This window comes from Lactuca saligna, chromosome 6 (genome assembly GCF_052625555.1).
Source record: "Lactuca saligna cultivar CGN05327 chromosome 6, ASM5262555v1, whole genome shotgun sequence".
NCBI lineage: Eukaryota > Viridiplantae > Streptophyta > Magnoliopsida > Asterales > Asteraceae > Lactuca > Lactuca saligna.
The window spans coordinates 147044033-147116121 of NC_136422.1; the positions used below are offsets into that span (position 1 = coordinate 147044033).

Genomic DNA, 72089 nt, shown 5'->3' on the forward strand with positions numbered 1-72089 from the left:
CTTCGCATAAATTTTCTCCACCCTCAGGGTCTCCAATACCTCCCTTAAATGATGCTCATGCTGCTCCCTGGTCTTAGAGTAGACCATAATATCATCAATAAAAACAATCACTAACCGATCCAGCATCGGCCTACATACCCGATTCATGAGATCCATGAATGTTGTTGGGGCATTGGTGAGCCCAAACGGCATCACCACGAACTCGTAGTGCCCATACCGAGTCCTGAAAGTCGTCTTCAGTATATCCTCATCTGATGGTATCTGGACCGAAGGTCAATCTTGGAAAACCAAGATACACCCTAAAGTTGATCAAACAAATCGTCGATCCTCGGCAACGGATAACGGTTCTTCACTGTTAATTTCTTCAGCTACCTATAATTGATGCACATTTTATGCAATCCATCCTTCTTTTTCACGAAAAGGATTGGTGCACCGCACAGGGAACTGCTCGGACAAATGAATCCCCGGCCCAGCAGCTCCTGAAGCTGTACATATAACTCCTGCATCTCTGGAGGTGCCAACCGATATGGCACTTTTGCTATCGCGGAGGCACCCGACACTAGGTCAATGTGAAAACTCACTTGCCTCTCTGGAGGCAATCCTGGTAGCTCTTCGAGGAACACATCCCGAAATTCATGTACAACTGGCACACTGCCCACATCCATCATGGCCTCTATCCTCGTATCTGAGACATATGCGAGAAATCCTGTGCAACCCTACTGTAAAAACCTCCTCGCCCTCTTGGCCGAACAGAGGGTTGGTCCTTGCGAGGCCCTCTCTCCATGAATAACCAGTTCTCCCCCACTTGGGGTTCGAACCCTCACCAAATGGCACTTACAATCGATCATGGCCCCGTTGGCCCCAACCAATCCATCCCGACAATCACCTTCATCCTTGCAATGCTAGTGGGACTAGGTCGACACGAAACCTCTCTCCTAGCACATTCAGGACACAATCCTGATACACCCTCGCAACACTAACGGTGCGGTTATCTGCAATCTCTACCTTGAGTGGGGAATCCAGAGATTCGGGCGCGTCTCGGAACTTCTTGCTTAGCACAAGATATACGAACGATCAGGTAGCACCCGAATTAAATAAGACATGTGTCGTCATACCATTGACCAAAAAGGTCCCTATACAAGCATAATATACATAAGTCATACAACTCAAAAAGAACAGGGAGAATAGATACGTACTAGTCACAATGTCTGGTGCTGCCCGAGCCTCCTCGGTGGTCAACTGAAATGCGCGACTCTTCACCGACAGGACTTCCACCTTGATAGGGTGGTCATCATTAATCCTCATCATGTCGTGTACAGGCACCACCACCACTCCCCCCCCCCCCTCCTTGAAACCTCAGACAATCAGGCTGCTTGTGGTCGATCTGGTTACAATTGAAGCAAATCAAGCCCTTCTTGGGGCAATCCCTAATCACGTGGCTTGATTGGCCACAAGTATAGCATCCCAAGCCTACCCCTCGGCAAGCCCCACTGTGTGGTTTACCGCACTTGGCACATCGGCCCCGAACCTCCTGGCCCTTGCTAGAAGTATCTGAGGTCTTAGGCTTTTTAACCTGACCCACTGTTGTCAATACCTGCTCAGTTTTCCGCTTCGTGCGGGTATCCAGCTCCATCTCCCTCTCACAGGCCTTCTCCACCATCTCATTCAGGGTTTTGCACCCCGTAAAACTCACAAACTCCCTAATATCATCCCTCAGCATGGAATGATATCAGGTCCTCCTCAATTCCTCATCAGTAGCATACTGTGGGATCAATAAAGCTCACTCTTGAAACTTGGTGGTGATCTCCGCCACAATCTTGGTGGTCTGCTATAAACCATGAAACTCCCTCACCAGGTGTTGCACCTCAATAGGTGGTGCAAACTCTGAACCAAACCGCCGAAAAAACTCGACCCATGTCATCTTGTCCACTCCGGCTGGTCCCACCTAACTAGTAACCTCGCCCCACCAATCATGGGCCCTATCTATCAACATACATGAAGCAAACCCAACTTTTGCCGCATTCGGGCAAGAACTCGTGCACTGGGCATTCTCGATGTCCGCTATCTAGCATCAGCTAACAATGGGGTCCCTGACCCCGAAGAACTCCAGCGTCCCACATGCCTTGAACTCCCAAAATGAGGGAGTTCGAGTCCCAACCTGACCCGCCGCCAACTCCGCCCTGAAAGATTTGAGTCTCTCATCCAAAATCTCTATAATGCCCTCTTTGACTGTCCCAAATATGATTGGGGTCACCTCAAGGATGCCCTGGTAACCTCGGTTGCAATGAGCTCGCACAGCCTTTCATCAATGACATCAGTAGTGTCTCCTGATCCCACCCCAGATCCAGACCCCGATCTTGATCCTCCTGCTCCGAAACATGTCACCACCATGCTGAACTGAAATATCATAAATTATAACTATCAGGATTTCCATATAAGGGATCCTCCCACACCGGTCCTCCTTGAAGTTGTCAGATCTAACAGTGCTTTGGGTACTGGTCATGTGCTTCTAATAGTACGGGCCCAATACTACCTTTCACACTTAACTGTACCTTTTCCCACTGCTCTACTTGATAACTTTAATTCATCCTACAACCAAACCATATTCCACAATTACCGAGTACCCCAGCCTCAGGTTGTCCTAAGATCCACTCTACTCATATCAATCAAACCAATCATGACAGGTTGCCCTTATGCATGCAAATTGTACACATAAAAGGAACAAATATGCTTTTGAATAAGAAAATCTACACTAGAACCACAACCAAACAAGGAACATGAAATAAGACCAAATCAATCATTCCGAGGGTATAAACTCCTAATTGTATACAATTTTAAAAACATACGCATAGCAAGTTCCATATAATCAACAAAGCTCAAATAGCAGTATGGCATGGCTAACACATTGGGGAAACTACTTACTTGGCTCGGTAGATCATGCGCGTTGCACTCTCATCTTTCTCTTCCTTTTGAAAACTCTTTTAATTTACTTTTGAAAACAATTTTACCATTTCCTCGGTTTGAGTCCTGACACACCTGAGAGCGTGCCCGAAACCCTCAAACCAAGGCTCTGATACTAACTTGTAACGACCCAAACTGTAAAGAAAATTTTTCTCATTTAATTAATAAAACATAATTATGTAAACCATGAAATCCCAACATAATTGTTTTCAGATGATCAATTCATTACAACTTATTCAAATCATCAGTGTCCCCAATTCCTATCAGTGAAAGAGAGAGATAAAATGCATGTCGTGCCATCACGCCTTGCCCTTGCCCTTGGGCTCAGATGTACCTGAAACAAAACAACAACCTGTAAGCAAAATGCTTAGTGAGTTCATCAGAGTATACCCCACACCACACATACTAACATCATGTTAGCTAAATAAAGCTACACACATATCATGTAAACCGTGCATACAATAGTGAAGGAGGCCGCGGGCTTGTCCCCACGGTCTTACTCCAAGATGTCATGGGCTCGTCCCCAGGGTCTTACACCTAAGTGTCATGGGCTCTCCCATTGTCTTTAATAGGAAAGCCATGTGCTCTCCTCATGGTCATACATCCAAGTGTCATGGGATCTCCCATGGTCTTTCATACAAAACACACAATCATATAGCATATCTAACACATATATCATGGTCACATAAAGAGTCGACCTTGGTGCCTTAGAACCATTAGTATGGTGAGGAGACTCACCTCTGACGACTGAAATACAAACATTGGTCTCCTAACACTCTGAAACCTCCCGTGCTAAAAGATAACAATAAATTAAAGTCAAGATCTTACATAGTCAAAAGAAACCCAAACTTCAACCCGTTTATGAGGCCCATTTATCCTTCCCTAACTAATGGGCCCAAAGTCTAAGTTCAATCTCATTAATGGGAGTCTTGGCCTATTAAAGCCCAACAAATATACCCAAGGCCCAAAACAGATGTAATGGCCCATAATTCACAGAATGCAACCAAGTCCAATAACCAAGTGAGGGCTAATAGCTCCAAAAGCCCAAAACAGGCCCAAGCCCATCTGAGACACGTACGCTCAGCATACCACCCTGGTACGCGCGATGTACTAGGGCTTGGGGACTTACATGCATCATACTCAGATCTACACCTGGCGTACTAACATGTTAAGCACTTTTCCATTAAGTGCTTAATGCTTGATTATTATACGTCCAGAAGTCAGATCTAGGCCTATTTAGATGACCCAAGGCATAAAGTTGGCAACTTTAGGCATAAAGTTGACAACTTTATGCCTTTGCATGTCCCAAATGATCCTAACACCCTCATTAGGACCATTTTATTTTAGTATGTGGTATAATGGGGAAAATTACTAAGTTTTATGCTTACAGTTTCAGTTTTGGTTTTAGGTACCTTTTCATCCAAGGGGAAGGAGCCGACGGCATAGCAACGCATCACACACGCACACATTTGATTTCCACCTTGAGTTTTCTGGGATTGTACTCTGATTTTATTACTTTTGATGATATTTTGGGACACATTGTTATGTTTTTTCTTTATTGATAAGACAATTAGTAATGTTTGGTAAACTATGATACAAGTTACTTAATTAAAAATGAAATTTTTGGCCCCAAAATTTGGGATGTTACAATTAAAAATGAGTTTTATGCGATTGTGGTGTTGAGACGTGAGATCTTTGATAGAAAGATGATTAATTCTATATCTCGATGGAATTGTAGAGGAGTCGAGTTGGTGCATTCAAAATCGGTCGGAGATGAGAAATCAGTGATGAACAATAACTCCAAATTTGGACGATGTGGCGTTGATTTTAGGGGAAACCAGCAGGCTTGATGAGCGAATCATTAGTGGTGGGGGTGAAGGTGAAGCGAAATAGTAGATGATCTGATGCTGGAGAAGAAGTTGACAAAGGGAATCATCGAAGAATAAGGTCACGCTGAGGATGAGGGCAGACGTGGGTTTAAGAGAGGAAAAGGGATGTAATTCTAGTTTATTGGTATATTAACGATATAATTTAATTAAAAATTTCTTTCCTACAATACCTCTAGCCGAATTAATTTAGATAACATTCTTTATTTTTTATATTTATTTTCAAAAACGTCACCTTGCATCTCGAGTTCTAGATCTTTCTTTTTAGTTGAATTAACACTCAACTTTTACTTTTCGGAAAACTATGATCTCTCTTTCGTTCTCTCTCACTATATATATATATATATATATATATATATATATATATATATATATATAGAAAAGTGAATATACCCTTAAGGGTATATAAGCTTAGGTACTCAAACTTACTATAATACATCATTTTGTTTGATATATTTATTATAATGTTCTTCAACTTCAATCCTTAACTTGATTTATTTTCAAGATTTTTAAAATTTGATTATTATCTTCCTCTTACATCACATCTTTTTGACAAACATCAATTAGACTATATATTTTAGGGGTGCGCATTTGGACCGACCCGGACCGGCCCGGACCGGACCGGCTCTTGGACCGGACCGGTTATGGAGAATTTTGTGGACCATGGACCGGACCGGATGAGTCGTGTCCGTGTCCGGGTCCGGGTCCGGGTTTTCCGGTTTTTGGACCCGTTTGGACCGGTACAACTTTAATTGCATAGAGTATATGTAATCTAAATTGATGTATAATATTATAACTTGCAAAATTAATATGTTTCCGTTTCATGCCTAACTAATCTACATTGATGTATAATATTATAACTTGCAATTTGCAAAAATTAAATTTCCAAATAAAAACAACTAACATATAAATCAAGTTCACCAACAAAAGTTAAACAATTTTAAGACAAACATATAAAAGTATTACCATAACAACAAAAATCATAGTTTAAACTTTAAAATCAATCAAACTAACAAACTTCATAAACTAATAATCTAATCTTCCACCGGCCTCTTCCCCGTATCATTATCATCCATATTCTTTTCTCTATATAAACACAAATGAAAATGTTGTTACTATTTAATAAAAAGTAATAATTGTATAAAAAAAGAATAAAGATTGTAATTTTTTTACCCAAAGCTATATCATCATCGTTCAAGATGTCATCAACGTTGTCAACTATCGGATTTGTAGAATTTATCACCCAATCTTGGGTGCATAACAAAGCTTTAACTATCAATGTCGATAAACTAGTCTGATACTCACTTACAACTCTACCACATGTGCTAAACGCGGACTCGGAATTATAGTATAAAATAATACTAAAAAGCTGAAATATTTCAGCTTTGATAGCTCTACTTTGAATGATTGTAACTCAGTGAATAAAATACCAAAATAAACAAAATTATAGTCTAAATTCATCTACAAACTGTAAAATAAATGTTGGAAAAAACCGTAGGTCAATCCCACTTAAATCGAATGAGTTATGGGTGTTTAAAAAACATCACAGATTACAAAATCTTCCTGAAAAGCTGAATTTTTTCAGCTTTGATAGCTCTACTTTGAAGGATTGTAACTCAATGAATATGATACAAAAATAAACAAAATTATAGTTTAAACTCATCTACAAACTGCAAACTAAATGTTGGAAAAGATCTCTGGTCAATCCGACTTAAAAGGAATGAGTTATGGGTGTTTAAAAAACGTCATGCATTACAAAATCTTGCTGAAAAGCTGAATTTTTTTCAGCTTTGATAGCTCTACTTTGAAAGATTGTAACGCGATGAATATAATACCAAAATAAACAAAATTATAGTCTAAATTCATCTACAAACTGTAAACTAAATGCTGGAAAAAACCGCATATTAATCCGACATAAAACGAATGAGTTATGAGTATTTAAAAAACATCACAAAAATCTTGATCGTGTCCAACCGGTTCTAAACCCGGTAAAAACTGGACCGAACCGGGAAAAAACCGGATCGGACCGGAGAAAAATCTGAAAACCGAGAACGGGCCGGGGGGTCCAAAAAAACGGTCCGGTCCGGTCCGGTTCACCGGTCCGGTCTGGTCTACCGGTTCAAATGCTCACCCCTAATATATATTATAGTTGAAAATGAAAATTATGTAAGAAGAAAATAAATGTGAAATTTATAAAAATCTTTGAATGAAATCAAGTTAGAAGTTAAATTATAAGAACATTAGACAATTACAATGTATATATATGATACAAAACGATGTAGTATTTGGAGTTTGGGTACCTAAGCTTATATACCCATAAGGGTATATTCACTTTTCCCATATATATATATATATATATATATATATATATATATATATATATATATATATATATATATATATATATATATATATATATATATATATATATATATATATATATATATATATATATATATATATAGGTTCAGGTCATTTGAGACCATTCTAATTTTGTGAGACCGTGAGACCAAATCTAAAAATAATTTTAAAATGCAAAATAAATGGAAAAATCCAAAAATTCTTTTTTTAAATATTATTTTCGGAACTTGAATTAACTAAAAAAAATAAAAATAAATAAATAAAAAAAATCACGGTTTTGTTTTTTAAAATACGTGAAATATTCTAAATAGAATATTACACTGACATATTCTAAAAAATAATTTTAAAATGCAAAATAAATGGAAAAATCTAAAAATTCTTTTTTTAAATATTATTTTCGGAACTTGAATTAACTAAAAATAAATAAATAAAAAATAAAAAAAAAATCTATTTTTTTTTAAAATACGTGAAATATTCTAAATAAAATATTACACTGTACGTCTGTACATATTCTAAAAATAATTTTAAAATGCAAAATAAATAGAAAAATCAAAAAATTCTTTTTTTAAATATTATTTTCGGAACTTGAATTAACTAAAAAAAATTTAAAAAAATTAAAAAATAAATAAATAAATACGTGTCACGGTCTCACAAAATTAGGCTGTCTCACGTGAACCTAACCTATATATATATATATATATATATATATATATATATATATATATATATATATATATATATATATATATATATATATATATATATATATATATATATATATATATATATATATCGACATGCGATAAGGTACCCACCATCATGACATATGCAATCTTTGCCCATATATTGCAACCCATTCCTTTCTTATCTTCATTCCCTTAGACAGAGAATCTAGAGAGAGATGGGGCGAGCAATTTTAGCATGGCTCATACTACTGAGCCTTGCAATATGCCCAATAAAATCGAATACCATTTTCCTCTACAAATCATGCAACAAAACATTGTACCCTCAGCTTTGTTACGTGTACCTCTCGCCTTTCATATCACGCATCGGAACCAGTCCAAGACTCTTGGCGCAGACCGCACTTGCGGCAACCCTCAGCACCACTCGCTCAACCTCTAAAAATCTGACGATTTATTCAAGAACCCACAAGATAACTAAGAGGGAATCGGGTGCACTACAAGATTGTCTTGAAGAGATAAGTGATTCAGCATATGAGCTCCATATTTCCATGGTGGAAATGGGAAAGGTTCGATCTGGATCTGACTTTCTGTTTAACATGAACAGTATAGAAACATGGGTCAGTGCTGCTTTGACAGATGATGATACATGTACGGATGGTTTTTCGGCTAAAAGTATGAATGGAGAGTTAAAGAACGTGGTTCGAAAACAGGTTTTGAATATTGCGCATTTGGCTAGCATCGCACTCTCTTTTGTTAATAATTATGCAAAGGGTTAAACATCGGTTGAAAATATTTATAGTCGAGTTTATATACGTGCTCTTTTTTGAGAGAATTATTAGTCAATGGATCTTGTCAATAATTTATCCAAGATGTATTATATGTTTGTGCCTTTTTTTACATTGGTTTTGTTTGCTTAATAGAAACTTTTAGCTACAAATGGAACTATGGTTTTCAAGACGAAATGGAGATATCAACACTCGATGTCATGACAAATTTATGATGTAATTCACATTGTCTTTGTTGTGAAAATATATTTGACGTAAAGTACAATACTTATAGTAATTATAATATGTTGAATAAATGGGCTAATAAAATGTATAGAACAAGATAATTGTACTTTGCAAAATATATAAGGGACAAAGCCATAATGAAATTTGACATATTTACATAATAGATTATATCCCGTGAGTTAAATAGCACAGTATCATTTTAAAATTTTTATTTTTTTCCCGTGAGTTAAATAGTATCATTTTAAATTTTGAATTAAAGTAGAAACGATTAAACAGGTTTCAGCATGTTAAGAATCAAACAGAATGTTTTTACATATTTACAAGTTTTAAAAATAATTTGTTTAAAAACTTTATATAATTATAGTATCGATTTTTAATTATATAATATTGATGTCTACTTAGAGTGATTGTGACATTGGTTGTCGTTTTGGGGCAATAATGTTGTGGGGCATGGCTTTGCCAACTTCACATTCATAAAATAAATGTGCATTCCACTGTTTGGTGAAGAATATAAAATATCAATTTGAAATTGTTAAATATCATTACCTTGTTGTACTTGTTTCGTAAGAAAATTCATGTGTAATTGATCATGTATATATTAACAGTTTTGGATCTTATATGAAAACAATTAATAACGTCAAAAATAAGTTTGTAATAATCATGTTACAAGTATATGTATTATCCAATCTGGCAATCAAATTTTGTATGTAATAGTAGATGACGAACTAAATGCTAAAGCCGTTAATATGGTGTTTTTTTTTTTTATTTAATGGATTTAATATGAACAATACTTAATGAATTTAGATGTATATGATCGTTTCTTTTATACGTAACATATAAAACATGTTTTAATAGACTAAGGAGTTGTTTGATTAACCTCTTAATGGTTACATTAAAATGTTTAGTCATCCAAAGTGTTTGTTTCACCTCTTAACGAGCTTTGAATCTTTCAGTTCCACCTCTGAATGTGTTAATTTAAATACAAGGAATGTGTTAATTTGAATACAAGTTTGAATGAAAAACAAGATTCAAAGTGTTTGTTACCAATATGTGCAATGTATTTTATTTTATTATCGATAGTAGCAACATACACTGAAATTAGCATTCTACTTACATCTCTATTGCCTTATTGATGTTACATCTCACATATATTATGATTTGATTGATAGATTTATTAAAGAATAATGTCTTAATAAAATAAAGAAATGAAATTACTAACTCAAGGTCATACAATAAGTCCCTTCACCCAATTATTCATTTATCATTTTTACTCCAAGTATGCTTTCAGCTATAATTAATGGATAGCAACATGACTCCAAGTACGCTTTCAGTATAATTAATGGATATCAGCATGATGTTCATAACAAATAGTCAGAAAACAAATCCTAATTCCTTACATACTTTTTTTAGAAATGAGTTAATTGACAAGCATATCAAAATACCCACGGATGACCATCTTTAATGATCCTTTTATGCGTTTCCTTTAACAATAAAAATCATATCATGATAAGATTTGTTTAAATTTTATACTTTCTAAGATAATGTAAAATAAAATATGTTATATTTACAAAGTAGTTTAACAATAAATTTAAAAGAACCCATATATATTAAGTTTGTTACAAAACAGTTCCAAAAGTGTTTCATAGTTCAAGAAATTTAAAAGAATAGTACAAAATTGGTCCTTAGAGAACATTGTGTTTTTGAGGTGTGGTGTGCAAACAAAATGACAAATTAAAAAAGTACAACTAATTAGTTAGATTTAACAAGTGATAAACCAAAACCAGTACAAAATAATAGAGGTGATAATTCATGATACAACATAATAAAAATACACAACATAAAATGAAATTGAGATTAAATTGAAATTCAAATTTGTATCCATGTCGTGATCGTGTCAAGTATAAAAAAAAAAAAAAAAACACAACATCGTAATGTGTCGTGTTGTGTTCGTATTCAATATTCAACACGCAACTGACATGATTTTAACATATGATTGTCGTTTTTTCATTTTGTCATATTTTGTGAGATTAATTTTGAACTACATAAATTAACTAAATGTTTATTTTATTTGATAGTTTTCATGTTTGTCGTTTTTATCATGTTTTAATTGGGTCGTTGTCATATTAGTAAAACAAAATACGAAATCGTATTGTGTCAAAACACAACACAACTCACCGATATATCACCCCTAAAAAAATAATTACGAAAATTACAAAGCTATTCCTTTTGGGACGTAAAACCAAAAAAAAAAAAAAAAAAAAAAAAAAAAAAGAAAAAAAAAATAGGGCCAGTATTGAAATTTACTCATTTTTGCAAAAACTAACAAGAAAACTATGCCTGTCACTGCATTTGTCGACTTCTTCCCCCGTTTTCAATGACACCCCCTTAGACCAAAATCGAAAGAAAAAAAAAAAGGTTCGTTCAGATATACATACAAAATCACTTCTGTGATAATGATCTTTTTTTAGTTTTTATCGTTAGACATTTTAGAATAGAGTAAACAATGAGTATTAAACAAAAAGTATTCGGCCTTATACGAATAGTACATATTCTAAATACTTTACCATTGAGCCACTGATTGAGGACAAATTCCATTCCAATTTGGTGAACTTTTCTTGGCCACTCTTGAGATCCCTGTTTGCGTTCTCCAAGCCAACCACTGTCTAAATAGATAAAAAAAAAATCATAGGATCAATAAAAACAAGGGTTTATTCCAAAAAAGTAATGTAGTATCGTGTTTCTAAAACTACATTTTTTTCTCAAAATAAACCCACAAAACAGAAAGATTAAAAAAAATTAAAAAAAAAAAGACAGTATACGGTCTTTATGAAATAAACTATAAAAACAAAATAAGAAAAAAAAAAATAGATATTACCTAAAGCAATAGACTACTCGAATTCAGTAGACAGTAGGTACCACATCCGTGTCCTTCTGAAATTTCTTCATTGAAGACTTGAAGTGTACGTTTTGGGAGATCTAACTAAAAAAAAAAAAAAAAACCAAGTAGAATTATTACAGAAGTAATGTGATGTGGAGCTATAATATCTTCGATCAAAATCCTTGTATGTTTGATCATTAAAAGAAAAAAGCTCTAGGAATCATGTAATAAGTTCAACTAAAGTGATATAACTCGGAATGTGATGGTCGACAATATTAAGATATAACTTGGTCATGTATCTATCTACTCCTATTTAACACACATGTATTTCTACTTTGTCAAATATTGTTTCCATGTATCTCTCTGTAGTTAGCTGTAACTCTATTGTATATATATCCTAGATGTATTTCCTCTGTAATGAATTCAATCAAATACAAATGTAATTCCAACGTATCTCTTCTTCTTCTTCTTTTATTCTTTATATGGTATCAAAGCCCCGTTCTGTACACACCACACCCACAAACTCACCACCTAACTCTCCATAACGAATGGGGACCAACATTGATTCATCCTCTTCCTCACTCACCGCCAACACAATTCTGAAGGACATCACTATTGTCAATTTCCTAGCAACCCTAAAATTGACATCCACCAACTATCTTGGGTGGAAAACATAGATCAAAGCCCTATTACATGGTCTAGATCTATATTGATTCATTAATGGCTCACATCTAGCACCAGCTCCAACAATCGACACTGATGGCACAACCACTCCGCACGTCGACTACCAAAAATGGTCCAGGCAAGATCGTCTTCTCTTGGGAGCCCTAGTCGGAACCTTATCACCACAGATCCACTGGTGACAAATGTTGCGTCTTCTCGAGAAACATGGCAAATCCTAGCCAGTACATATGCATCTCCATCGCGAGGGCATATCAAACAATAACAATACCGCCTAAAGCAACTAACCAAAACCGCAAATCAAACTATCACCTATTACATGCAGAATGGCAAAACTGTTGTTGATAAGCTTGCAATTCTTTGATAGAAACTTGATCATGAAGATATCATTGATGTAGTTGTTAATGGGTTAGATCAATCCACTTACAAACCCATTTTTGATCCCATCAACGCAAGAGATTCCCCCATATCTTTAATGAATTACATGAAAAACTAATAAATCATGATTTAGTTCTTGCTCAACGGGTACCTGCCATTGGGATTTATCAGCCAAGCACTGTCTTTTACATTAATCATTAGTCAAACAAGAAGTTATGGCCTCCTCGACAGTAAACTACAACTCCTTACACCCTCGAAGCAGGTCGTTGCTCACCACTCCTCGAGGCCAAGGACAGGGTCGAACCGTCATTCCAGGATTTACAGTCCAATACATTTCCATTATGTTACCTAGCCAAACCCGCCACCTCGTGTGCCAAAGTAAAACGGTTGTTCTTCCTTCCCCGCTCCCTCTTTTTCGACATATGCTATCAGGTCCCTCAAGTCAATAGTCAATGCCTATTTTGGGAAAATGTCAATGGTGCCACTAGAAATGACATTCCTTAAGCAATTGTTCAACATTTAAAAAGTCCTTTCCATGTGCTTCTACTCTTCCTTATCACAATATGAAGGTCCAACATGCCAAAGTTTAGGTCATGAGTCCTATTACTGCATCTACACCAATCAAAGAAAACTAGCTCTTCAACAGTGGAGCAAGTTTTCATGCAACCAATGATCTGAATAACCTCATAACTCATGCACCATACAACAAAACCAAAAAATTAGTCATTGGTAAGTGTAACAATCGGATCCTGAGGTACTTCATATTTTTAATTTTTGGCATTTTATGGTTTACCACGACATGGTGGAGGAACCATGACGTGCGAAATCAAGATAAGATTGTGGGTTCATTTAAGCCACCACGACGTGGCATTATATGGCCACGGCGTCGTAGCTGGCAATTAACAAACCCTATTTTTTGGGTTATGCTCCGTATTTAAAGAAATAAGAAGGCTAGGGTTTCCTCACCCTTATCCTCCATCAGCCTCCTTAAGACCTATGAAACCTAATCCTCGTTCTCCTTTATTTAAGCCATTTTTGGTGTCCTTGGAAGCCATTGAAGGAAGAACGAAGAAGAAGTGATCTAAGATTCAGCAAGAAAGTCGTCACCATTTGTTGTAGCACTCTTCCGGACCTTTGTAAGTGTTCAAGACTCGATTTTTATCATGATAGGTTTCTAGATCTTGAATTTTGTCCCTAAATCTTCATGTTCTTGTTGGTTGGATTCGTGATATTTTATAAAATTTGCAAGTTTATGAATCTTCAAGCCATTAAGAGCATTTAGTGCTTTGGATCTGGATTAGTAATGAGTTTTGGTGTCATGCATGGAATTTTTGCCATTAAACCCTCTTTTTGACCTAATGGGAGTTCAAGACATGCATTGGACATGCATGTTTGGAAAGAATTGATTTTTACATTATTTGTGATGCTAGAAACCTTTCTGGCAATATTGGACTAGAGATCTTCATGATTAAGTGCTTATTGGTTTAAACCAAGTTGTGGTTTCCCCCTTTTAAACCTAGGAGTGAGGTCTCTATCTCTTGGAGAGTCTAAGGGGATAAATTTGGAAACCTAATCCACTTGGACCATAGTGTAACATCTCGGAATTTCAAGAGTAGAGTTGAAGGGCTAAAAGTTTAAGTTTCGGAGGGTGACTCGGCGAGTCCATGGATAGACTTGGCGAGTCAGGTCGCGACTATGGTCGCGTGTCAAGTGGCCTACTCGGCGAGTCCAACGATGGACTTGGCGAGTAGGTGCTGTATGGAGAAAACCCTAATTTTCAGGGTTGAGCCCTATATAAAGAGCATTATGCCCCTCCACAGCCTCCCTTATTCCCCCCTTGCGTCCCAGAAACCCTAAATTCGTGGAGAGTCCCTTTGTGGAGCAAATTAGAGATTGGAGAGGTGTTGGTTGAAGAAATCTTAAAGGAGAAGTGGCTTGGATCAAAGGGCTTTGCTTGGATTCGAGTTTCATTGCTGTTGAGGCATCCTTTGGAGGTAATACTTTCGTTCTTGGGCTGTGTTTTCCTAGTTTCTCATTTTGGGGTTGTGTGGGGAGCTTGGTTGTGTGGCATCTTGATGTTTGGAGGATGGATCTGAGGTTGCTACCTCAGATCTGGAATGGAGAAGATCTTAAGAGCATTAAAGCCCCTGTTCTTGTGTTGTTAATGGAGCTATCATGTCCCAAACCTTGGTTCTAAGGTAAATAAGGCCTAGATCTCTTTAGATTCACGTAAATTTTGCCACTTTATGTGATGGATGGATTGTAGGAGGTTGGATCTATGTTTTGGATCAATTGCATGGCCTGAGATGCTTCTGTATGGATTCAGACCGGTGGTACTCGACGAGTCACATGGGGCGACTCGACGAGTTGCTTGAAGATGGCCTGGAACTCAACGAGTTGGAAGAACAACTCGGCGAGTAGGTTGAAGATAGCCTTGGACTCGGCGAGTCTGTTCTTGGACTCGGCGAGTCTTGTCGAAGAGTACCAATATTTCTGGTTGAGTCGATGAATCGGTGAGTCAGGGGATGACTCGGTGAGTTGGGTGCGAGTGGACTCAGAGTTGTTGGACTCGACGAGTCTTGGGGTGACTCGGCGAGTTGGGTCGCTGATTGAGGGAAGTTCTGAACTTAACAACTCGGCGAGTCATCGGGTTGACTCGGCGAGTAGGGTCAGTCAGGGGTTGACTTTTACTTGTCCAAGGTTGACCAGTTGTCTTCCAAGGGTATTTATTGAGTTGTATGTTTTGATGTTCAGTGGAGGAGTTCGTATCAGAGTTCAGAGCAGCGGGATCTTATCCTTTCAGCCGGCAGTTTCGAGGTGAGTTATCCTCACTATATCAACAGGGTCTAAGGCACCAAGGCCGACCCTTTATTAGATTGAGATTCGGATATGGTTATTATGTTATTGTTTGATGTGCCTGCATCCTGGTAGCTAGAATGGTACATGCTAGGAGACCTTGTTAAGGTCAGTTTCCCGATATATATAAAGTGATGCTATGCTAGTGACCGGTTAGGTCGGTAACCTGGGTAGGGTAATGATATGCTATGTGATCTGTTTGTTCGGTTTGTTGACTATGACTATTATATGATTGTATGTTTTGTGCACATGGTTGTTTGGACTGGAGATGGGTTGAGGCGGGTCCTGCTTTGTGCTGTAGGCCAAGATACCCAGGGCGGACCGGTTATTCCGAAGGCCCAGCGAGCGGTCCGGATAGGCTGTAGGCCCCACGAGGGCGGACCAGACGTGCCGAGGCTCGGAGAGTGGACCAGGCCGACTGAAGGCCCGATACGGGCGGACCAATCACACTGTAGACTCAGAGAGTGGACCACGTGGGTTGAAGGCCCGATGCGGGCGGACCAACCCCACTGTAGATTCGAAGGACATGACTAGATCTGGAGGATGGATCCGGTGGACTGAAGGCCCGATACGGCGGACCAGTCACACAGTAGACCCGATATGCATGGCTGTTCTATGTTCTGTTACGATATGTATGTTTTATATGTTATGGGCCGGAAGGCAATATGTTTTGGACCGGAAGGTCGCAGCCTGGAAGGGCGTATACGTGGTTGGTATTTTGGGGGTATCTCACTAAGCTTTCGGGCTTACAGTTGTGGTTTAATGTTTTTCAGGTTCTTCAGGAGACCGTGGCAAGGCGAAGGCGTGATCGTACCGCTCCTCATGATTTTGTAGCAATGTGATTCTGGGGATACTCTAAATGATTTGTATTGAAAACCTTTTTGTAAATAACTTAATGAAAATCGGATGGTTTTTGAAAAATTTAAATTGGTTGTATTTTTCGGATGTTACAAGTTGGTATCAGAGCCTTGGTTTGAGTGAATTGGAGGAACACTTGTGTGACTCCAGTCTCAAATCGAGGAGGGTTTTCAAAAGAGAATTTAAAATGGTTTTCAAAATAAGTAAAGGAGGACGCGGAGGTACGATCAGCCGGAGCCAGTAAGTAACCCCAAAATACCATACATGACAATTGTTTTATTGAGCTTTGATAGAACAGCATGCTAGAGTTAGGCTAGGGATCTTCAGGATTTCTTGATGAGTTGCCTGATTTATGATGCCTGCTAGCCTAGGGTTCCTTGTGAGAGATTTCTAGTGTTCCTCTAGTTGTGAGGATAGAGTGTTGTTATGTATGTCGCCAGAGTGTTGTGGAAGTACTTCATACAAATATGGGTAGGTGTGGAAGGTAGTATGGGCCCGTACTACTGAAAGCACGGACTCATACACGTATCAGGGAAACCATGACTTCTAGGGTTGGGATGAGAGCTGGTTCCCGGAATAGTGGAATATGTCTGAGATTTTGGTGTTTTATTTTCAGTATGGAGATTTCAGGGCACGCTGGGAGTGGATCCGAGTCAGGATCAGGAGCAGGAGAGGGAGTTCTAGGTGGGTCTGTACAACCTGAGGTTGTCAGTCAGATAAGTTCGCACGAGTTGGATGCGAGGATTCGTGAGATCCTGCATGATGAAGTTGCTGCATTGTTTCGGGCTGAGCTGCCGTAGTTGTTTGGGTCGATCAAGACCGCCATGGTGGAGTATTTTGATGAGCGCTATGCGGCTCTCACGGAGACAGCTGCCGCGGCGGCTACAGCAGCTGTAGCAGTGGCAGGGGGAGGAGCTAGTAGAGGTTTTCAGTATCGGGACTTCGATAATACGAAGCCTCCCACTTTTGATGGAGTTCAGGATCTGATCGTTGCTATGAGATGGTTATCAGATGTGGAGGGATGTTTCTTCACGTGTTCATGTGCTGCTGATCATAGGGTGAGGTGTGCTCTGAACCTGTTAAGGCTCGGGGCAAAGGATTGGTGGAGATTGACCACGGGGTCGTACTCGGATGCACAGAGGGCTGCGATTTCATGGGATTGGTTCAGGGAGATGTTCAGCACTCGTTATGTTCCGCAGGTCGAGAGGGAGAGGTTGGCTCAGGAGTTCTTGGAGCTGAAACAGGATTCAGAGTCAGTGACGGAAATCACGAGGATGTTTACTGAGAGGGCGATGTTTTGCCCTGAGTTCGCTTCGGAGCACGCTCAGATGTTCCGATATCTGAGTATGCTAAATAGAGACATCAGACAGTTTGTGTCTGCGCAGAGGTGCGAGAATTTGCTGGAGTTGAAGGAGACCGCTAGGCGGCGTGAGTTAGAGATTGAGTTACAGATGCGTGAGCTGAGGCAAGCTCCGGTTCTGTCGCAGCCGGCGACGAAACGGTCTAAGACCGTTGATTCCAGGATGGGAGATCAGGGTAGCCACGTCTGTGGAAAGTGTGGAAAGGGTCACGCCGGAGTTTGTCGGTCCGGTGGAGCATGCAGCAAGTGCGGAAAGGAGGGACACTATGCGAGGGATTGTCGGCAGTCAGTGCCGGTTCGGGATTTGAGGATATGCTATCATTGTCATCAGGTTGGACATTTGAAGGTCAACTGTCCACGGCTTGCTGCAGGACTGGTGCAGGCTCCAGCACCGGCTACGTTGAGGATCACAGGTGGAGGTCAGGGTGGAACGGAGCCCCCAAGGGCTTAGGGGCATGTTTTTCAGCTTGCTGCTGCGGGTATGTTTCTTTCTGTTGTTTTTGATTATTTATGATTATTGTGGAGTATTGTTATTTGCTAGTTTTGTTGGTTGGTTATGGAATTGTCTTTCGGGTTTTCGTGTGGTATCCGTTGTCCTTTGAGGGTTTGGCGAGATGTGATCGAGATTTCGTTTTGGTATCCTTTGTTCCCTGAAGGATCGATATGGTTATGGATTAGTACTTCGAGCTATTGTTGATTATCTTTGTGAGGATTGGTGGCGGATGCGGCGTTGGTTTGAAGGCCGGGTAGATTCTGCAGTCTGAGGAATGGATATTTGAAGATTGGGTTCCTTTCGAGCGGGTTGTTCAGTGTGGAAACATGTTTTTGTGGAAGTTGTTAGCGCTGGTGAGAAATATTTTGAGTGTAAGTGTTGATTTTCTGCAAGATTGCTTTGGGAGATCGGTGATGGCGACCGGTGATTAATTATCAGTGTCTTAAGTGGGTTGAGAATTGGAAATTCTCCGGATGAACGTTGGGCCTGAGAGGTTGTTTAGCTGCTTGGGGAATTCAGCGGTATTTCTATCAGCCGAGAGCAGGCTCGTATGGGTGAGTAACAGGCGTGCGGGGCGGAATACAGACCTAGAGCAATTGATTGTGGAAGGCATGGGAGCAGGCCGGGATCGAGTATGTATGATGGAGATAGAGTTCGGAACCCCTAGAGGGCTAGAACGGTATGCACGGGAGGATTTCCCGAAGGGATAGTTCGGAATGATGAATGCTAGTTGAGCGGTCCGGATAGACTAAAGGCCGGTAGGCATACTAGTCAGACCGAAGGCTCGGAGAACGGTCCAGTCAGATTGGCTGAAGGTTCTAAGAGTGGTCCAGATTGGCTGAAGGCCTGGGAAGGCGGTCCAGTCATGCTGAAGACTCTGCGAGTATTGTTGGATCGGTTCGAGGTTATGGGTTGCGTATGTTGCAGTGTGATTACATTGGGAGGTCTGGCCCCGGGTAGCGATCTTGAGCAGTGAAGGTAGTGCATGGGCTTGAGAGTCCCTGCGATGAGAGTCAGAGTAGTGGTGATGCATGGATGTCGGGTACGCTTTAAAGAGGTAATGTAGCGTGGGATGAGCACCACAGTGCCTGCCATGGTGACTGGGCGGACGAGTGGTTTCCTTGGTAAGGAAAGAAGGAGGAATGAAATTCCAAAAGGGAGTGCGAATTCACGGAAGTGAAAGCGGCAGTGTAGAGTTATGATTGGAGTGGTCCGTCGATGGTCTTTGAGTAGCGTGTTGCGGCGGTAGAATAAAAGCTTATTCGACTTGAGATGTCTACTCAGGGCGCGGAGGGAATTCCGCAGGCATAGAGCCAGGGAGAGGGGCTCGAAGGGATGTAGAGAGAGAGTCTTGGACTCTCAGTGAGATTCTAATCAGGGTTTTGGTTATGTATTAGCGGTTCATCCTGGAAGGATGTTTGAGGATATCATCAGTGTATCAGGTTTTCCAAACCTGAGGGTGCTAGAGCTAGATCAGCATGTGTGTGTGATTGCGAGAGGAGAACTCGGGGGAGTTGCTCCGGAATGGAAGAATGGGTCTTTCTGTCGTCATGGAATGGATAGAGTGGGATTCGGATCGGGGATCGGATGGTTCGTGGTTTTCTGGCCATATGAGTCAAGTGAAAGATGAGAATTGGAGCAGTAACGCATCGTGGGTAATTCTCGGTTGTTGAGCGCGGCTATCGGAGGGTACAGCTGGCGCCCAGGTTGAGTAGGTGGTTGGGGCACCGTATGGAAGGAGAAAGTGAGCATCTGGTTTCTATGGTTGTGCCTTGAGGGACTGGGTTCGATCAAGGTCAGGCAGCGCGTCGTGGGAAGTAATTTGAAGATGAGATGTCGTAGGCTTCGAGGACGAAGCCTAATTTAAGTGGGGGAGAATTATAACATACCGGAATTTCAAGAGTAGAGTTGAAGGGCTAAAAGTGTAAGTTTCGGAGGTTGACTCGGCGTGTCCATGGATAGACTCAGCGAGTCAGGTCGCGACTATGGTCGCGTGTCAAGTGGCCTACTCGGCGAGTCCAAAGATGGACTCGGCGAGTAGGTGCTGTATGGAGAAAACCCTAATTTTCGGGGTTGAGCCCTATATAAAGAGCATTATGCCCCTCCACAGCCTCCCTTATTCCCCCCTTGAGTCCCAGAAACCCTAATTTCGTGGAGAGTCCCTTTGTGGTGCAAATTAGAGGTTGGAGAGGTGTTGGTTGAAGAAATCTTGAAGGAGAAGTGGCTTGGATCAAAGGGCTTTGCTTGGATTCGAGTTTCATTGCTGTTGAGGCATCCTTTGGAGGTAATACTTTCATTCTTGGGCTGTGTTTTCCTAGTTTCTCATTTTGGGGTTGTGTGGGGAGCTTGGTTGTGTGGCATCTTGATGTTTGGAGGATGGATCTGAGGTTGCTACCTCAGATCTGGAATGGAGAAGATCTTAAGAGCATTAAAGCCCCTGTTCTTGTGTTGTTAATGGAGCTATCATGTCCCAAACCTTGGTTCTAAGGTAAATAAGGCCTAGATCTCTTTAGATTCACGTAAAGTTTGCCACTTTACGTGATGGATGGATTATATGAGGTTGGATCTATGTTTTGGATCAATTGCATGGCCTGAGATGCTTCTGTATGGATTCAGACCGGTGGTACTCGACGAGTCACATGGGGCGACTCAACGAGTTGCTTGAAGATGGCCTGGAACTCGACGAGTTGGAAGAACAACTCGACGAGTAGGTTGAAGATAGTCTAGGACTCGGCGAGTCTGTTCTTGGACTCGGCGAGTCTTGTCGAAGAGTCCCAATATTTCTGGTTGAGTTGATGAATCGGTGAGTCAGGGGATGACTCGGTGAGTTGGGTGCGAGTGGACTCAGAGTTGTTGGACTCGACGAGTCTTGGGGTGACTTGGCGAGTTGGATCGCTGATTGAGGGAGGTTCTGAACTTAAGGACTCGGCGAGTCATCGGGTTGACTCGGCGAGTAGGGTCAGTCAGGGGTTGACTTTGACTTGTCCAAGGTTGACCAGTTGTCTTCCAAGGGTATTTATTGAGTTGTATGTTTTGATTTTCAGTGGAGGAGTTCGTATCAGAGTTCGGAGCAGCGGGATCTTATCCTTTCAGCCGGCAGTTTCGAGGTGAGTTATCCTCACTATATCAACAGGGTCTAAGGCACCATGGCCGGCCCTTTATTGGATTGAGATTCGGATATGGTTATTATGTTATTGTTTGATGTGCCTGCATCCTGGTAGCTAGGATGGTACATGCTAGGAGATCTTGTTAAGGTCAATTTCCCGATATATATAAAGTGATGCTATGCTAGTGACCGGTTAGATCGGTAACCTGGGGTAGGGTAATGATATGCTATGTGATCTGTTTGTTCGGTTTGTTGACTATGACTGTTATATATGATTGTATGTTTTGTGCACATGGTTGTTTGGACTGGAGATGGGTTGAGGCGGGTCCTGCTTTGTGCTGTAGGCCAAGATACCCAGGGCGGACCGGTTATTCCGAAGGCCCAGCGAGCGGTCCGGATAGGCTGTAGGCCCCACGAGGGCGGACCAGACGTGCCGAGGCTCGGAGAGTGGACCAGGCCGACTGAAGGCCCGATACGGGCGGACCAATCACACTGTAGACTCAGAGAGTGGACCACGTGGGTTGAAGGCCCGATGCGGGCGGACCAACCCCACTGTAGATTCGAAGGACATGACTAGATCTGGAGGATGGATCCGGTGGACTGAAGGCCCGATACGGCGGACCAGTCACACAGTAGACCCGATATGCATGGCTGTTCTATGTTCTGTTACGATATGTATGTTTTATATGTTATGGGCCGGAAGGCAATATGTTTTGGACCGGAAGGTCGCAGCCTGGAAGGGCGTATACGTGGTTGGTATTTTGGGGGTATCTCACTAAGCTTTCGGGCTTACAGTTGTGGTTTAATGTTTTTCAGGTTCTTCAGGAGACCGTGGCAAGGCGAAGGCGTGATCGTACCGCTCCTCATGATTTTGTAGCAATGTGATTCTGGGGATACTCTAAATGATTTGTATTGAAAACCTTTTTGTAAATAACTTAATGAAAATCGGATGGTTTTTGAAAAATTTAAATTGGTTGTATTTTTCGGATGTTACAAGTTGGTATCAGAGCCTTGGTTTGAGTGAATTGGAGGAACACTTGTGTGACTCCAGTATCAAATCGAGGAGGGTTTTCAAAATAGAATTTAAAATGGTTTTCAAAATAAGTAAAGGAGGACGCGGAGGTACGATCAGCCGTAGCCAGTAAGTAACCCCAAAATACCATACATGACAATTGTTTTATTGTGCTTTGATAGAACAGCATGCTAGAGTTAGGCTAGGGATCTTCAGGATTTCTTGATGAGTTGCCTGATTTATGATGCCTGCTAGCCTAGGGTTCCTTGTGAGAGATTTCTAGTGTTCCTCTAGTTGTGAGGATAGAGTGTTGTTATGTATGTCGCCAGAGTGTTGTGGAAGTACTTCATACAAATATGGGTAGGTGTGGAAGGTAGTATGGGCCCGTACTACTGAAAGCACGGACTCATACACGTATCAGGGAAACCATGACCTCTAGGGTTGGGATGAGAGCTGGTTCCCGGGATAGTGGAATATGTCTGAGATTTTGGTGTTTTATTTTCAGTATGGAGATTTCAGGGCACGCTGGGAGTGGATCCGAGTCAGGATCAGGAGCAGGAGAGGGAGTTCCGGGTGGGTCTGTACAACCCGAGGTTGTCAGTCAGATGAGTTCGCATGAGTTAGATGCGAGGATTCGTGAGATCCTGCATGATGAAGTTGCTGCATTGTTTCGGGCTGAGCTGTCGGAGTTGTTTGGGTCGATCAAGACCGCCATGGTGGAGTATTTTGATGAGCGCTATGCGGCTCTCACGGAGACGGCTGCCGCAGCGGCTACAGCAGCTGTAGCAGCGGCAGCGGGAGGAGCTAGTAGAGGTTTTCAGTATCGGGACTTCGATAATACGAAGCCTCCCACTTTTGATGGAGTTCAGGATCTGATCGTTGCTATGATATGGTTATCAGATGTGGAGGGATGTTTCTTCACGTGTTCATGTGCTGCTGATCATAGGGTGAGTGTGCTCTGAACCTGTTAAGGCTCGGGGCAAAGGATTGGTGGAGATTGACCACGGGGTCGTACTCGGATGCGCAGAGGGCTGCGATTTCATGGGATCGGTTCGGGGAGATGTTCAGCACTCGTTATGTTCCGCAGGTCGAGAGGGAGAGGTTGGCTCAGGAGTTCTTGGAGCTGAAACAGGATTCAGAGTCGGTGACGGAAATCACAACGATGTTTACTGAGAGGGCGATGTTTTCCCCTGAGTTCGGAGCAGCGGGATCTTATCCTTTTAGCCGGCAGTTTCGAGGTGAGTTATCCTCACTATATCAACAGGGTCTAAGGCACCAAGGCCGACCCTTTATTGGATTGAGATTCGGATATGGTTATTATGTTATTGTTTGATGTGCCAGCATCCTGGTAGCTAGGATGGTACATGCTAGGAGATCTTGTTAAGGTCAGTTTCCCGATATATATAAAGTGATGCTATGCTAGTGACCGGTTGGGTCGGTAACCTGGGTAGGGTAATGATATGCTATGTGATCTGTTTGTTCGGTTTGTTGACCATGACTGTTATATGATTGTATGTTTTGTGCACATGGTTGTTTGGACTGGAGATGGGTTGAGGCGGGTCCTGCTTTGTGCTGTAGGCCAAGATACCCAGGGCGGACCGGTTATTCCGAAGGCCCAGCGAGCGGTCCGGATAGGCTGTAGGCCCCACGAGGGCGGACCAGACATGCCGAGGCTCGGAGAGTGGACCAGGCCAACTAAAGGCCCGATGCGGGCAGACCAATCACACTGTAGACTCAGAGAGTGGACCAGGTGGGTTAAAGGCCCGATGCGGGCGGACCAACCCCACTGTAGACTCGAAGGACATGACTAGACCTGGAGGATGGATCCGGTGGACTGAAGGCCCGATACGGCGGACCAGTCACACAGTAGACCCGATATGCATGGCTGTTCTATGTTATGTTACGATATGTATGTTTTATATGTTATGGGCCGGAAGGCAATATGTTTTGGACCGGAAGGTCGCAGCCTAGAAGGGCGTATACGTGGTTGGTATTTTGGGGGTTTCTCACTAAGCTTTCGGGCTTACAGTTGTGGTTTAATGTTTTTCAGGTTCTTCAGGAGACCGTGGCAAGGCGAAGGCGCGATCGTACCGCTCCTCATGATTTTGTAGCAATGTGATTCTGGGGATACTCTAAATGATTTGTATTGAAAACCTTTTTGTAAATAACTTAATGAAAATCGGGTGGTTTTTGAAAAATTTAAATTGGTTGTATTTTTCGGATGTTACACATAGAATAGACTACATCTAAGCTGTGGAAACCTTACAATCGAAGAAAATTGCTCAACTCATTATGTTGTTAAGAGCCCAGTGCCACAGCATGGCGACTTGGCTAAGGCTCTTATGTTTTGTCGATTAGCGGCCACGAAGTGGCGACCAGCTGAAGGTTGACTTTTGACCATTGACTTTGACCAATTTAGAGTTAAGGGAATTTTGGGTAATTTGTATAGTAATATGAGTTTGGGTCCCTGTTAGTTGAATAGGTGATCTGTAGAGGCAACATTTGGAGTAGTGATCTATTTAACTATTTTCTAGTCAATAAGGTGAGTTTTCCTCACTGTACTTGTAGTTTGAAGACACTAATGCCGACCCATTAGGCTATGTATCCTAGTATAGGATGTTTCTATGTTATAGTGATCTATTAGATATGCATCATTATATGTTTGTTGGTATGTGTTTTATATGTTACATATGTTGATATAGTATGGTTGTGTTGAGGCAATATTGCTATGTACGGTAGCCAACAAACCTACGAGCAAGCCAGAAATAAGTTGTGGGCTGGAAAGGCAAGTCAAACTTATGATGTAGGCTCGGGAGCAATCCAGACATAAGTTATAGGCCACGTAGGCAAACCAAACTCATGTTGTGGGCACAGGGGTAATCTAATCTGATGACATTGGACCCAGTATACATGTTGTTATATGTTGTGTGGTGGTATTTAGGAGAACTCACTAATCTTTGGCTTACAGTTTGACTTTTATGGTTTCAGGTATTTTAGAGGACAATGGAAAGGCGAAGGATTGACCGTGTACATCATCGAGGATTTTATGTGTTTTGATGATTTTGGGATACTCAGATTCATGATAATGATCTTTGGGAACTTGTTTTGTAAATTTATGGATTATGGTATGGTTTTTAAAAATGAAAATGTTGCCTTCATTTTTAGGATGTTACAAATTGGTATTAGAGCCCTAGTTTGAGATAATTGGATGAGCATTTATGTAAATCTAGACTTAAACTAAGGATGTGCAAAATTTTCCAAATTGTTTTCAAAAAATAACCAAGGAGGGATGAGATGTGTACGACCAGTCGGTGCAAGAAAGTATTCTCCAAGATACCCATATTATTATTTGCTTATGATGATTATGATAGAATTTCATACTACTTGTAGGCTAGGGATCTTCAGTAATTGCATGTGTTAAGACCGTTGTCGTACAAGATTTAAACAAATAAAAATAATAAATAAACTAGGTTATTGCACTAACAGGTAGTACAGGTAAGCAGGGTCGGATCCTCAGGGACACGTCCTAATGTTTACACCTCTTTGCGTAAGGCGTGAACTAATTCTTAACGAATGCAATAAACATAAAAATGGGGGGGGGTGTTATTTCTGAAAATTGAACTAATAGAAATCGAAAATGACAAAAGAATAACTACATTTAAAGGGGTGAAAATTCAAATAAGAGAAAGCAATTCTAGTTTCGCGGTGACTCCCCTAATCATATATTTAACCTTCAACACAATATTTGACTATGCACTTGTTTAAACTGGTACCAAAGTTCATTAAAAAGCTCTGATGACCTCTATTTCAAAAATCATTTAATCAAAATAAGTTCTTTCAATTAAACCTAACTTTTTACTAAATTAATCAAACAAGTTGTTGATTAACAAAGAAAACTTGCATTAGACACAGTGTAATTCCCAGTAAAGTTCAATACCTCTCATAAGCTCGGAGGCGTTAAGACTTGTTTGATCATTCATATTAGAGTTAACCCTAAACTCGGAATTAATCTAATTCTTGTCACTTTTTTACCAACTAATCTATACAATTACGGATCTAAACAATTAGGTGATTAGATGATTCACAAACAATTTAAGTGGCCAACAGAAATTGAAATCAAAATCAAAATCAAACACTCAATTTAACACAACATTGATCAAACTAAACAGTAATCATAGTCAAACATAGTGCCTAATGATTAATCATACGAAAAAGTTACGTCTTGCGAAACTGAAATATGAAATTTTAGCCTGACATGGCTAAAAACGGATTAAAAACAGTAGAAATCGAATCTAAACGATAAATCTTACTAAACTACAAAAAGAAATTGAATTGTCTCTTTTAGATCTGCGCTCTTCACTTGAAACCTTCTAAAAATGCCTTAGAATAGCCAGGAATCGCCAATTGGGGTTACTGGATGAGTATAGAGTTGTATTTATACGTCTAGCTGTCAAATCGCCATAACTGTGATCGCATCTATCACCCAAAATGTATCACATGCCTTTTTAATGAAGTACGTTGCCATTTTGATGCAATTTGACCAACCTACGATCGCAAAGGAACAACCTACAATCACAAAGGCACAACCTGCGATCGCATGTACGTCTTTTTCTAGTTTGATCAATTTTTTGGCACGAAAAAACCACGAAGTGAAGCTCTGACCAAACCTGCGATCGCAAAGGCATACCTGCGATCATAGGGAGAAAAGGTGAGATCACATGTACTGCTTCACAACTCTTTTGTTCGTCGTCCCTCCTTCCAAGCAGTTCTTGATCATTTCCCGGCATCCTTCCTTGGTCTAGACTCTAGTTAAGCTCCAAAGCATCCTCAAAGGCATCCCGAATTCGCGTAATCATCCATGTGCTCCAAATAGCCCTGAAAAGTCATATCAAACATGATGAGTAAGGGCATTCTATAAAATAATCATGAAACACGAAATACATAAGAATAATCAGGAGTTACTTAACTTTTTATAATGAAATACGAAGGAAATTGTGCTAAAAGATGCATATAAAATGCATCTAACAAACCTCCCCAAGCTTAGACCTTACTTGCCCTCGAGTAAGGAAACGATAACTTTAGAAAAGTAATTGAGGCTAAGGGCAATAAAGGAATAACCTAGACACACATCAACTTGAGAACGAAAACCTAAATAATGAGAACTGCCAAAGCTAAACATAAAATATGCATGCAAAGATAAAGAAAATGAACAATGAAATAAAATAATATGCAAATGAGAAACGAACAACTAAAATGAAACATGCTTGCTTTTTTTAACTTTTTATATTATATTATATTATATTATGTTTTATATATATATATATATATATATATATATATATATATATATATATATATATATATTGCGATCAGACTTTACATCAATAATGGGCTCCAATCACTAACACAAAAGCAACCATCCTGCTATCTTTCATGTATCACATACTCTCAAAGTGAGGAAGACCACAAACGGTGTAACCCAATAATCCAACTCTACTTTTATTTAAACTTTATACCTTAATTAGCTTTATGAGCAAAAATAACACAGTCTGGATCTCATGTCCTTAAGACTAGATGGTCAAGAATCAAAATTGATGCATCCTTAAGAACCCGCATGACCAAATCAGCTTTTGCCGAAGCAGCAAGGGCCAACCCCTGTAGGAGCCCGAGCTCTATGCTTTCACTTTTTCGAGAGCCACAAATATCATATCACACAATTCTTTATTCACCAGATGTAACTTTAGAACGGCTTCTAAATTGATTGAACTTTGATTTGTACTTCGTTTGGAGCTTGAATTCTTCAATTGTTATATATATATATATATATATATATATATATATATATATATATATATATATATATATATATATATATATATATATATATATATATATATATATTTGGAATTTCTTAAAATTTCTTCAATTGAGAAGTTCTTGATTTGGGTACTAAATATAACGTTGTACCCTTTCTTCATTCTTGACTGTGTGGATCTGATACTTAAGTTCTCTGTTACCGCGAGGGGTAACACGTGTCAACAAATAGGGTCATGTTTTGTGGGTTCAGAGTTGCCGATAAAGATTCTTTTTAAACATTCAGAAGCAAATCATCCTAAAAATTGTTATTACCGCCCAAAAAACGTTTCGGTACACCATTTTTTATTATCCAAGGCCGGGGTCTCGAATTACGGTGTCTTGGGTGCCCTAGTTATGACAGTTGATTCTACACTTCCAATAACAATCATGTCGATTCTGATTTTTTCATTTTTGATTCTCAATATCCCACTTCATGGAGCTATCGTATGTAAAAAGTGTCATCATCTCGTATATTTTATTTTTTTATTTTTTATGCGAATGCAAAATGCAAAAATATTAAAATATTTTAGAAAAAAAAAACTAGGAAGAAATGAAATGAAAAATAAAAACATAAATGAAAATTCTTTTTGGATTTTTTTTAACATTTTAATTCTTTTGGATTTTTAAAATAAAAACTTTTTTACAAAAAGATAGGAAAACCCCTCCCCAAGCTTAAAATTAAGCATTGTCCCAATGCTTAGGGAGGAATGGAAGACGACTACTCTGACGGGGTTGCATAGTGACGGAAGAAATCGTCGCGGAAATAGGTGAAATCGTCATGTAAACCTAAGATCTCGTCAAGATAGTCAGTAACCTGAGAGCTATAAAGTTGATAATCTAGGCGAAGACCAGTCATGGTCTGCTGAAGAGAAGGAATATTCTGGCGAAGGTCAAGATAATGCTGGTAAGTGAAGGAGGAGTTGGGGTGAGGATGAGATGACTGGGTGGGTGGGGGCGGATCCTGAAAGTCAGTCTGCATGGGATCAGAATGGCTATAGGAGATCGGTGTGGCGTCTGTGTAATTTGGGTGCATAGTGGACGAAGATGGTTGATTAGAAGGGAGATGCGGGGCCTACTGTGACCTACGTAAGCGAAGATGTGGTGGAAGATTTGACGGAAGAAACAACACAGTCTCGCTCATGGGATCAGCGAGGGCGATTGTAACGCCCGTAGATCCAGGTTAGTCAATTAGAGACGTTAAGCGTCAAAAATGACTTTTTTATGGAAGATTATTTTGAAGGAATAATCTTAACTAAATTATAGGATATGTTACAAGGTTTCTGTGGAAGTTTACGCCGAAATCCGAGTTATAACGAAGAAGTTATGACCTGTGGAAGTTTCGCGACAAAATCGGCACGACACAACGCGACGTAAATAGTGAATTTACGTTACAGCGATATTTAGCCTTAGCAATCTAAACGAAAGTCGTAGATTTCGTTAAACCATTAGCGTGCATAAAAAGAACGTCCAAATCTGACTTCGTATGAGGAAGTTATGATTTTTCTAAGTTTCGACTTAGCGGTATGCAGCCCGAATACTCGATTTGAGACCGAGCGGTTTTTATCCGAAACAATCTAAATGAGAATTGAAGGTCTCGTTAATAGGAGTAAAACGATAAAAAGATAGGCCAAAACGGACGTCGGATAAAGAAGTTATGATTTTATAACGGAGTTTTCCTGTCCCGGCCTACTAAAAATAAATAATAAAAATAAAGTCAAAATTAGCCGACGGAGTCTAAACGAAAGTTGTAGAGCGTAGTCTCACCTACGCAGGGATATAAAGAATGTCAAAAACGGAGTTTGTATGAGGAAGATATGAATTTTTGAAGTTTATTAAATATTTTCGATATTTAATTTAATTATAAATTAACCGATATTATCCATGGGGGGAGTCAGCGATCTAATCCACGTTACGCCCAACGTAATGTGAATTTACGCCCAGCGTAAATGGGCTTCCAGCCCCCTATAAAAGGGTGTCGAGGGTAACCGACTTCTTTGCTCATTTCTTCCCGTTTTCTCGCGTTTTTGTATCGTTTTTCGTGCAAGAAATATCCTGAAGCCCCGGTATCATTCCCGAGCCCCGAAGCAAGTCCCGAGTCCCCGAAGATCTCGAGAAGTGCGATTCCCGAGCCAAAGCTCTGCCCGCGAGGAGCCCGATTTTTGTGAAGATCTTCCAGATCTACCGAAGAATACTACTTCTACAAGTCGTAGTGCTGTCCAATCATCTTCTAATCAAGAGAGTGTGTGGTTACTTTCTTCTAACGCATAATTATTAAGTATTTAATATAAAATACGTGTTATGTGTATATTTTGTTGTTATATGCGTGAATGTATATTCAATTTCTTCTATCTCATAGATCTGATTTATTCTCTATGAAATACGTGTTATGTGGGTGTGACTCATCTGTTATGTGGAATAGGTATTGAATGAGAATATTATATAGGTTTTAAATTATGTATAAAAATATATATTTTTATCTACTAATATGTTGGGTAGAACATGGGTAGATAGTTGATGTGTGATAAACAGAGGAGAGGTCCCGATGTTGTTGTTGTTGATCTAGTTATTCAGCGAGTATGGATTAGACCAAGAGGTTAGTTTTAGATCCGGGAGTATGGATCAGGTAAAGAGATAAAACTTGTTACTAGTCCGAGAGTATGGATTAAGACTAAGTTAATTGTCCCTAGTCCAGGAGTATGGATTGGGCACAGTTATTGATCCGGGAGTATGGATCAGATCAGGATTAGGGTATAGTTAATTGTCCTTATTCCTGGAGTATGGATTGGGTACAATTATTGATCTGCGAGTATGGATCAGATCAGGATGTTAGTTTTAGATCCGTGAGTATGGATCAGGGGAAAAGGTTAGTTTTAGATCCGTAAGTATAGATCAGGTGAAAAGGTTAGTTTTAGATCTGTGAGTATGGATCGGGTGAAGATAATAATTTTAGATCCGTGAGTAGGGATCAGGTAAAGAGGAAAATTTTAGATACGGGAGTTTAGATCGTGTCGTTGTGAGGATCGATGGGGTGGGATAAGAGTTGCCTTTATATGGTGAAATTGTACAAGTTTGAATGTTCTATATTTATAAATATATGATATAACATTGTGGGATGAAAACCCTATATGCTCACCAGGCTCCCAAGCCTCACCCACTCAGTTTTCTTTGTATCACAGGTATCGATATGAAGACATATTTCACAGAGAAATTTAAAGGAGATATAAATCATTAGTGTAATTGAATGTAAGTTCTTTTTATGCTTATATGTCTTTATCGGAACATGACATCCCGAGATTTTGTTATATAAGGAAAATACATTTCTTTAAAGAAATGATTTGATAATTTTATCATATTTTGTTTTGGGAACAAATTCCGCAACCGTTTTCTTTAAAAGATTACTCTGATTTTATAAAACAAAGCATAAACAAATCGGTCTTTTCTGGCCGTGAAAATGGGAATGTCACAGCGATGTCATTAGGACCAGTGACCTTGAAGTAAGTGGATCAGCCCTGCATCCAAACATAACCACCCGGGGCAGAACGTAACATGTGCATGGCCTGAAAGTTCTACAGAGTTAAACGGAAGGTTTCACCCGTAAAGAAGGTGTACTCCGGGGGAGACTGCTCTACGAGGGTGCGAGCAATGATGGTGATCAGACCACCACAAAGAATGGCACCGCCGGTGCGAAGGTTTAAAACTCTATGGAATCTTTTGATGATTAAGTCACCAAAATAAGGGCGGTACCATCTGGCGACCATGCACCATAAGATAAAAAGATCGGCTTTACCGGATTTCATAGTCTCAACCTGAGCGTAAATAATAATGCAAATAATTTTCAAAGCGATTTTTAGGATTGGATGGAGAATGCTAGTCTGAACAGATTGGGATGGATCATAAAAGTACAAACTGATAATGGATTGCCAAAAATCGCGCACGTCGAAAGCAGGGGCAGGTTGAGCTAAGTTGGTGGCGGGGGTATGAAAGAAAGTACATAACTGGTCCACGTGAATAGAGTGAGGGGTGCTAAAAATGCGAAAAGCAAAGTTTCCCTCTTGGTTGACCACACTCAGGGTAGCTAGGAACTCTCGGGTCAATAAAGGACAAGTACCAAACTTTGCACATAAAAGACGCTCCCAGTCAATGTTGGCGAATAGAGCATGAACACCATCATAAATATGGAGTTCCCGCATTAATGTGCGGCTGGGGGACCAGACCTACGGTAGAATTTCTCGTTCCTGAAGCCGTTGAAAACAATCTAAAGCAGCTTGGGAGCCTAAATCTAAGGTAACATTGTCCACTTGGACAGTGTACGACGGGTCTGCAGCGTCACCCTGTCTGCGTGAATGGGAGGGTCTAGGGGGTATTTTTCAAGTCAAAAGTGGAACAAGGTAGGAACAATTTCCAGGTAAAAAGAAGAAAAATAATCACGCAAAAATAATTATTTCTAACTACTCCTAAAGCAGACACGCAAGTCTGCACAAATATATGGCAAAAACAAAAGAGTTCATTTTCAGAACGAATATATCTGACTGTGCGCTGAGCAGCAGTATATTTTCCATGCCGGAAAATTTTTTGATGTTTGAAAATTTGTTCAGATGACTTTCTTCTGAATTGCGTCTCGAGCAAACGTTTCAACTTTTTGTGGCCTGCGGATTGCTAACGGAGCGTAGATCTGAAAAAAAAAAAAAAAAAAAAAAAAAAAAAAAAAAAAAAAAAAAACTCACAAAATTTCAAATTTCAAATGAACAAAATTTGGTTTTTGGAGAATTTCAACCGTGAAAACATGATTTCGTTATCGTAAATATGTTGTAGGAGCAAAACAGAAGAGATTGATACCTTATTTGCTTGATTTGGAGGAAAAATGAGCGATTTGAGTGATTTTTGGTGAGAGAACTCGAAATGTAGTGAAATCCAGAGAGAATTTTTGAAGTGTGGTGGTTACAAATGAGGCCTACGAACGATATTTATAGTAAAAACGTAACCTGCGACCGCAAAGGGAGAACCTACGATTGTAGGCTTTAAAAAATTTGACCGTTGGCGTTTTTCTCGAGGCACGTAACGGTAAAATGAAAAAAACTCGATACATGCGATCGCAGGTATAGAACCTGCGATCGCAACTTTTATTAAATATGCTTCAATCGATCGTTTAATTGTTCAAAAGTGTTCCAGGTACTAAAAGCTGATACATGTGATCACATGTACTAGACCTGTGATCGCATGTTTGCTTTTTTCATGAAAAATGTTCCAAAAAAACCTCGATGACTTCCTGCGACTAAAAAAACTCATACCCTGCGATCGACTTGCTGTAATACCCCGTTTATTTATTTAATAAATAAATAAGTTACTAAAGGAATATTAGCCTAAAATCCATAATAATTGAGCAAGGCATTGGCCTCGAGCAGTTAAAAATGTTATAATTGGAAGTTAAGGGGTTAAAATATAATTTACGGATTAGTCTGTAAAGAGTTTTGGAGGTTGAGGGTTGTTTAGTAAATTATGGGTTTATTATGAAAAGGAATTATGGAAGAATGGGCTAAATAATAAATTTTGGAGTTCATTTGAAAATAAATGTTGAGTGAGGGCCTACTTGGTAAAAATTGGACTTAATTTGTAAAGGTTTTAAGAGGTAGGGTCCAAATGGTAATTTATGGGTTCATTTTGAAAGAAAAACGAAAGGGAGGGGCTAGACTTGTCATTATGGATGTAACTTTGGGGGTTCGAGGTATATAATTCGTCACCCCTTCCAGCTTCAAACCCTAATCCTAAAGCAAGTCCCAGCCGCCACCTTATACCTCCCATCATCCGGTCGTCTGTTCCCTCAAACCACCGCAACCATTTTACTTCTGGCAATGATCAACACTATAAGGATGCCTCCGAGGCTCGGAGCGACTGTGATCGATCACTGTCCACGTCCCTTCACCTCCCTATCTTCTTCTTCCAACCACTGGACATCATTATGAAGAACGAAACCACCAGCGACCATCTCATTTGGCGGCGAGGGAGTATACTGCCACTGTTACATCGTTGTTTGACCATCGTCGTGATGAGCGCTGCTGCTACTGCGGTTCCAACATCAACTCCAACCGCTCATGTCCGTTGTTTCCTCCATCTCGCATCACCGCCGTTTTCGGATCTTGTTGCTTTGTTGTTGTCGTTCAGAAAATCGCTACATCCCGTCGACACCCTCCATTAACCACCTGCCACCATGAAATAGTGGCTGGGTTTGTGGCCTCGTGAAGCTGGGTTCGTGTTAGGGTGTTGTAGGTGTGTGTTCTAATGGTTAGGACTGCAGGAGAGTCCTTTGGCCAGAGATATCAAGAGAACCGCCATTGCCACCACCTTGAGGTGGTGGCTGCCGCCATACGCCACCGCCGGCCACCACAAGGTCGTTATGTGTGTGTATGTTTAGCTTAGTTAGCGTGTGTGTTGCTTTGGTATTTTCATTGTAAATTGTAACACAAAAATGGAATAATGCAAAGAAACTGAAAACCACCACCTTAGGGTGGTGGTCGCTACCTCCTGCCGCCACCGGCCGCCGTGTCGGGCGGCGGTGTGCTTTGCCTCATTGTGTTGACTCATTTGGGATGCTTGAAACCCTAATGGGCCTTGTAAGCCCTAATGGACTCTAATTGACCCAATAAAACCCTAATGGGCTTAATGATATTCTAGTGGGCCTAATAGGCCCAATAAAGCCCTAATTGACCTAAAAGCACAACAAATTGATAAATGGGCTAGCATTTGGGTTGGAAACCCTAATGCCAATAAAACCCTAATTTGGGGAATTAATCTGGACACGCGGGAATTATTTAATAACTTGAAATATTAAATAATAATAATTGGAAAAAATTAATCTAAGCAATATTGGACTTAATGGATTAAGTCCTTAGTGGATTAAGTCCTTAATGGGTTAAGTGGAAAACACCTAACCCTAATCATCATTTTATGTGAAAATCCTAGTTTCACTTGGGTTTATTGTTGGCCCTTTTATTGGGCCTTGATGATTGGATTATTAATGGTCCATCCAAGATCAAGCAAATGGATTAGAATAATTAATGGGCTTTGAGGTAAGGCCCATATAAGGAGTTGGGCCTAATTTGGAAAATTGGGCCATAGATGGGCCATCGTTGGGCCTTAATGACTATATGATATTGGACCCTTATATTGTCAAAGGTTGGACTAGAATAAAAGGTTGGGCCTTAAGGTAAGACCTTGTAAAGGTTTGGGGTCAATTTGGAAAATTGGGCCATGTATTGGGCTTTGACCCTTAGTTTGACTTTTAGGCCTTTAGATTGGGCCCTGTACTTGAATCAAGTCCAGGGGGGGTGTAATGTAGGATGTTACTCCAAGAACTTATGGTTATGTATTGGGACCCAATTATTAATTGGTGTTATTTTGGTGTTCACAGTTCGGGAATTTCTCATCCAGCAGTTGGGGTTGAATCTGCAGGACTTCAGCAGTGTGGGATTGAGTCTGCGGGACTTCAACAGTGTGAGGTGAGTTACCTTCCAGTAGAAGTGGGTCTAAGGCCACAATGTCTACCCACTAGTAGTAGTTGTATGATAGATGATTGTATTTGTGATAGTCATCTAGGTTTGCTACTACATGATATGTTTTATGTGTAATGATGTTATGTGATAGTAGTAGTAGGGGGAATAGTCCCCAGTTACCGGTCGATAGGGCCGAAGGGGTAGTTTAGTACCCCAGCTATGCTAGACAAATTATGGTATGTGATATGATATTATGTGGTAGTAATAGGGGTGAAATAGTCCCCAGAGTTCGGTTGTTAGGACCGATGGCTAGGTCAGCACCCCATAATGGCTTGACACGGGTATGTCAGCACCCCAAAATGGCTTGACATGGGTAGGTCAACACCCCAGAATAGTCGAACCGGGTAGGTCGGGCACCCCAGAATTGCCCGACAGTATGTATGCTATGTGATTGTATGGTATGTGGTATGATGGGGGAACTCACTAAGCTTTGTGCTTATGGTTTTCAATTTTGGTTTCAGGTACTTGTTTTTAAAGGAAAGGAGTCGGCGTGATCGCAACGCATCACACTATGGTTTTCCGCACATGAGATCTTTGTGATTACACTCTGATATTGTTTTATGATAACATATTTTGATTACTTCTATTTTGGTTTTGACATGACATAATATTATGGATGATTTATTATATTTTTGGTTTATAATAACGTAATAAAAATGATATTTTTGGCCTGTATTTTTGGGATGTTACACTTACGATCGTAGGTTCCACCAAAACTGCGTTTTTTCAACTTTTTCAAATTCTCTTTGTTCCTTTTTTATTTTAAAAACACGATTTAGTTAAAAAGGGACGACCTAAGCAGCTAAAAACACACAAAAATTAAAAAGAAGTTGCAAAATAAAATGAAACCAAACAAACACCTGAGTTGCCTCCCGGTAAGCTGCCCGTTTTTACTATCGTTGGCTCAACATTGTTACTTTGTTTTCTCAATTGCGGTAAGTCGGGACCTCAACTACCTCCACTTCTTCATTTGTAACTTGAAACCCTTCGTAAAATGGTTTGAGACGATGACCATTTACCTTAAAATCTTTCTTGTTTGTTCACTCTTAATTTGTATAACACCATGATCAAACACGTTAGTAACAACAAAAGGTCCCACCTAACGAGACCTCAATTTACCAGAAATAAGTTTGAAATGAGAGTGATATAAGAGTACCTTTTGACCGGTAGTGAATACCTTTCGCGAGATCATCTTGTCGTGAAACGCTTTCGTCTTCTCCTTATAGATTGTTTCGTTCTCGTAAGCATCATTCCTGATTTCTTCTAACTCTTGGATATCCAATCTTCTTTTCTTACCAGCTTCATCCATACTGATGTTTAACTTTTTGGTAGCCCAATATGGTCGATGCTCTAATTCAACCGGTAATCGACAAGGTTTGCCAAAAACAATTCTATATGGTGACATACTGATAGAAGTCTTGTATGCTGTCTGGTGGGCCCATAACGCATCATCCAATCGAATACTCCAATCTTTCTTGACTGGATTGATGGTTTTCTCTATAATGCCCTTGATATGTCTGTTTGAAACTTCACCATGTCTATTTGTTTTGCGGGTGATATGATGTGGATACCCGATGTGTGACACCATATTTTTTGAGGACTGCTTCGAGGGTGCGGTTATAGAAATACGTACCCTGATCACTAATAATGGTTTTTGGTGTCCCAAACCTAGCAAATATATTTGTGTTGAAAAAATCAACCACAACGTTGGCATCGTCTGTTCGTGTAGCTTTTGCCTCCACCCATTTGGACCCGTAATCCACAGCAAGTAATATGTACACAAACCCGAAAGATGGCAGAAACGGACCCATGAAATCTATACCCCAAACGTCAAAGATTTCACATACTAAGATTGGAGTAAGTGGCATATGATTACGAGATGTCAAAGACCCAGTCATTTGGCACCATTCATGAGTTTTGCAAAATAGAAAAGATTCACGAAAAATATGAGTCCAATAAAGACCGTTGTCCATGACCTTGCGTAAGTTTCTTTGTGGACCATAATGCCCTCCACAAGCTTCTGAATGGCAGAAATTCAAAATTGACTTAACTTCATCTTGGGGCACACATCTTCTAATCACCTGATCAGCACAGTGTTTGCATAAATACAGCTCATCCCAGACATATCTTTTTGCCTCCTTCTTTATTTTATCTTTCTGGGCTCAGGTGAGATCTGAAGGGAGTTCTCTGGAGACTGAGTAGTTCACTATATCAGCAAACCAAGGAGGGTTCTGAACAGTGAATAGATGCTCTTCAGGAATGTTTCACGGATCGGTGTCGGGTCTTCAGGTGGAGTGAGTTGGCTCAAATGATCAACTACCAAATTTTCTCTCCCACTTTCGTCCCCGATCTCTATATCAAATTCCTGTAGCAGCAAAATCCATCTAATCAATCTTGGCTTCGAGTCTTTTTTGGCAAGAAGCTACCGAATAGCTGCGTGATCAGAAAAGATTATAACTTTTGTGCCTAACAAATATTGTCTGAATTTTTCCAATGCAAAGACGATTGACAGCAACTCTTTTTCTGTGGTGCACTAATTTTCTTAGGCATTATCCAAAGTTTTTGGTGCATAATATATAACATGGGGAACCCAATCTTTTCTCTGTCCCAAAACAGCTCCAACACCAGTCTTACTGGCATCACACATGATCTCGAATGGTAAACTCCAATCTAGGGGCAGAATGATAGGAGTAGAAGTATGAAGATTTTTCAGCACATCAAAAGCCTTCTTGCAATCTTCATTGAAGTCAAATTCAGCATCTTTTTTCAGTAAGTGGCACATAGGAACTGATATCTTTGAAAAATCTTTTATAAATCTCCTGTAAAACCCTACATGACCAAGAAAGGAACACACTTCCCGAACATTCTTCGGGTAGGGTAAGCTTTTTATAACATCTATTTTTGCTTTATCGACTTCCAAACCTCTTTTTGAAACAATATGTCCAAGAATCAGACCTTGGTCAACCATAAAGTGACATTTTTCAAAATTTAAGACCACGTCTGTTTCAATACATCTTTGTAAAATTTTTGTGAGGTTTTTCAAACAAATATCAAAGGAGTCTCCATAGACGGTAAAATCATCCATAAAGACTTCTATGGTATTTTCAACATACTTAGAAAAGATACTAACCATAAACCTTTGAAACGTAGAGGGTGCGTTGCAGAGTCCAAAGGGCATACGTCTATACGTGAATGTCCCGAAAGGGTAGGTGAAAGTTGTTTTCTCATGGTCTTCTAGAGCAACTGGAATCTGATGGAAACCTGAAAATCCATCCAAACAGCAGAAATGGGATTTTCCACCAAGCCTCTCTATCATCTGATCTATAAATAGGAGAGGAAAATGATCTTTTCGATTAGTTGCGTTTAATTTTCTATAGTCAATACAAACATGCCATCCGTTTTGAACCTGAGTTGGAACCAACTCTCCTTCCTTGTTCTCCACCATTGTCACTCTATCCTTCTTGGGTACAACTTGAACTGGGCTAACGCATTTGATGTTAGAGATTGGGTATATCATCCCAGCATCTAATAACTTGATAACTTTTTTTTAAACCACCTCCATCATTGGTGTGTTTACTCTGTGTTTGGCTTCCCGTGACGGCTTATAATCTTCTTCCATCGAAATTTTATGCATGCATAGAAATGGGTTGAGTCCTTTGATGTCTGCAATAGTCCACCCAATTGCACTTTTATACTTCTTCAAAATTCTGATCAGCTCTAACTCTTCTTTTTCTGACAAATTGTTGGATATGATAACTGGTAATGTTTCTTTTTTTCCAAGATATGCATATGTTAGGTGTTCTGGAACTGTCTTCAGCTCCAAGATAGGGCTTGCACTACAGAAGGAAAAAGCTTGGACTTAGAAACTGGTAATTTAAGAGTTTGAGTACCATACCTCAACTTTCTTTGTTGGTCCATATGAGCTGCCATCTCTTGAACTTCTCTATCAACCACATAATTTTCTGATATAACTTGGGCTGTATTAATAGACAAATTTATGTGGAGCACTAATGCTAGTGACTCACGGTTAGCAATCTCAAAATATTCTGCAGATAACGGTTCAATTACATCAATGAAATTAAGGGTTGAAACATCATCAGGGTAACACATGACATCATAAATATTGAAGTTGATAACTTCACCATCAAATTCCATTGAAAGGGTACCATCATAAACATCTATTTTGGTTCTAGCAGTTTTTAAGAATGGTCTCCCCAAAAGAATGGAGTCTGAATTTGGAGAGTCATCATCTCCCATATCTAAAACATAGAAATCAACTGGGAATATAAGTTCATTCACTTGAACCAAAACGTCTTCCAACACACCTTTTGGGTGCACCAGAGAACGATCAGCTAATTGAATGACGACTCCTGTTCTTTTTAAAGACCCTACCCCGATAGTTTTAAAAAGTGAATATGGCAATACATTTATTAAAGCTCCTAAGTCCAACATAGCTCGTGACACTGAAAGGTTCCCCAACTTGCAAGGAATAGTAAATACTCCTGGATCGTTACACTTTGGAGGTAGCTTTTTTTGTAAGACAGCTGAAACATTCTCACTTACTTTAATTGTTTCGTTTCCTTTTAACTTTCTTTTTGAAGTGCACAATTCTTTCAAAAATTTAGCATATTAGGGTAGTTGTTTAATTGCATCAAGAATGGGAATATTGACCTCAACATTTCTAAAGAAATCCATGATGTCTTTGTCTTCCTTTTCTTTTTCGTGTTTTTTAGTCTTGAGGGAAAAGGAGGATGAGTATTTTTCACTTCAGCTTTAGCATATCCACCTTTTCTGCACCTCTTCAGTTTCCTCGGATTCTTGCTCAACCACGATCTCTTCTTCCTCATCTTCTTGCTGATCTGGTCCTTTGTAGTTTTTACCACTTCTGAGGGTGACAACATAAGCATTGTGTTGCGGGTTCTTCTCATTATGAGATGGGAATTTTCCTTGGGTTTGGGCTTCTAGTTTGCTCATGGAATTCGCGAGTTGTGATACCTGCTGCTCCAGATTTTTGATGCTAGACTTTGTTTCATTATGGATGGCTTGGGTACTGGTAGCAAGACTTTTAACTATGTCTTCCAAAGACATGCTGGAACTACTAGCTTGTCACTGAATAGGTGGTTGCTGAAAGTTGCTTTGGTGCTGATTTTATTGAAAAGGCTGTTAAAACCCAGGTGGAGCTTGGTATTGGTGTCTTTGCTAAAAGTTTTGTTGAGGTCTTTGCTAGAAATTGTTATTTTGAGGCCCTTTCCAAGCTTGGTTGTTGCGATGTTGATCAAATGGACTTTGCTAAAATCCTCCCATAACTTGCACAGATTCATTATCTTCCTGAAGTAGTGAGCACATATCAGTTGGGTGACCGTTTTTGCAGCAGATTCCACAAGGTTTAACCTTTGGCTCGATACCTTTTTCTTTTGTCAACAAAAGGACAGATTTATTCGATTATGAAATCTGGGATTCCAGTTGGGCGTTACTTATCTCCTTGACTCCTCTTGGATGGTCTGGGTACCACTATTCCTCAGTTGCAGAATGTTTTGATTCATTGGCCAGCTTCTCTATTAATGCCCCGGTCTATGTTGGTGTCATGTCTGAAAGTGACCCTCCACTTGATGCATTTGTAAGTCGCCTCTCCATAGGTATCGATCCTTCATAGAAACACGGATATAACTGAGAATCACTAATGACATGTTGCGGGCACCGGACTAGCAGCTTCTTGACTCGCTCCCAATATGTGTGGATAGCTTCTCTTTTGCCTTGCATTACACATAGAATTTCTCTGTGCAGATTTGACACTTTTTCCTTGGGAAAATATTTTTCTAGAAAGATTTTGGCAAGCTCATCCAGCTTGTTACTGAACCAGACGGGAGGTCATATAGCCACTCGTTTGCTGCATCTTGAACTGAGAAAGGGAATGCCCTCAATTTGATTTGGTCTTCAGTAACTGTATGAGGCTTCATTCCAGAACAGACGACATGGAACTCCTTGAGAAATTTATGAGGATCTTCATTCTCAAGACCTCGGAAAGGGGGCAGCAGATGAATTAAGCCGGATTTGAGCTCAAAGTTCTAAGCTTGTGGAAAGGTGATACATCGAGGTTGTTAAGTAACCTCATGTGTTGCCCACTCGCGGAGAGTTTTTTAGCTTCGTCTCCGTTTTCGCTCATGATGAATTCTGATTTGTTTCAGAAGAATATGTGAGTTTGGGTTTGTCTGAAGATGATGATGAGTATGTTTTGAACAGGCTATTAATGGGTGAAGTATGTGGTGCTCTTGGAAAGGGTTGAAATGAGGCTTCAGATTCGTTCCACAAGGGAGTCTTTTGTGGTGTGGGTATTTTGTAATGTGAGGGGGGGAGGCTGAGGTTCCTGCTTGTTGCTTCCGGAGCTTTTCCTCCTTCTTTAGCTTCCTAGAAGTCTTCTCAATCTTTGGATCAAAAATCAGATCACATGTATGTGAAGACCTTGGCATAAAACTATTAGTGTTTTACCGTGTCCCTGACAACGGCGTCAATTTGTTAAGACCACTATCGTACATGATTTAAACAAATAAAAATAATAAATAAACTCGTTTATTGCACTAACAGGTAATACAGGTAAGTAGGTTCGGATCCTCAGGGACACGTCCTAATGATTACACCTCTTTGCATAAGGTGTGAACTAATTCTTGATGAATGCAATAGACATAAAAAGGGGGGTTATTTCTGAAAATTGAACTAATAGAAATCAAAAATGACAAAATAATAACTAAATTTAAAGTGGTGAAAATTCAAATAAGAGAAACCAATTCTAGTTTCGCGGTGACTCCCCTAATCATATAATTAACCTTCAACACAATATTTGACTATGCACTTGTTTAAACTGGTACTAAAGTTCATTAACAAGCTCTAATGACCTTTATTGAAAAAATCATTTAATCAAAATAAGTTCTTTGAATTAAACCTAACTCTTTACTAAATTAATCAAACAAGCTCATGATTAACAAAGAAAAGTTGCATTAGATACAGTGTAATTCCCAGTAAACTTTAATACCTCTCATAAGCTCGGAGGTGTTAAAACTTGTGTGATCATTTCATATTAGAGTTAACCCTAAACTCAGAATTAGTCTAATACTTGTTACTTTTTTACCAATTGATTTATACAATTACGGATCCAAACAATTAGGTAACTAGAAAGATTCACAAACAATTTAAGTGGCCACCAGAAATTGAAATCAGAATCAAACACTCAATTTAACACAGAATTGATCAAACTAAACAGTAATCATAGTCAAACATAGTGCCTAATGATTAATCATACGAAAAGGTTACGTCTTGCGAAACTTAAATCTGATTTTTTAGCCTGATATGGCTAAAAACATATTACAAACAGTAGAAATCGAATCTAAACGATAAATCTTACTAAACTATGAATAGAGATTGATTCCACTCCTTTAGATTTGTGTTCTTCACTTGAAACCCTATGAAAATTGTTGGATTATTGTCTAAGCCCGTAACTATAATTGGTAAGTAATTGACCCGGTTATGCATGGTTATTTTCTGTTGCCTTCACCAAAGCAACTAGATAGGATGATTTATGGAGAGAGAGAGAGAGGGTATTATGGTTTATTAATATATTATATGAATAATATACTAAAGGAGAACTCATATTGTTTAATTAATATTAGACAAGAATTAATTAAGAATTAATTTTGTGGCTAAAAGACATTAATTAAATAAAGGGGACTAGAACTTTCAATTGTGTGATAGTTGAATATTGGGCTAGTGGACTCCATAGAAGTTAGAGTGGATGAAATCTATGGGGAAACCCATTAGAATTCGTCCAGGGCCTCTAAGGAGGGAGTCAATGGGCTGCTTAGGGCCTAAGCAGTCATATTAGGGTTTCCTAGTTCAAAACCCTAATAGCCTCACTATATAAGGAACCCCTAAGGCCCCAAAAACGTGTGGAAGTAATCCCTAAGGGTTATTAGTCGTTTTTGGTGCTCCTCCTCACTCTCATAAGTCATTCTCTTGCTTGTGGTGTTTGTAATCCATTAGAGGAGTGACATTTGTGACTCTAAGCTCCATAACAAGAAGATTCAAGCCATTCTTGCAAAGTTAATCATCTAGATCTGTTCTTATATGATGATTTCGAAATATGTATGCTAGATCTAGGGTTCTTAAGTCTTGGATGAATTTCACATACAATAGAGAAACCTACATCCACGCTTTAGGGTTTGCATAAGCACATAGGATGTTCTTTTGTATAAAACTCATCAGTTGTATCAGAGCTTTGATTGGTTTCTATTCTATTGATGTCTTGTATTTTCATTTTGCTGAAAATCATTTTTCTTCTCTCTGCCCGACCTGACTCAGCGAGTCACTGGTTGGAGTCGGCGAGTCAGCCCAACTCGACGAGTCCAGTTAGTGACTCGGCGAGTCGGGGAGTTAGACAGAGGGAAAATCGGGATTTCTTGTTGTTTTTATGAATGATAATTACCAAAAACGTTTTTCATTAATAAAATCCGAATTTTATCAATATTTGGTGATTATCCTTACCAAAATAGAAGATAATTGTTAAAATTAAGATAATACTTGTTTTAGAAGATAAATATTAATTATTTGTAATTTTGCTTTGAATTATCTTGTAAGAAATTGAATTAGGTCAAATTTAGATAATTACCAGTTATTTGATTAATTTAATTATTTGTAATTTGATCTAGATAGTTTTGAAAAGTTTTAAAATTTGTCCTCAAGTTTTGAAATTTAAATTTTTGATTAAAAGTTTAATTTTGAAATATTAAATTTTAGGACCCTAGTTATTTGAAAAAAATTCAAATTACACCCTTATGGTTTTATTAAATTAATTAAGTGTATCATTAGAAGAAAGTTAATAAATCCATAATGATATGGTTTATGTTTAATTAAATTAAATGTATAATTTATTAAATTAGATCACCTAGTATTTTAAAAGTGTAAAATACACTCATATACTATATATAATTAAAAGTTTAATATTATATATGTATAAGTAAAATGTCAGTCTTACCGTTAGTATGCCTCATTCACGAAGCTGGTCTATAAGGTTTGTTTAAGGAAGTGGCCTGTAAAATGAGCGTCATTGGGTATCCACTCTTGACTAGTGGAGGGCCATTATCCGAATGGGTAGGATAGAACACAACATTCCATTATAAGTATAATGAAATACGAAGTTACTAAATGTTTTTATAAATTCACAAATCTTAGTTACTTTAGGAAAAATTTGGAGTTAGTGTTATTCCATGAAATTACACTTTGTACCCTTGCTAAGACATTAGTAGAGTGTGTTCGGTTAACCGGCACACTAATTGGGCTCTAAGCAAAGGTGGAAAAGGGTGACTCAATGTTTTTCATAGATCGATGGAGCGTGTGTGGTTAACCGACACATCGATTAGGTGACTGTAACATTGGGGGCACCATGTATATCTGCATGGTTATCCACAACTTGTTTGTGATCCTCGACATCCCAGTCACAAAAGAAGGGAACACTCAAGATTTAAACATGCCATTAAAAAGTAAAAAAGATCTAGGAGTTTCAGTTCATTTAAAACTTAATTTTCAATTTTCGTTTTTCATGGTGGAAATTCGTAAATCGTCAATTACCTACCTTCAAATGTTCTGCAAATTGGATTACGACATCCCTCTTCCATATTGTAGAATATTGTGTTGGGTCCTAGCCTTGATATTCCATTTGGGTGTTATATCAAGGATTCCAATCAACTTACTTGAATTTCTCCCGTTTTGTAGATGTCAAAGTCTGACAACTATGGTCTTCCAGAATCCGTTGGAAACAGTTTTCCACATGAAGATGATGTGCCACGATTGGATTGTGGAAATAGATATCATGCTTCACTACCTCCACCTCCTCCAATAATTCTCCCTGACCCACGTGTTCGAAGACTTGAAAATTTCAAGGTCACTCAAGCCCTATTGGCGAAAAGACACGAAGATGGAAAGTCTGTATGCGCTCATGTCTTGGATATGAAGTTGCATATTGATAGATTGGTAAAATTGGGAATCGATGTCTTGGAGAAATTAGGTTTTGACTTGGCTCTTCACTCACTTCCCGACTCATATGGTAATTTCGTTAGAGAGTACCATATGATGAAACACGATGTGACCCTCATTGATTTGACTTATTTGCTTATTGCTACTAAATCAAAAATGATTTGGCGCACTGGTTGTGCAAATTTGTCTGGTAAATCAATATCCCATCCTTCTATGGGCAATGGCAAAATTGGAAGTCCAGAAAAGTTTTCTCCACGCAAGAGAAAGGATGAGTCTGAGATAGTCCCGTGTACCATTGCAGAAGAATCCGTATGTTTTTACTGCCAAAAGAGGGGACATTGGTTACGAAGCTATCCTCGCTACCTGAGAGATCTAAGCGATGGGAGAGTCAAGATGTATGAATCTTCTTCAGGTAAAATCCACATGATGTGATAAGATTACATTGGGTGTATTAAAGGAAGAAGTGAGCTGAGTCTGATCGTGAAGAAATGGATTTCGATCACATGATTCGATGATCGGATTTTTTGAGCTGCTACTTTTAGATTTATGATAGATTGCTTAGGAATATGTAATAGCACAGTTTTCATTTGATTTGCATGGTAAGGACAAGTTTTTCCGCACCTTTTATAAATACAATAAATTTTGGTTTGGTCTTATTTATATATTTCCTTGCAATGGCATGAATGAAAAATTGACGTTTGTGTATTTCTAGTCTTAGCAATGTTGAAATGGATGTGATTCTTAGTTATGTTATTTGTGGTAATGTCGAGAATTTACCAAATAGGGAAAGATTCTTGTCACCCAAGTTTCAATTAGACAGAAACTTGGAATCATATAACTTGTATTGTATGATGAATGAGAACCTTCATATTTGGAAAAAAAATTAAGACTAATTCCTTAACAAAGAGTTAAGTGAAGGACTAGGAAAACCGGTAGACAATGTTGTGCACTGTTCAAGACCACCAAAAAGAACGATAAATTATTTGTCATGATTTACTAAAAGTCTATTAAATGTGGTTATGCTTACAATATTAAGTGTGATTCTAAATCATTGAAAAGTTTCAATGTATGGCAGAACAAATACGAAGAATCAATTAGGCAGAAAGATAAAAGTTTCTCCAATCTAAGAAGAAGGGAGAATAGTTTTGTATTATATTTTATGATCGTCTTGTTGATTATGAAACCATATGACAATTAATCCTCTAAGGACATCTTAGTGAACTAGTATGGCTAAGAAGAGGAATCGGAAATTGTTGAAATGGTTAAATCAAAAGGATGAGTCATACTTCGTTCCAAAATCAAGTCTTAGAGTCATAGTCCAAGATTGTGAATTGAGTGACACATCTTCAGAAGTTCTAACACACTCATCAAATATGAAGTAGAAATTTTTTTTCTTACTCTTGCACGTTTGAAATTGGTAAATTGTGATGTTTTGGATAAGACAAAGACCAACTAATACCAATTGTGTGTAGTGTCCGTCTTGATAAGAATCCGCACTAACTCTTGAATATTTGTTTGTCAATAAATGTTTTCTTGACAAGAGAATCTTATATGTCAAGAGGTTAGTAGGAGTCTAAATGATCTTGAAACATTTCAAGAACTAATCAAGAGTAAACCTATTATTTAACACTAGCACATGACTTAAGGTTTGTAACCTATCATGTTGACGAATTCTTGTTTCTATGCCAATCCAGTTGGATTGATTATGCATATGAGTTCTACGAGTTCTCAACAGAATGCATAAGGCAAGCACCTTGTTCAATGAAAGTACATTGATCGGTATAGGTGAGCTGTTAAATAACTTGGAAGCAATGGTGGGACCCTTGATGGCAAGCAATAAATATGAGCAAGTTCTGTCCATAGCAGTTTGGATTTGTCACATACATTATCTTACAATTATGGTTATAGAAAATTCACATGGATAGGAACACATACACTATAAAATCTAAGTGTCATAAGGTTTCTCTCCTTCATGAAAATGATTGTGAGGAAACACTTTCACTAAGAGAGATTTTAAGAAGATAGCAATTGTGTAGATTGCATTCTCAAATTCGATTATGATTACAACATCCATCTTCATAGTTCAAATTGTGAGATTTGGCGGTTAGTCTGAACATTTTGGGACTTAGTAATATAAGTTCTGAATTAGTTTAGACACACATGTGAGTTGTCTAAGGAAAGGTGTATGAGTTTGAGATGCTGAAATAAAGGCTTATCAAAGCATATCGTATTAGGAAAATGAACTTTGGAAGTCAATAAGTATTGTTTTCTAAAAAGTTTAGTTGATTTCTAAATATGTGTCAAAGCTGGTGGGAGCATAAATGTTATGCTGGAAAGGATATAATCATCATGGTAGTGGGAGCATGATTATTATTTTAAGTGTTGCAAGTTAGCAATATTAATTATAGAAAACAAAAGGTTTCAATTTGCAAAGTTGCAGGGGTTGAAAAGTTGTTTTGCTATAATTAAGGGAGAGAATGTTATACTTTGTTTCGAAATCTAAAAGCTTAGATAGATAAATTTTAATCAAATTTAGTTATGGATATAGTACTTGCGTCCTTAAATTTCGATTATGATTATGGCATCCCTCTTCATAGTTCGAATTTTGAGAATGTGGCAAATAGAAATATTATGGCAAATGGTTGATAAAGTATCATGCTTTTATGTAAGACATTATGAATCGTGTCCCATACGCTTATGGTATAGGATTGATTGCATATGTTGTAATATTTGACCGTTCTAAAATTTTCCAAATGTCTAGGGCATTAAGAGGGAAAAAGGACTAAAACCAAATTTGACTAAAATAAATAAACTAATATCAAGGATAATATAAGGTTCGCCAAAGATTAATCGCTTGTGGACAGTTGTAAGTATACTAATTGATGGACCATATTGACTTTATTATGAATAGATAAGACTTTATTTAGAATGAGTTATCATATGGAAAATATGGAAATGTTTCCATATTGAGAGTTGGACATTAAAAATTTATGTCGAGATTAGAAACTTTTAATGCAAGTAGGATGTTCAAAGGAATGTACTTTGAATGTGACACTTCACATCTATGGAATTGTGTTGTAACAATCTCCAATAGAGAATTTTGTAATTTCATTGACCGAGTCTTGGTAACTTTTGTGCCATGACATTACGAAAGGACCATTGCATAAAATATTAGAATCTAACATATTCTAGTAGTGGCGAGAATTTTGTATTCTTACACTAATGATTACGAATTGTGAAATGAGCATCATTGGAAATGTGTTCAATTGATCTATTTCACAAAGTAAGGACCATAGGTAAACATAATGTGCATGCTTGGAGCATGGGACAACTGTTGTTATGATTCAAGTAAGAAGTTGATTACCCGAAACAACAAATAATGAATAATCAATATGGTGATTAAATAAAATTGTTTTATTTATACTCAAAGGTTTGAGGAAATATAGTATTAGTATTATTCTTGTGTTTCACTTTGCATGTTTTGACTTCCCAAATATTCAAACCCTCCACAGTCGATCATACTTTGGAAGTAGGTATGAAAGAAGACTATCATGAATCTGACTGTAGATTGTCTAAAGTGTTTTATACACAGCAAAAGTTTGTTGCATGGTTCACGAGTGCTCTTATAAGATTAGAGTATTGGATTAAATCCACACTCACTTGAATCACTTCATGAATTTGATCACGAGTGATTGGTGAGAGGATAATATCTTATATTCTTGAAACCAAGATGTGTGAGTTGTATTTAGCAAGTCGGTTGCATATTGATAATATGTAAACGCACTAGTAACTTGGTGTTATAAAACATATTATTGTGTGTGATTTGATAAGTGGGTACAAGTGAGCATTGATTCAAAGTTTATCTGTTCCTTTTACCTAAAGTGGGATACGAGCGATATTTGTGGGCCCTTCGATGATTTAGTGATGACACCCTAAGCGCTTGGTCAAGCCGTGACTAAGTTAATGTGTTCATTTGTAGTCTGTTTTTAGTCATCATAAATCGGAAATCGGGAAACAACACATAGACTGATAGAATGATTATAATCTGTGTCTCATGTCTATACGATATCTAGAATGGAGGAATATATGATCCCTTATCTAAAGGACAGGTTGCTGATAATATCAGAGTTAGACAGCATCTTTGAGAGCTACGATTGTTAACCGGTTAAAACTTACATTTATAGTTACTAGACTTATCCAAGTGGGAGACTATTGGATTAGTGTCTAAGCCCATAACTATAATTGGTAAGTAATTGACCCGGTTGTGCATGGTCCTTTTGGGTTGCCTTCACCAAAGCAAATAGATAGGATGATTTATGGAGAGAGAGAGAGAGAGAGAGGTTATTATGGTTTATTAATATATTTTATGAATAATATATTAAAGGAGAAATCATATTGTTTAATTAATATTAAAGAGGAATTAATTAAGAATTAATTTTGTGGCTAAAAGACATTAATTAAATAAAGGGGACTAGAACTGCCAATTTTGTGATAGTTGAATATTGGGCTAATGGACTCCATAGAAGTTAGAGTGGATGAAATCTATGGGTAAACCCCTTAGAATTCGTCCACGGCCTCTATGGAGGGAGTTCATGGGCTACTTAGGGCCTAAGCAGTCATATTAGGGTTTCCTAGTTCAAAACCCTAATAGTCTCACTATATAAAAAAACCCCTAAGGCCCCAAAAACGTGTGGAATTAATCCCTAAGGGTTCTTAGTCGTTTTTGGTGCTCCTCCTCACTCTCATAAGTCATTCTCTTGCTTGTGGTGTTTGTAAGCCATTAGAGGAGTGACATTTGTGACTCTAAGCTCCACAACAAGAAGATTCAAGCCATTATTGCAAAGGTAATCATCTAGATCTGTTCTTATATGATGATTTTGAAATATGAATGCTAGATCTAGGGTTCTTAAGCCTTGGATGAATTTCATGTACAATAGAGAAACCTATATCTAAGCTTTATGGTTTGCATGAGCACATAGGATGTTCTTTTGTATAAAACCCATCAAAAATCACCTTAGAATCGCCAGGAATCGCCAATTAGGGTTATTGAATGAGTATGGGGTTGTATTTATACGTCTAGCTGTCAAATCGCCATACCTGCGATCGCATAGGGCATATCTGACATCGCATGTATCTCCCAAAAACGTGTCACGGACCTTTTTAATGAAGTACGTTGCCATTTTGATGCAATTTGAGCAACCTGCGACCGCAAAGGCACAATCTGTGATCGCAAAAGCACAGCCTGCAGTTGCATGTATCTCTTTTTCTAGTCTAATGAAATTTTTGGCACGAAAAAACCACAAAGTGAAGCTGTGACCAAACCCGTGATCGCAAAGGCATACCTGCGATCGCAGGGAGACAAGGTGCGATCACATGTACTGCTTCTTGGCTCTTTTGTTTGCCGTTCCTCCTTCCAAGTAGTTCTTGATCATTTCCCCGCATCCTTCATTGGTCTAGACTCCAGTTAAGCTCCAAAGCATCCACAAACGCATCCCGAACTCGCGCAATCATCCATGTACTCCGAATAGCTATGAAAAGTCATAACAAACGTGAGTAGTACGGGCATTCTACAAAATAATCATGAAACACGAAATACATAAGAATAATCGGGAGTTAGTTAACTTTTTATAATGAAATATGAGGGAAATTATGCTAAAAGATGCATATAAAATGCACCTAACAACATGATAGAATTGCCTAAATTATAATGCATGGTAACCTAGGAGATTTTCTTGTATGCTAGATTGAATTGACATCATTATTGTATTTTCTTAGTGTATCCACCATAATGGTACATAACTGAGATTTTATAGCCTGAGAATGTGTCATTTAGCCTTATTTCATGTTCCTTGTTTGGTTATGAGCTTAGGGTAGAATTAAGTATTTAACTGTCTATGGAATCTAACGTTATGTATGATTAGCATGCACAAGTAATTGTACGGTTAATGGAAGTTCCATGAGTGAGTGTAGTTTATAGGAGGTCAGCGTGAGGAAGGATTAGCGACTCTTTGGAAATGTATAGGATGTATGCGTACCCTAGATGTGGGTTCTGACGATCAGGTGGTTCGTGAAGACCCCATTATATGAATACGGGTAGGTGTATGAGGTAGTATAGGCCCAGACTAATAGAAGCATAAGACCCATACACGTAGCAATGAAGTCGCAAAGCTCAAGGGTCTAGTCTTTCTATAATTATTATAATAATATGAATTGTGGCATTTTTAATGCATTTTGGTTCATTTTCAGTACGGTATCCACCCAGGGTTCTGGATCAGGAGCATGCGGCACAACGAGGCCAAGATTGACTGATGATGAGATTCGGGAGTTGATCTCCACTAAGGTAACTGTAGCTGTTCAGGGTGCTAGCCCAGAGGTTTTTAGGTCTATTAAGACCATGATGATTGAGTTCTTCGATGACCAGTATGCCGTTGTGACCGAGACTATTGTTATTGCAGCAACCGCAATTGTTGTTGTTGTAAGGGTTCATGGGAGAAGGTCCTTCCAATACCAGGACTTCAATAGCACGAATCCCCCGGATTTCGATGGGTTCAAGGACCCGATTGTGGCTATCAGATATATTTCTGATGTGGAGGGCTGCTTCTTCACTTGTTCACGTCCGGAGGACTAGAAGCTCAGGTGCACCCTAAACCTTCTTCTTCTGGGCGCTAAGGACTGGTGGAACCTAGTGATTGGTTCTTATACTCCTGGGCAGAGGCTTGTTGTTACTTGGGAGCATTTCTTGTAGATGTTTCGCACAGAGTATGTTCCCTTAGTAGGGAGAGAGAGAGAGAGAGAGAGAGAGAGAGAGAGAGAGAGAGAGATGTTAGCTCATAAGTATCTTTCGTTGACGCAAACGATAGAGTAGGTTACGAAGATGACCAAGATCTTTACTGGGAGAGCTCTTTACTGTCCTGAGCAAGGTTCTAAATGGCGTAAGGCGTGGCGTGGCGGCAAGGCCAAACCTCAAGCTTAACGATCCATGGCGTTTTTAAAGGCGTGATGTAAGGCGTCGATTTTGTATTAATTTAAAATTATATTACCACATAAATATAAATTTATATTAAATATAACTACTTTTTAGAAGTGTTAGATCAAAAACTAATATAAAAAAGTTAACAAAAACCACAATACTTGTATCTCTGATTAGAAAAGACATAAAAAAGAGCTAAAAACCATGTCTCAAACGAAAAACACGCGCCATAACACGCCATAACACGCCATGGCACGCCATATCGCCCCTTGCTACACGCCACACCTAACAGCAACATTATGAGGGTTTTCATAATGGCGAAGCCAACCCTCACGCCATGGTGCACCTTGGCGCGTGCCATGGCGTGATTTTTGGAACACTGGTCCTGAGTATTCTGCTTTGGAGTAGGCCAAGATGTCGCGATACTTGAGCATGCTCAAGACTGAGATTCTGCAGTTTGTGTCTACCCAACTATATGTACCCTCTTCAAGCTTTAGGATTTCGCACAAAGGCTAGATATTGAGATTGACATTTAAATGCGAGAAGAGAGACAGGTTCTGGTCCCACCATAACTTGCAGGAAAGAAAATCAAGCCCACTGTTTCATGATCTGAAGGGAAGAGGGGTCGTACTTGTGGCAAGTACGAGAGGGCACATGAGGGCATTTATCGATCAACTTCTGGGTGCCACAAATGTGGTAGGTGTTGGATTATTGTCTAAGTTCATAATTATTTTTTGGTATGTACTTGACCCGATGGTGCATGGTCCTTTTGGGTTGCCTTCACCAAAGCAACTTGATAGGATGAATTATGGAGAGAGAGGATTAATTATGATTTATTAATATATTATGAGAATAATATATTAAAGGAGAAATCATATTGGTTAATTAATATTAATCAATAATTAATTAAGAATTAATTTTGTGGCTAAAAGACATTAATTAAACTTAAGGGACTAAACTGTCAATTGTATGATAGTTGAATATTAGGCTAATGGACTCCATATTAGAGGGGTGGACGAATTCTATGGGGAAACCCATTAGAAATCGTCCTAGGCCTCTAAGGAGGGAGTCCATGGGTTGCTTAGGGCTTAAGCAGTCAAATTAGGGTTTCCTTGTTAGATAACCCTAATAGCCTCACTATTTAAGGATCCCTAGAGCACCAAAAACGTGGCTAAGAGTTTCCTTAGGGTTTCCACACGTTTTTGGGTGCCTCCTCTCTTATCATTCTTCATCCTCTTGCTCTTGGTGTTTGTGAGCCATTAGAGGAGTGACACTTGTGACTCTAAGCATTCTAAAGCCATTACAAGGAGGATTTGAGTTGTTATTACGGTATAAAAACAAAAGGTATGTATTTTAATCTTCTTGGTGAATTTCAAAAATAGTATGACTCATTAGGGTTTTATTATGTGTTCATAATGTTGTGTAACTAATAGTAAAACATAGATCCAATTCTAGGGTTGCATGCACACATAGGATTGTTTGTATAAAACTCATCAGTAGGAAGGGCCATATTTCTAAAGATTGTCATCAGTAGGCCCTAATGTCAAGCACCATGATTTGCTACCACTGTAATTAGCTTGGCCATGTGAAGACCAACTATCCCTTGCTCATTGTGAGATTGTATTTCTGCTAGATACCTTCCCAGTGAATTCCTTCCGTGCTCTTGTGCTTTTTGACTAAGTTGTGAGTCGGTAATTTGTGTCTCTGTCCTTCATTAGGAGTTTTGATATGACTCTAGGAAAGTTGGAGTGTTTGTTGCGAGTTTACATCGCCAATGAACACGAGGTTTATGCTTTGATCATTTTTCGGGATTGTACCTTAGAGATATTCAGGTTATCTTACCCAATCGATATCATTCTATCCCTATGGGGGATGTATGTGTGATAGTAGGTATGGACTCGTTGAGAAGATTTGGTGCCATGATTGACTGTGAGGGATAGTAGGTGGTAGTTTGAACCCCAGGTGGTGGAGAACTGACAATTTATGGTGAGGGTACCAGGACTGGATCAACTTTTTGTTCTGCTAACAGGGCTCAATAGTATCTATAACATGGGTGTCTAGGATATCTTGCATATGTGGTTAACACTCAGGTGGAGAAGGGGATTTCAATTTTGGATGTGCTTGTAGTTAGAGAGTTTCTAGATGTATTCCCAGAGGATTTACCTAGCGTGCCTCCTGCGAAGCAAGTGGAGTTCAAGATCGTATGATCCTTGGTGCAATGTCGATTGCTAAGTCGTCATACCAATTAGCACCGGATGAGATGCAGGAGTTGTCCTCTTAGCTCCAGGAGTTCTTGGGCAAGCAGTTTATCCACCCAACTAGATCGCCATGAGGAGCACTGATTTTTTTCTGAAGAAGAATGGTGGTTCACACCAAAGGTACATTGATTATTGGGAGTTGAACAAGTTGGTGAAGAACCATTACCCACTTCTACAGATTGATGATCTCTTCGATCAGATGTAGGGTGCATCTTGGTTCTCCAAGATGGACTTGAGATCAGGGTATCATCAGATGAGATTCAGAGAAGATGATGTGGAGAAAAAAATGTTCCGAACTCGTTATGGTCATTATGAGTTCGTGATGATGTCATTTGGGCTCACCAATGCACCAGCGACATTTATGGATTTGATGAATCGGGTATGCAGGTTGATGCTCGATCGTTTGGTCATTATTTTTATCAATGATATCCTGGTCAATTCCAGGACCAGGGAGTAGCATGAGGAGCACCTTCGAGAGCTGCTGCGAGTTTTGAGGAGGGAGTAGCTTTATGCCAAGTTCTTGAAGTGTGAGTTTTAGTTACGGGAGGTGCAGTTCTTGGGACACCTCGTTAACTAGAACGGGATTCTGGTTGACCCGGACTAGATAGAGGCAGTTATGTAGTGGGAGGTCCCAAAGTCTTCTTTGGAGATAAGGAGTTTTCTAGGTTTAGCAGGGTATTATCGGAGGTTTATTCAGGATTTCTCCATGGTTGTTGGACCTCTCACTCATTTGACGAGGAACGCCATGGATTTTCATTGGGGCGTGATCAGCAAGCTGCATTCGGGACGCGGAGACATAAATTATGTGAGGCCCCAGTGTTGACCCTTTCGGAGGGCGTGGAGGATTTTGTTGTATATTGTGATACTTCTATTACTGGTTTGGGGGCATTACTTATTCATAGATGGGGGGGGGGGGGGGGGGGGGGGTATTGTGTATGCTTCTAGACAGCTGAAGCCATATGAGGTTCGATATCCAATGCAAGATCTGGAGTTAGGGGTGATTTTTTCCTTCAATATTTGGCGCATTATCTATATAGGGTCCGATGTACCATCTGCACGGATCCCAAGAGTCTGAGATATCTCATGGACAGAGACGAATCTACATATAACTTAAGGGTGTCCATGGACACCCTTGAATTTTGAATTTTATTTATAGATTATAAGGTAACTTTCATACGGACACCTGTGGGAAAAATCCACGGACACCCTTCACTCATTGGCGAAACAAACCAAACAAAAAATATTACATAATTTTGATCTTTTAAATTTGTGAAATATAGGTTAAAATCAGGGAATTTTTAGTTCTTTTAAACTTGTAAAAATCTACAATTACAACCGGAAGTGGTTCAAAAAACCTATATATTTTCTATAAATATCATAAACAAGTAAATCTTTCCAACTTATAAAATATAAAATAAACTTTGATGGGAAAAAAGGGATCGTCAAAATTGGAAAACCCTAAAAAAGCAAATTGTAGAAGTTTTTAGGTCGTCACCTCACCGGATGTTGTCATCATCTTTAACTTCTCTCCGCCGCCGTTGATTCATTGGGTTTCATCGGTGTGGTTTGCACATCTCCCATCTTCATCCCTTCAACCCGTCTTCAATTAGTTTTTGAATCACGGTTCTTCCCAACTCTGCCACTAGCAGCCCATCTCCGCCAACCACCACGTTCCGTCCTTCCTCCGAACGGTGACCGGTCGACACCTGCTTTTCCGCTGCATCCCGCCACTTTATTTTGAGGTCACACACTCTATCTCAACCAATTTTACTGTGTTTAATTTTGTGTAGAACTAATATATAATGCATATATACTCGACTAAGTTTATATATACATTCAAAGGTTAGGATGTAAAAAACTTACTGGAAGAATGTAGCATCATTTTCCAAAGTAGCATTTTAAAACTGTCAATTTCTCACTTAACCCGTTTTCATCGATATCCAAGAGTTAAAACTATAATTCATATTAGTTTCTTGATAATTTAGTATATTTTTCTTATTTTTTATTGTTTGTATATGATGTTCTGCGCTATAATTCGGATTAGGTAATTAATTTTGTTTAATATTGATTTGATTGTCAGTTTGTGACGATTATCTACTTATGTATATATATATATATATATATATATATATATATATATATATATATATATATATATATATATATATATATATATATGATGATTGTTATAAATAATTATAAATAATGATGATTATCTACTTTTATATGTACGACAAATTGTTATAAACAATTATAAGATAATTAATATTACTTTTTAGGTTACGTTTGACAAACCGACCCGATAACTACTTTTTTTAGTTGTTTGTTTTGTCATTATATTTAAGTTGGACACCTGTTAGTTTGAATCCTGGATTCGCCACTGCTCATGGATCAGTCGAATCTGAATATGAGACAACACAGATGATTGGACATGGTCAAGGATTAGGATAGTGAAACTTTGTATCATCACGGGAGAGCGACTGTGGTCGTTGACACTTTGAGATGCAAGACGAATAATACTTGTGTTTGGGATTTATGCATGAGGATTTCTATCGATTTTCCACTTTTGAATTTGATCAGGGAGGCTCGGGTCGAGGGAGTCAATAAGGAGAATTGGAAGCAAGAGAGAATCAGATGTGACATAGATAGGTTTTCTACCAATAGTCGCAAACTATTGACCCAATGCGGTCAGTTATGGGTGCCATTTTTCGGCAGGGTCCGACAAATAGTTTTGGAGGAGGCTCATAAGTCTAGATTTTTTATTCACCCTGGAGCCGCCAATATGTATCAGGATTTGAGACTTAGTTACTAGTATCGATAAATGAAGAGAAAGAGGGAGAGAGAGAGAGAGAGAGAGAGAGAGAGAGAGAGATTGCATGGTATGTGGAGAGGTGCTTGACCTATCAGATGGTCAAGGCCAAGCAACAGAGGTCGTAAAGCAAATTACAGTCTTTGGAGGTTCCCATATGGAAATGGGAACGGATCACCATGGATTTTATCACCAATTTACCTAGGATGGATAAAGGATTTGATACGATTTGGTTCATTGTGGATCGTCTGACCAAGAGTGCCCACTTTCTTGCTATTCGGGAGAGTTGCTCGGATGAAAATTTGGCTGATGTGTATTTGTGCGAGATCATTGTTTGACATGGGGTACCAGTTTCTATTGTCTTTAATCGGGATGTTCGGTTTACTTCATGATTTGGCCGAGGTTCCACAAAGAACTAGGTACGTGATTACACTTTAGCATTGCCTATCATCTACATAAAGATGGCCAGAGCGAGCATACCATTTAGATGCTCGAGGATATGTTGAGAGCCTATGTCATAGATTTCAGTGGGATTTGGGACTCCTACCTTCCCCTAGCTGAGTTTTCCTACAGCAACATCTACCATTATAGTATCGACGCACTGCCATTTAAGCTTCTCTATAGTAGGAAGTAGCGCACATTGGTTTGATGGGGAGAGGTCGGCCACAGAGTTATAGGTAGGATTGAGGTAGTTCTTCAGGCTATAGAGCTTATCCGGAAGATCATACAAAGATTGCAGATAACCCAGAGTTGAGAGAAGAATCATGTTGACCGGCGACGATCGGACCTCGAGTTCCAGTTAGGGGATTTGGTGCTTCTGAAGGTGTCACCTTAGAAGGGTTTCATCCGCTTTCGAAAGATGAGCAAGATAGGCCCTCGGTTCATCGATCCCTTTAAGATTATCGCCTGGGTGGGAAACGTTGCATATTGGTTGGAGTTTTTTGAGGAGCTCAGACAGACTCAAAATACTTCCATGTCTCTCAGTTATGGAAGTGTGTAGCTGATGATTTTGTGGTGATTCATTTGGATGAAATTCAAATCCATGAGCGCCTGAACTATGTAGAGAGACCGATTGTGATACTCGAAAAAAACAAAGATTCTGCGCAACAAAGTAATGAACCTGGTGAAGGTGCATTGGCAGCATCGGAAGGGTGTTAAGTGGACATGGAAGACGGAGGACGAGATGAGAGAGAATAACCCTGAGTTATTTGCAGTGGTGGAATTTGAGGAAGAAGTCTGATTCAAGTAAGGGAGATTTGTAACACTCGAATACCAAGTCTGATTCACCCTCAGCCTCCTTGAGACTTGAGAAACCCAAATCCCCTTCCTCCTTTATTTAAGCCCTTTTTGGTGTCCTTGGAAGCCAATAAAGGAAGAAAGAAGAAGAAGTAAGCTAAGATTCTGCAACAAAATACATTTTGTTGTAAATGCATTGATAATATATTTATCATGTTTTTCTTGTGAACAAATTCCTCAATATTATTCTTTAAAAATGAATGCTCTAATTTTCAAATAAGCATAAATAATTTTTTTTAAAATGATCGTGAATTTGGGGATGTCATAGTTGGTATCAAAGCATTAGTTTAAGCGAACTAGGAATAAGGATTTATTTCTAGACTTAAACTTAGAATGCTAAGCGATGAACGTGAGGAGTCTGTCTAATATATTTTAGGTAGTACACCTGAATAGACACAAACACTAGCTTATTTAAGGAAGATGTCTAAATTGCTTTTTATGTGCTAACTGATTTATGATGTTTTATGATACCATTATTTGATCGGATCTATGGTCTATTGCCGACCGGATCTGGAAATTTTATGTGTTCGGATATCTAAACATTTAACTACGATATTAGAACTGGCATGTAACTTTTTGGATTAATAAGGAGGCTTACGCGTCTAAATGTTCTCTATCTTAAATTTCTTGTCTTGAACAACTATTACAGTGTATGTAACGACATGATAACGACTCATATCGGGTTGAGAAAATGGAGGAAATGAGAAGGATTACAATACCAAATGATACCTATCAGAAGATATCGAAAGATTGGTATCTTACCTTTAGAATACGCCTGATAAAATAACAGTACGTCATAAGGAGTACGGTATGTCCGAAGTACACCTTCGATTGGCGAGATGATAAAATGAGTGGCATAATTCCTGAAGTTGTCCCATCGTCTAGCGTTTCCACCACCAACCGAGTTGAAGAAGAATTCATGATTGAAGATACGCATGGAAAAAGTCCTAGTAGATTCTAGGGAAATTTTTATGATTATTTTTACACATTCGTATGTGTTAAATTTTTTTGTGATTTTAGGAAATAAGAACTTCGAAAAACTGCAAGACAATACTTGGCACGAGTATGAATAGGTGTGAAAGGTAGTAGAGGCTTATACTACCGGAAGCACGTGACTCACACTTGGATCAGGGAAAGTCACAAGGTTACCAAGAAGCTAGTAATATATTCCGTTCTATTCAAGTATGTCGTTACCATCATCTTAGTAATGACTAAGAAGACTATTGTGATTCCGACCCTAGTGATCATATCAAATCGAGTCTGAATAAGATGAGTATGTTATGTGGTTTAGAGAGCCAAGATCGATGTAGCATCTGACTTAAGCCAGAAGATTGAAGTGAAAGAAAATCGAAGCGATCAATAGAAGTATCGTGAACGTTGTTAAAGTAAAGAGCCTGTAGCTAGAAGTACTACATGCTAGAACGTGATTATATTGCATTACAACATGAAGGAAGGTATATTCCATTATGGAATTTGACTCTAAGAGACCTGCATCTAAGCATTGCATCATACGATGAGAGGTGATTAGAACATGACCCATCGGTTTCTCATGATAATCGAAGTAAAGAACTTATCTTAAGTTAAGTCTGTTAAGAAGAAGAAGGAGTCTCCAATAATGATTGACTTTGTAACTCGAAGGTTATGATTGAAGGTCCAACGCAAGACAGAGAGCAAATGCAAGATTGAGCATCGCCAGCAGTCAAGGAGTCCAAGAGTTAGATACTCATTTAAAAGGACATAAGAATTATGGTTATTACCTAGAATGAAAATAAAACGTGTAGAGTAATTATACAAGCCTTGCATGTTTGATGATTCGGGGACGTAATCATCCTAAGGGGGAGATGATTGTAACGCTCACAAATTCAGGCTAGTCAGTTTACAACAATGAGCGTAAAATAAATACATTTTTATAGAATATTATTAAGAATAAATAATCTTAACTAAGTTATAGTATATTTCACAAGGGTTCCGTACATATAAAGAACTTTGAAATCCAAGTTATAATGAAAAAGTTATGGCACGTCGAAGTTTTACGGCTAAACCGGCACGACACCGCGTAACGTAAAAAGAGAATTTTCGATAAATGATTTTTAGCCTTATAAATCTAAGTGAAATTCGTATTAGACATTAAACCGAGAACATACACATAAAGAACATCCAAATCAGACTTTGTATGAGGAATTTATGATTTTTCTAAGATTTAACAAACGAGTGCACAGTCCGGAATTCGAATTTTAGACCAATCATTTTTAGCGGAAAAAACCTAATTGAGAATTAAATATCTCATTAATAGGATTTAACCGATAAAAATACAGTCGAAAACGAAGTTTGTATGTAGAAGTTATGAATTTTACACAATCGTTAAACAATGTAATCTTCTCAAACTGTTAAATTTAAAATCGGTCGATATTTAGCCGACGGAGTCAAAAAGAGAATTTTAGATCTTGTCAATACCTACGTGTGGATTTAAAGAACTTCGAAAACAGAGCTTGTATGTAAAAGTTATGGAATTTAAAAGTTGTGATGGGTTGATGCGAAGTGGGTGATGTGAGGCGATCTGAGCATGGATTAAACTTAGTCATTAGTCCTTAGTTCGAGAGTACGGAGAGGACATAGTTATTTGTCATTAATCCAGGAGCATGGATTAGACATAGGCAATTGTCCCTAGTCTGAGAGTATGGAATGGGCATAGTTATTGATCCAAGAGCATGGATCAGACATACCCGATCCTGGAGTGTGGATTAGGTAAAGAGGTTAATTTTAGATCCAGGAGTATGGATTAGGTAAAGAGGTTAATTTTAGATCCAGGAGTATGGATTTGGTAAAGAGGTTAATTTTAGATCTAGGAGTATGGATTAGGTAAAGAGGTTAATTTTATATCCGAGAGTATAGATCGTGTTGTTGTAAGGATCGACGGGGTGGGGTAAAAATTACTTATACGAGCTGAAATTGTATATGTTGTGAGTTCTATAATATATATATATATATGATATAACATTGTGGGATTGAAATCCCTATGTAATCACAGGGTTTCCCAACTTGGCCCCCTCAATTTATTTGTAGTAAAGGTGATGATACGAAGATACATTACACTGAGAGATTAAAGGATATGTAGATCACTAATGTAAATGAATGTGAGGTCTGTTTATGCTTATGTTTTGTATTGATGATGACATCCCAAAGTTTTAATATAAACAAAATACATTTCTTCGGAAATGCTTTGATAATATATTTATCATGTTTTTCTAGGAACAAATTCCACAATATTATTCTTTAATAATGAATACTCTTATTTTCAAAGAAGCATAAATAAAATTTCGCACTTGGATCAGAGAAATTCACAAGGTTACCAAGCTAGTAATTGATTCCGTTTTGTTCAAGTATCTTGTTACCATCGTTTCAGTAATGACTAAGAAGATGATTGTTATTCCGACCCTAGTGGTCATATCAAATCGAGTCCAGCTAAGATGAGTATTTTATGTGGTTTAGAGAAGCAAGATCGATGTAGCATCAAACTTAAGCCAGAAGATTAAAGTGAAACATAATCGAATCGATCAATAGAAGTATCGTGAACGTTGTTAAAGTAAATAGCATGTAGCTAGAAGTACTACATGGTAGAACGTGATCATATCGCATTAGAACATGAAGGAAGGTATACTCCATTCTGGAATTTGACTCTAAGAGACCCGAGTCTAAACATTGTGCCATACAATGAGAGGTCATTAGAACATGACCCATCAGTTTGTCATGATAATTGAAGTAAATAACATATCTTAAGTTAAGTCTGTTAAGAATAAGAAGAAATCTCTAATAAAGATTGATTTTGTAACTCGAAGGTTACGATTGAAGGTCCAACGCAAGATAGAGAGCAGATGCAAGATTAAGCATCATCAGTAGTCAATGAGACCAAGAGTTAGATACGAATTTGAAAGGACATAAGATTTACGGTTATTTCCTATGAAGAAAATAAAATGTGTGGAGTCGTTATACAAGCCCTGTTTTGTTGATGATTCCGGGAGGTAATCATCCTAAGGGGGAGATAATTGTAACGCCTGCATATTCGGGCTAGCTAATTTAGAGGCAATGATCGTCAAAAAATGACTTTTTGATAGAAAATTATTTGGATTAAATAATCATAACTAAGTTATAATATATTTCACAATGGCTCCGTACATATAAAGAATGTTTAAATCCGAGTTATAACGAAAAAGTTATGGCTCGTCGAAATTTTACTGCTAAACCGGCACGACACCGTGTAACGTAAAAAGTGAATTTTTGATAAATTAATCTTTATCCATATCAATCTAAACTAAAGTCATAGTAGACGTTAAACCGATAACATACATAAAAAGAACGTCCAAATCTGACTTCATATGAGGAAGTTACAATTTTTCTAAGATTTAGCACAGCAGTGCACAACCCGGAATTCGAATTTTAAATCGATCAATTTTTAGCTGACACAACCTAAATGAGAATTCAATATCTCATTAATAGGAGTTCAAAGATAAAAGGATAGTTAAAAAGGGAGACCGTATGTACAAGTTACGAATTTACACAATCGTTAAATAGTGTAATCTTCTGATACTGTTAAATTTAAAATCAGTCGAGAATTAGCCGATAGAGTCAAAAGGAGAGTTGTAGATCTTGTCGATACCTATGTGTGGATATAAACAAATTCAAAAACAGAGCTGGTGTACAGAATTTAGAAGTCAGGATGGGCTGATGCGAAGTGGGTGGCGTGGCGCGATCTGAGCCATTGCTTCCATCCCGAGCCTTGCCACCAGATGGTGACACCTGGCACCCAGCTCGATGATTTGGAGGCTCATAGCTTGTCTATTTCATCCATTTTTTAGCCTATAAATACCATGTGAGGCTCACTCATTTTCCTCAAACCTCAACCCTTCTCTCTCTCTCTTTCTCTCTCTCTCTCTCTCTCTCTGTGTGTGTGTGTGTGTGTGTGTAACTTCTCTCTAAACCTCCCCTAACCTCTACTAACTTCTAAGTGCTAGAGGAAATCCCTCGGAGAGCCAGAAGTCTCCAAGAAAAAGAGCTTTTCGGCTCTGAAGTTCTGCCCCCGCAGAACCTGGTTTCTAGCCAAACCCCTGATAAGTGAGATATGCCTACCCTACTTTAAGTATAGCTTATGTTTAAGTTCAATATTGTTATTATGAACTCATAAACAATAAATATATTATAAAATATAATATACAAAGTGTTATTATAATATCTTTTAACTACCCGCAGTACAGGTAATCTGGTTTGAAGGGCTGCATTGGGTTGTTGGATTTCACAATTGCTATAATGCCAAAATGGTCCTGCCCTCCGGTGTTTCATTTATGGCCCCTATCTGTACATAGTGGTTGAAAAGTATTGTTTAACACTTAAAAACAATATCGCTCGTAAATAGTCGCTATAAATATTAGACTAAAATCTAGTATTAATGATACTAGGTTTCGTCTAAGGAAAAGACGATTGTTAGAAGCGAAGCGCTGTCCGAGTTTCAAGTCATCACTTTAACAAGTGGGTGCATAGTCCTTTTCATGAACATGATTTTAATACATGAATTAATTGAAGTAGTAAATATCCGTTAAAGAGTAAAATATTTTTTAAAGATTTTATACGTGAGTGCATAGTCCCTTTCATGAATATGATTTTAATACAAGTATTAATTAAAGTATTAAATATCCGTTAAAAAGTTAAATATTTGTAATAGAGCTTATGTGTGAGTGCATAGTCCCTTTCTTGAACATGATTTTAATACAAGTATTGATTAAAGTATTAAATATATGGTTGTGTGTGAAAATTTTGATATTGTCTGAAATACGTATTAAGAGCATATCTGATAATATATGATAATCTAGGATACAAAGTAAACCTAAAATATTTAAGAGTAATATTGGGTAGTATCTCCTTATAAGTACGAGTGAGGTATACACGGATGGTAGAACTTTAAAACTTGACATTGATCCGAGAGCATGGATTAGACTCAGTCATATGTTCTTAGTCCAAGAGTATGGAGTGGACATAGTTATTTGTTATTAATCAGGGAGCATGGAATAGACAAAGTCAATTATCCCTAGTCTGAGAGTATAGAATGGGGATAGTTATTTATCCGAGAGCATGGATTAGACATACTCGATCCGGGAGTATGGATTAGGTAAAGAGGTTTAATTTTAGATTCGGGAGTGGGGATTAGGTAAAGAGGTTAATTTTAGATCCGGGAGTACGGATCGTGTCGTTGTAAGGATCGACGAGGTGGGGTAAAAATTGCTTATATGAGGTGAAATGGTATATGTTGTGAGTTCTAAAACATATATATATATATATATATATATGTGTGTGTGTGTGTGTGTATGTATAATATAACATTGTGGGATTGAAATCCATATGTAGTCACCAGGTTTTTCCATCCCGACCACTCAGTTTATTTGTATCACAGGTGTCGATACAAAGCTACATTACACTGAGAGATTAAAAGAGATGTAGAACACTATTGTAAATGAATGTAAGGTATGTTTATGCTTATGTTTTTGTATTGACGATAACATCTTAAAGTTTTAATATAAACAAAATACATTTCTGCGGAAATGCTTTGATAATATATGTATCATGTTTTTCTGGGAACAAATTTTGCAATATTATTCTTTAAAAATGAATATTCTGATTTTCAAATAAGCATAAATAAAACTTTTAAAATGATCGTGAATTTGCGGATTTCACAGTTGGTATTAGAGCATTAGTTTAAGCGAACTACGACTAAGGATTTATTTCTTGACTTAAACTTAGAATGCTAAGTGATGACAATGAGGAGCGTGTCTAATATATTTTAGGTAGTACACCTGAATAGAAACAAACACTAGCTTATTTAAGCAAGATGCCTAAATTGCTTTTTATGTGCTAACTGATTTATGATGCTTTATGATACCATTATTTGATCAGATCTATGGTCTATTGCCAATCGGATCTGGAAATTTTATGTCTTTAAATATCTAAACGTTTAACTACAATATTAGAACTAGCATGTAACTTTTCGGAGTAATAAGGAGGATTAAGTGTCTAAACCTTCTCTATCTTAAATTTCTCGTCTTGAACAACTATTACGGTGTATGGAAAGACATGATAAGGACTCGTAGCAGATTGAGAAAATGAAGGAAATGAGATCGATTGCAACAGAAAATGATATCTATCAGAAGATATCGAAAGATTGGTATCGTACCTTTAGAATACATCTGATAAAATAACAATACGTCTAGAGTAGTACGGTATGTTCGAAGTACACCTTCAATTGGCGGGATGATAAAACGATTGGCGTAATTCCTAAAGTTGTCCCATCATCTGGCGTTTCCACCACCAACAGAGTTATAGAAGAATTTATGATTGAATATATGCATGGAACAAGTCCTAGTAGAGTCTAGGGAAATTTTTATGATTATTTGGACACATTCGTATGCGTTAAATTGTTTTGTAACTTTAGGAAATAAGAAATTGGAAAAACTACGAGACAATACTTAGGACAAGTATGAGTATGTGTGAAAGGTAGTAGAGGCCTATACTACCGGAAGCACATGACTTGCACTTAGATCAGGGAAAGTCACAAGGTTACCAAGAAGCTAGTAATTGATTCCACTTTCTTCAAGTATGTCGTTACCATCGTTTTGGTAATGACTTAGAAGACGATTGTTATTCCAACCCTATTGGTCATATCAAATCGAGTCTGACTAAGATGAGTATGTTACGTGGTTTAGAGAACCAAGATCGATGTAGCATCTGACTTAAGCCAGAAGATTGAAGTGAAAGATAATCGAAGCGATCAATAGAAGTATCGTGAATGTTGTTAAATTAAAGAGCTTTGTAGCTAGAAGTAATACATGATAGAATGTGAGTATATCGCATTAGAACATGAAGGAAGGTATATTCCATTCTAGAATTTGGCTCTAATATACCTGCGTCTAAGCATTGCATCATACGATGAGATGTGATTAGAACATGACCCATCAGTCTGTCATGATAATCTAAGTAAAGAAAATCTCTTAAGTTAAGTCTATTAAGAATAAGAAAGAGTCTCCAGTAAAGATGAATTTTGTAACTCAAAGGTTATGATTGAAGGTGCAATGTAAGATAGAGAGCAGATGCTAGATTAAGCATCGCCAGCAGTCAAGGAGTCCAAGAGTTTGATATGCATTTGAAAGGACATAGGAGTTATGGTTATTACCTAGGATGAAAAGAAAATGTGTTGAGTCACTATACAAGCCTTGTTTTGTAGATGATTTCGGGACGTAATCATCCTAAGGGGGAGATAATTGTAATGCTCGCAGATTCAGGCTAGTCAATTTAGAGGCAGTGAGCGTCAAAAAATGACTTTTTGACAGAATATTATTTAGAATAAATAATCTTAACTAAGTTATAGTATATTTCACAAACATTATGTACATATAAAGAATGCTGAAATCCGAGTTAAAACGAAAAAGTTATGGCTCGTCGAAGTTTTACGGCTAAACCAGCACGACACCGCATAACGTAAAAAGTGAATTTTGATAAGTAACTTTTTATCCTTAGCAATCTAAACAAAATTTGTAGTAGATGTTAAACCGATAACGTACATAAAAAGGATGTCCAAATCTGACTTCATATGAGGAAGTTATGATTTTTCTAAGATTTAGCACAACAGTGCACAGACAGGAATTTGAATTTTAGATTGATCAATTTTTAGCTGACATAACCTAAATGATAATTGAAGATCTCATTAATAGGAGTTTAACGTTAAAAAGACAGTCGAAAACGGAGTTCATATGTGGAAGTTAAGAATTTCACACAGTCGTTAAATAGTGTAATATTCTCAGACTGTTAAATTTAAAATCGCACGAGAACTAGCTGATGGAGTCAAAAGAATAGTTGTAGATCTTGTCAATACCTATGTGTGGATATAAATACCCTCAAGTACGGAGCTCTTATGCGAAAGTTACAGAATTTAGAAGTCGAGATGGGCTGATGCGAAGTGGGTGACTTGGCGCGATCTGAGCCATTACTTCCTCCCCACGCCTTGCCACCAGATGGTGACACCTGGCACCTAACTCGATGAGTTGGAGGCTCAGAACTTGCTAAGTTGAGCCATTTTTTATCCTATAACTACCATACAAGGCTCACTCATTTTCCTCACACCTCAACCGTTCTCTTTCTCTTTAACTTCTCTATAAACCTCCCCAACCTCTAGTAACTTCTACGTGCTAGAGGAAACCCCTCAGAGTGCTAGAAATCTATGAGAAAAAGAGATTTCCGGCTCAGAAGTTCTGCCCCCGCAGAACCCAATTCTTCGCCAAACCCCCGGTAAGTGAGATATGTTTACCCTACTTTAAGTATGGCTTATGTTTAAGTTCATTATCGTTATTATGAACTTATAAACAATAAATATATTATAAAATATAATATACAAAGTGTTACTATAATATCTTTTAACTACTCGCGGTACAGGGAATCTGGTTTGAAGGGTCGCATAGAGTTGTTGGATTTCAGAAGTGCTATAATGTCAAAATGGTCCTGCCCTCCGGTGTGTCATGTTTGGCCCCTATCTGTACATAATGGTTGAAAAGTATTGTTTAACACATATAAAACAATATGGCTCGTAAATAGTCGCTATATATATTAGACTAAAATCTAGTAATAATGATACTAGGTTTCGTCGAAGGAAAAGATGATGTTTAGAAGCGAAGCGTTGTCCAAGTTTGGAGTCATCACTTTAATAAGTGAGTGCATAGTCCCTTTCATGAACATGATTTTAATACCAAAGTTTATGTATGAGTGCATAGTCCCTTTCATGAACATGATTTTAATACAAGTATTAAATATATGTTAAAGAGTTAAATATTTATTAAAGAGTTTATGTGTGAGTGCATAGTCCCTTTCATGAACATGATTTTAATACAAGTATTGATTAAAGTAAATATATGGTTATGTGTGAAATATGTATATTTCCTGAAATACGTGTTAAGAGCATATCTGAGAATATAGGAGGATTTAGGATACATAGTAAACCTAAATTAGTTAAGAGGAATATTGGGTAGTATCTCCTTATGAGTACGAGTGAGATATACACGGAGGGTAGAACTTTAAAACTTGTTATTGATCTGAGAGCATGGATTAAACTTAGTTATTTGTCCTTGGTCCAAGAGTATGGAGGGGACATAGTTATTTGTCATTTATCCAGGAGCATGGATTAGACATAGTGAATTGTCCCTAGCCCAAGAGTATGGAATGGGCATAGTTATTGATCCGGGAGCATGGATTAGACATACCCAATCGGGGAGTATGGATTTGGTAAAGAGGTTAATTTGAGATACGGGAGTATGGATTAGGTAAAGAGTTTAATTTTATATCTGGGAGTATAGATTAGGTAAAGAGGTTAATTTTAGATTTGATAGTATAGACCACGTTGTTGTAAGGATCGATGGGGTGGTGTAAAAATTGCTTATATGACGTGAAATTTTATATGTTGTGAGTTCTAAAACATGTGTATATATATATATATATATATATATATATATATATATGTCTGTGTGTGTGTGATATAACATTATGGGATTAAAATCCTTATGTACTCACCAAGTTTCCCATCCTAACCCACTCAGTTTATTTGTATCAAATGTGTCGATATGAAGCTACATTATACTGAGAGATTAAAGGCGATGTAGATCACTAGTGTAAATGAATGTAAGGTGTGTTTATGCTTATGTTTCTGTATTGTCGAAGACATCCCAAAGTTTTAATATAAACAAAATACATTTCTTCGGAAATGCTTTGATAATATATTTATCATGTTTTTCTGGGAACAAATTCCGCAATATTATTCTTTAAAAATGAATACTCTAATTTTCACATAAGGATAAATAAATTTTTTAAAATGATCGTGAATTTAAGGATGTCACCATAAATGACCGAGTTTGAGCTCAAGTCTTGTATTGGACATACAAGACCTTAATAAATCAATTTTTATGATCCTTGGAGTGATAGGAGGTCTGCTTGAACAGATTGATTAGTGTCTTAATGGATTAAGAAGTTTTCGGATCAATATGGCATTCAAGCGGACCTCACGACGTGAGGAGATGCATAAAACATTATGAGGGTGGTCAGACTCAATTATTTTGTCCTGTAGTAGCTCACACCATAGATGGCACGTCGTGAGGGTCTGCTGATTGTTGACTTTCGTTGACCGTCGACTATTTGACCAAGTTTGACTTTGGGCCAAACTTGAGGAGTTTTTACTATTGATTAAGATTCTATATGGTTCTGGTGTTAGTGGATTCGCGGGAGCAAGCAGTGCTGAAAAGGGGTTGTATCACAGTATTTAAAGATCTTCGATTCATTTGAGTTTCACCTCATTGTACCGTGGATCAAAGGAACCAATGTCGGCCCACTAGTTTTTTTATCAGGTAGTAGAGGGATCCCTTAGGGACAATATATAGTCATGTAGGATAGAATGAGGACTCTTAATCTAGGCTCTTTTACATGTTCCTTTTTGGTTGTAGTTCTAAAGTAGGATCACATGCCTAGGTGTCTATATCACCTCTGAGTATATACGGTTATGCATCCCTTGGATTGTTGGTATGTGCTATGTTGCTATGTTGTAGTGATCTGTTAGATCTTTATCCTGGTATATAGGATGTTGTTATGATGTAGTGATCTATTAGATCTGTATCCTGCTATATAGGATGTTGTTAAGTTGTAGTGATATGTTAGATCTGTATCCTGCTATATAGGATGTTGTTAAGCTGTAGTGATCTGTTAGATCTGTATCCTGGTATACAGGATGTTGTTATGTTGTAGTGAGCTGGTTGTAAACTTCAAAAAGCTATTTATGGTTTGAAATAGTCGCCTCGTGCTTGGTTCTCCCGGCTCAGTGATAAGCTTCATCAACTAGGTTTTCCATTCCTCTAAAGCTAATGCGTTCCTTTTCATTTTCAATCAAGATACTGTTACAATTTATATGCTTGTGTACGTGGATGACATTGTCATTGCTGGTACATCTACTTAGGTGATCGATAATTTGATTCGAAATTTGTCCAAGTCTTTTCTCAATAAGGATCTTGGTCGTTGCATTGTTTCTTGGGGATTGAAGTCGTTCACAATTCAGGGGGAATCACTCTTCTGCAACACAAGTATGCCACTGACTTGCTCCATCGAGCTCACATGGAGAATTGTAAAAGCGTTTCAACCCCCATGTCTGCTACAGAGAAGCTTTCTCGTTATTGTGGAACTTTTCTTAATGAATCTGATGCTTTTAAGTATCGAAGTTTGGTAGGTGGCTTGCAATATCTTACATTAACTAGACCGGATATTTCCTTTGCAGTTAACAAGGTCTATCAATATTTTTCCAAGCCAACAAATATTCATTGGGATGTTGTCAAGCGTATCTTGAGATATGTCAAGGGCTCAACTAACACAGGGTTGAATATTCGAAAATCTTCATCCACACTGTTGAGTGTATTCACAAATGCTGATTGGGCTGGTTGTTTGGACTATCGGAGGTCAACCGATGGATTTGCTATATTCTTGGGTCCAAATTTAGTCTCATGGAGTTCGCATAAACAACCTACATTGTCTCGGTCAAGCACTGAGGTTGAGTATAAAGCACTCGCGAATGGTACTGGACAAACTATCTGGATACAATCTTTACTCAAGGAGTTAAGAGTACATTAGCCCTGACCACCAGTGTTGTGGTGTGATAATCTTGGAACCACTTATTTAACCGCTAATCCTGTTTTTCATGCTAGAACAAAACATATAGAAGTGGATTTTCATTTTGTTAGAGAGAAGGTG

The 72089-nt window shown here is 38.4% G+C and overlaps 1 protein-coding gene and 1 pseudogene across 1 annotated transcript; one reads left to right on the forward strand and one right to left on the reverse strand.

Annotated features, from left to right (window-relative positions):
• The first annotated feature begins 8032 nt into the window (after nt 1–8032).
• Nucleotides 8033–8788, forward strand: LOC145003271 (pectinesterase inhibitor 7 pseudogene; annotated as a pseudogene).
• A 24182-nt stretch (nt 8789–32970) lies between these two features.
• LOC145002988 (uncharacterized) lies at nt 32971–37824 on the reverse strand. The gene is made up of 3 exons (XM_078962156.1): nt 37560–37824; nt 37104–37423; nt 32971–33051 (listed from the first exon to the last, which is right to left on the reverse strand). Exons 1-3 carry the CDS (start codon nt 37822–37824, stop codon nt 32971–32973), a joined length of 666 nt encoding a protein of 221 aa, XP_078818282.1.
• Nucleotides 37825–72089: the final 34265 nt, after the last annotated feature.

Excerpts from the sequence above, each read along its gene's own strand:
- LOC145002988 (XM_078962156.1), bottom strand. The coding sequence starts at position 37,824 with ATGACTGGGTCTTTGACATCTCGTAATCATATGCCACTTACTCCAATC. Across the intron at positions 37,424-37,559 it reads AACCATTATTAGTGATCAGG|AGAAAACCATCAATCCAGTC; the intron begins GTACGTATTTCT and ends AGGGCATTATAG. Across the intron at positions 33,052-37,103 it reads ACAAGATGATCTCGCGAAAG|ATCTACGCTCCGTTAGCAAT; the intron begins GTATTCACTACC and ends TTTTTTTTTCAG.